The 72,089-nt window shown below is 38.0% G+C and overlaps 2 protein-coding genes and 1 pseudogene across 3 annotated transcripts in view; 2 read left to right on the forward strand and 1 right to left on the reverse strand.

The window, feature by feature from the left end:
- Window positions 1–1,182, reverse strand: part of LOC145124711 (uncharacterized) — a 1,693-nt gene extending 511 nt beyond the window's left edge. Inside the window, exons 1-6 of the mRNA XM_079060159.1 lie at window positions 1,126–1,182; window positions 723–1,048; window positions 547–640; window positions 317–435; window positions 125–232; window positions 1–47 (exon numbers count right to left, since the gene is read on the reverse strand). The exon at window positions 1–47 is cut by the window's left edge and continues 49 nt beyond it. Of these exons, the coding sequence (XP_078916285.1) occupies window positions 1–47; window positions 125–232; window positions 317–435; window positions 547–640; window positions 723–1,031 (677 nt within the window). The 5' untranslated portion in view covers window positions 1,032–1,048; window positions 1,126–1,182. The remainder of the gene's footprint in view (window positions 48–124; window positions 233–316; window positions 436–546; window positions 641–722; window positions 1,049–1,125) is intronic.
- Window positions 1,183–1,335: 153 nt separating this feature from the next.
- Window positions 1,336–4,707, forward strand: LOC145124710 (P-loop containing nucleoside triphosphate hydrolases superfamily protein). Of its 2 annotated transcripts, XM_079060158.1 has the most exons (10): window positions 1,336–1,524; window positions 1,760–1,832; window positions 1,922–2,031; window positions 2,217–2,360; window positions 2,466–2,574; window positions 2,653–2,972; window positions 3,050–3,123; window positions 3,206–3,769; window positions 3,867–4,164; window positions 4,275–4,707. In XM_079060158.1, the coding sequence occupies exons 1-9, from the start codon at window positions 1,413–1,415 to the stop codon at window positions 4,140–4,142; spliced, it is 1,782 nt and encodes a 593-aa protein (XP_078916284.1). In that variant the 5' UTR covers window positions 1,336–1,412; the 3' UTR covers window positions 4,143–4,164; window positions 4,275–4,707. The 2 variants fall into 2 exon arrangements, with proteins under 2 accessions (XP_078916284.1, XP_078916283.1); XM_079060157.1 differs by having other exon boundaries at window positions 1,337–1,524; window positions 3,867–4,707.
- Window positions 4,708–41,727: 37,020 nt separating this feature from the next.
- Window positions 41,728–52,784, forward strand: LOC145126762 (putative fructokinase-6, chloroplastic; annotated as a pseudogene).
- The last annotated feature ends 19,305 nt before the right edge of the window (window positions 52,785–72,089 follow it).

A 72,089-nucleotide genomic window follows, 5' to 3' on the forward strand; every position in this document is an offset into this window, starting at 1 on the left:
CCAACAGGAGAGAGAATATCAGGCCTAATGGATTTCAAGGGAGACATCTGCCATTTACCAAGGGATAAACAATGACACATACTAAACATTTTAGTACACTGTTGAGAAAATATATGATGCATACCGGTGCAGCATATGATTGGACATTTCTTGAAGAACTGGCATCTTCCAAGGTTGAAACTTGCCTAGAGAAAGTTTGATTTCGAATTTCTGAAAGTCGCATCAGCACAAACTGGACAAAATCATTAACAAACATGATACAACTTTCAAGTTTCAACATCTAATCAACAACAAATGGCGTTTAATCTAAGGATACCTTTTTGAATGCTCGAGGATCGACAATGCCTTCAATTTGAACATTATCACTTGGAGGCCTTCTTACACCAACATTCTCAATTCTAATGGAGTAGACACCATAACGAGACTGCAGATACCCTGAGTATGATGATTTTTAGAATCAACAAGAAAGATAATCCAGAAGGTCATGTAAAGATAATGGAAGTCTGATTAATCAACTTAGTGTTAGATAAGAACATATTAACATACCCTGTTCAATCACAACATCAGCAACAGAAGGTAACAGAACATGTTTCTCTTTCTTCAAGACCCCAAAACATGGAAATGGAACTGGCTTAGTTACCTGTGTCATAAAAATCATCACAATCACTACTTGTTTGCCATTAATCGAAAAGACAGCGTACATGTTGATGAAATTTAATTACTTTGTAGACGATGGAATTGGGGGTGACATAGAGCTTTCGTGATTGTATCATACGCCGGAGTATGTATCGACGAACGGGAATGTACAGGAACATGAGCAAGCCGAAACCCCATGCCAAAATCAATAGCAACGAATAAAGTATCCACTGTGTCGTCTTAAGCTTTATGAAATCATCCTCAGCTTCTTCGAAGCTTGCAGAATATAGTATGGGCTCATCGTCATCTTCACCATCGTTAGCTTCACGCGTGTCGGACAACAACCCTTTCTCCAGATGATCAATCTCACCAATCCCACCGTTTTGTGATTCCATCTGAAGTGATGAAAACCCTAAAATCATTAACTTGTAAATAGAATTTCTGTTGATAGATGGAATACACGAATCGAATTGATGAACAAGTACCTACCAATGTGATTATTATCAGAACAGGGATGCAATGGAATCACTGATTTTGTTTCTCGTTTGGTTTGGATGAACTCATATCAGAAATTTTCTAAGTTACAGGGGGTAATAATGTAATAGTTAAAAGTTGGAGGGATAGTAATGTAGTTAAATAAAGTCAGGGGTTGTTGGTGCACTTTAAGCAACGAAATTTCCGAATGTTGTCGTCACTCAATGGTACGCAAAAGGGTTTTATGGAATAAACTATAAACCCTAGTTTAGTAGAAGCAGCAACGAGATACGAAATTAGCTATGGAGGACGGGAAGATGAAGAAGAATAGCATTGGGCAACCAAAGGAGATTTTCGCTTCCTGTGATTTCTCTAGTCTTGGGCTTCACCCTGCCTTATGTGACCAGCTTCGAGGTATGTCTTAGCATATCTTCATAAGAACACATCATATGCGTCCTTTCCAATTTCCATCTACAATTACAATGAAACGAGTAAGGATTACGATAGTTCCACTAGGGAAAAAGGATGAATCTTGCGACTTGTACTCCCTCTTTCCCACGATTGGATCGATTTTGTAATCGTTTGAAAGATGTATGATGCTTTTCAGCTCACCTTTATTCTGATTTGAATTGCTTGCTTGCATTGACAGACAGGATGGGCTATCAAGCTCCGACATTAGTTCAAGCACAAGCTATTCCAGTTATTCTCTCAGGAAGACATGTGTAATTTCCTTCCCAATCTGTCTGTCTAAATCTCTCATTTCTTCGTTTTTTTTGTCCATCTCTTTAATTTGTGGAATGAACAATTACAGGCTCGTTAATGCAGCTACAGGCACAGGCAAAACTGTAACATACCTTGCTCCTGTCATTCATCAGTTGCAAAAGTGTGATCCTAGGATTCAACGATCTGATGGTACTTTTGGTATGTGCTCTTGGTCTCCATATGAATTATTGTTCCATCCATTCATGTTCTTATCCTTTTAGTTGGTAGGAAGAACTCCATATATAGTTCTAATATGATCCACCGTTATCTTGTTAAACAGAAACATAGAAGTTCATGTTTCAGTGTTTTAATAGGTGCTAACTTAAATTCAACTTTGATAACAGCATTGGTGCTTGTACCAACACACGAGCTCTGCATGCAGGTATATGAAAATCTACAGAAGTTATTGCACCGATTCCATTGGATTGTTCCAGGTTATATAATGGGTGGTGAAAACAGGTCAAAAGAGAAAGCCAGGTTGCGTAAAGGTAACAACTTTTTCACTACTTATTTCATCAAGATTTTAAAAAGACCAAAGTATTTCCCTTTCAGTTGTCAACAATTATAACATAAACGTGATCATTTGTGTACAGGAATATCTATTCTTGTTGCAACTCCAGGACGTTTACTGGACCATTTAAAGCACACAACATCATTTGTTCATAAGAATTTGCGCTGGATAATATTCGATGAGGCAGACAGGTTTGATTTCTTAAATCCCATTTGGGAAACTGTATTTCTTTTCCACATGTTTGATCTTTATTCACAATCCATATGCAGGATTCTTGAACTAGGATTTGGTAAAGAGATAGAAGAGATACTTGATATTTTGGGTTCAAAAGGCAAAGATACTAAAGTTGTGAGACAAAATTTGCTCTTGTCAGCCACCTTAAATGAAAAAGTCAACCATCTTGCAAACATCAGTTTGGAAGATCCAGTTATGATTGGTCTTGATGACAAAAAGATTCAACCATCTAGTAAGCAAGCTACATCATTGATTTCTGATGCGATTGAAAGACTAGAGAATTCTGGGAAAGTATCAGTTGCTTCAAGTGAGGAATATAATCTTCCAGCTCAACTGAATCAGAGATACGTCAAAGGTAATTAAATAAAAAAAAATACTTTCATAGTTTCATAAGCTTCAATTGCATCGTTCTTATAGTTTACTCATATCCAGTACCTTGTGGCTCTCGTCTTGTGGTGCTTCTTTCCATTCTAAAGAATCTATTCACTGGAGAACCTTCTCAAAAGGTAAAGCCATCCTTAAAAAGGTAATGATGTTTGTCTGGATAAAGAACTGTATACATAAAGACTCTTTCTTTTGTGATTTCAGATTGTGGTATTCTTCTCAACATGTGATGCAGTCGATTTCCATCATGCACTTTTAAGTCAATTTCACGGATTATCAAATTCACAAACAGAAACAGAAAAGAAAGATCTATTTGTGCAATGTAACATTTTAAGATTACATGGAAACATGAAGCATGAAGATCGAGTCAAAACTTTCAATTCTTTCAAAACAGAAAAATCAGCTCTTTTATTATCAACAGATGTTTCTGCAAGAGGTCTAGATTTTCCAAAAGTCCGTTGCATTATTCAGTATGATTCCCCTGGTGAAGCAACTGAATATGTTCATAGAGTTGGAAGAACTGCTCGATTAGGTGAAAAAGGGGATTCCTTGTTGTTTCTTCAACCAATTGAAGTTGATTATCTACAAGAGCTTAAAAAACATGGTGTAATGTTAACAGAATATCCTCTCCTCAAACTTTTAGATGGTTTTCCTTTACATGGTTTAAATTTAAAACACCATCACCATGTGAAAAAGTTTGTTTCAATCGAGATGCATCCATGGGTGGTTTCCTTGCAGAGGTCCCTTGAATCCTTCATCTTTAAGGAGGTATGATTTCATTTCAACAATCTTGTTTTAATTCTTTGTTAAATTACGTTTTTGGTCCTTGAGTTTTAATATATATTTTTTTGGGTAATTAATGCAGGGGAAGATGAAGAAATTAGGGCAGAATGCGTTTTGTTCGTGGGTGAGAGCATACAGTGCGCATCGTGGGGAGTTGAAGAGTATATTTATGGTGAAGAAGCTTCACTTGGGACACGTGGCAAGAAGTTTTGGGCTCAAGGAACAGCCTTCTTTGGTGGGTAGATCTGTCCAGAAGAAGCATACGGAAAAAAGGAAAAGGGACGAGAAAACGAAAACACAGAAGAGAGGGGGTTTGGATTTGAAGAAGAAGAGAAAGACACTAACTGATTATGATTGAGACACGTGGCACTTTGTGACAGGTGAGATTGAGTTAGCAAGAAAAGATGTAAAATGGACCCAAATTTTGGTTTTTTAATTTTAATTTTATAAAATAGAGTGGAAGTTAATGAGAATCTGTGAATGGGTCCAGGGAGAAAAGGGTAAATGTAGCTTTATGTATTGGCTGGCTATGTGGGTGGTATGTCATTGATGTGATGATGATGATGATGATGATGATGATGATGATGTGATGTGATGTGATGATGATGTTGAAAGTACGAATGACCTCGCTTTTATTAGCCTAATCCTCTCGAATGGCCCATTGCTTTAAGAAAAATATGTGACTTTAGTTATGCCACATATAGGTGCACAACCTGATTTTTTTTCTTCCAGATTCAGATCGGTACTAAAATCGAATCGGATCATGGTCAACGAAAGTCAAACCAGATTATGTTTGTTACCATTTAATCAATTAAATGATTAAATGATGTATTAGGTATGTATTCTTTTTTAATGTTTTAGATTATTTATTCTTAACTGAATGGTTAATCGATTGATAGAAATATATTTTTTATGTTTTAAAATGTTTTTGGTAGGATCTTACAGTTTAATTCAATCTTAGGATCACAATCTTGTAAAATGGAAATCAATCATATATAAGGTCCCGATCTTGACAATCTTGATTGCTAGAACTATAAATATCATGTAACTTTTTCTTAAAAGTTTATTTTATATCTTTCAATATATTAAAGTCCATTTTGCACAATCAAGTTAATGATGCGTGTAACACCGACAATGAAAAAATATCATCACAAACCGGTTTATATAGTATTTATAATAATAATTGTCCACCTGTGACGGTATATATTCGATATATTATCAAAGATATAGAAAAACCTTTGTTTTGTAATTTATATGTTTTTATTATGTAATATAAAAATTTATCTATATTTCCTAGGTGTGAATATCGATACAATTCAAATATAATTGTTAACTTCTTCATTTGTAAGTATGAGGATTACCCAATGAATGGTAAACAAAGGAAAGAACCCGCATAACCATGTAGACTAGTACAAACATCAAAAGCTAATTTATTCCTAATCCAATTAAAAATTGTTTTTCCGTAACTAAACGCAACCTTAATTTTTCCAAATCATTAGGTTTCATTTTGTAGGCAAAACTTTGATAATCGTTAAATTGTTTGACAAAACTCCAATACCAATGGAAAATTGTGATTAAGAATATTCGGATGCCATTGGTTGTACAAAGCATTAAAGAAAACTACCGAGTAGTGAGTGAGATTGCGTTTGAGTAGTGTGATTAAACCAACACATCTTTTTACCTATCTATACTAACAAATGAGGGGAAAATGGTCATTTAGACTCCCCTTTAGAAGAAAAAATAAAATAAAAAACTTCAAGCAACTATATCACGCAAACCGGTTTCTGCCAAACCAATGGCCATATTCTCAACTGGTTCAGACACCTGACCGGTTTCTTTTTCGGATCAGATTGGATCCTAGAGGGGATTCAGATTCCAAACCTATTTTTCATGTACCTCAATGTATGTATAATGTAAGGAGCTTGATCCCTATTAGAAATAAATCTCTCATATTGCGACTATTAGAATTCAAAGATTTGATATTTACTTCTAGTGTCTATCATCACGAAGTAACTGCGTTATAATCAAAATAGTGATAATTATAAAATTAATTACGATTTTTTTAGTCAAAAGATTTTGTATTAAACAAGTAAGTCGGTCAATTAATTAGGGTTCCGTACGATTGCGAATTGGTAGGGTAGGGTACGCAATTATTTATTTATTGATTTTTGATTTGTGTGTATATTGTGATGGACATTAATAAAAGAAAGAGTAAATTACACGAATGGTCCCTATGGTTTAGGGTAATTTGCGTGTTTGGTCCCTAACTTATTTGTTTAACTCGGAAGGTCTCTACTGTTTGTTTTTGTTACGCGTTTGGTCTCCGTCTTACCTAAAAAGACTATTTTCCCTTGATTTTTTAATTTATTTAAATAAACACACCCCCAACCCCACCCCCTCGTCTTACCTTACTTACCCAACCATTTTTTCCTATTTAAATAATAGATTTTTTTAAGTAAGACATGTACCAATCGTGTAACAAAAACAAACAATAGGGACCAAGTGCATAACAAAAACAAATAGTATGAACCTTCTGAATTAAAAAAATAAGTTAGGGACCAAACATGCAAATTACCTCAAACCATAGGAACCATTCGTGTAATTTACTCTAAAAGAAAAGCAGGAGGAGACGTGTGGTGGGGGTGAGGGTGGATCATGGATGTGTCTATCTCCAATACATCTCTTCCTTGTTTCATCGTCATTAGTTAACTAACTACAATTTTATTAGCATGTAAAAGCAATGGTAAACCATAATTTAATGAATTAAAAACAAGATCTATCGTTTATCTATATTAAAAAACCTTACTTGCTCTTGAAAAGAAATTTTATTTGTTTTTGAGGTTTTATTTTATCTTTCTTTTTGTCTAAGAATCATTCAATTCATTCTTTTTACTTATCATTCTATTCATTAGATCAAAATATATGTCAAAATTAAAAAAATGAAATTACGATAACATTAATGGTATCCACATGCCATAATCTTATATGAATAGGAATATAAATAGAAAGAAAAAATAAAAAAATATTTATTTTTTCAGTTAATAATTACCATTAATTCCTAAGAAATAATTGATTAGTATTTTGTATGCAAGAATGTGTTTGCAATATCCTTACACTTGCTTGTCGAGGGTTACTATTATGTTTTCCTTTGACACAAAATTTCTTATATCCTCCTCCTAATAAATCAAAAATCTTTTTGACATATGTCTTCTTTTCCTTCATTTGGACACATGACATTTTCTAGAAATTTTGAATTTTCTATTTTCCACTTGTCATTTTATTGTATTTTTCAATTTATTAAATTAAAATTCTATATTTAATATGTAAAGTAATATATATGTAATGTATTTATTAGAAGAGGTTTATATATGTAATGTATTCAATGTATTAAAGCCTTATTAATTTTAATAATTCAAAAATTTTCTCTTTTTTCTTATAAATTCAAACTTTTGAAATTGTTGAAATTTTATATTTAATTTTCTTTTAAATAAACTCATGTAATACATGAGGCTCACACCTAGTTATCAATTATTTGAGAATATACGAGCTCACATAAAAAAGAAAATTTAAATAAGATAAAATAAAAAAAATTTCATATTATAAATTATCTATGAATATACGAGGTCACATGAAAAACAAAATATAAATGAGACGAAATAAATAATATAATTGATATGATATAAACTTATATTTACCAACAATAATAAGTAAATAAATGATTATTTTTTATTTATTAACTAAAATAAATTTAAATAAATAGAAATTTAGTTATTAAATTAAGCAATATTTTATTTAATAATGCCTATGAGTTGAGCTGATAAACTCCTTGGCTTGAAAAAGGCTTTGAAGAATAGTGAAAGTTAATTTTTCATTAAAAGAAATACGACAATTATTTGGTTGGGTCATTATCTTTTCATCTTATTTACGTTTAAATAATTTTTATTTTTTCTGTTTACATTTGATTATTTAATTTGTGTGTTCACATATTACCATTGTTATCTGTTATCTCATGTGACAATGATAACATATTTAACAAGTTAAATAATCAAATGTATAAAAAAAAATTGCCTAAATGTGAACATTTTTTTTTATAAATTTCTTAAAATTTTAATTCTTACAACATTTTTATGATATTTTTTCTTATAGGTTTATCTAATAAAATATTTTAAACTTTGCTTATACTTTTTCTAATTTTTTTTATACTTTCATATAATTTTCATATATATGCTTTTAAACCAAATATTTTCTAAATGTTTAAAATTTCTTTACAAGTTTCTAATTTTTATTTTTTTTTATATTTTCATACAATTTTTTTTATAACTTTTATACAGTTATTTCTAAACTTTTTTTACAGTATTTTTAAAGTATTTAATAGATTTTGTATGACAATTATTATTTTTTTATAACATTTTAAAATGCTTTCGTTAAATACTAGTTTAGAATATTGTATTAAAAAAATTAAAAAGTTTACAAATATCTAGTTAAAAATATAAAAAAGTTGTAATAATTTTAAAACATTTACATTATATAGATTTTTTTTGTTTTTTTTATTTGCTACATAATATTTTCTTTTTATTTTTTTTAAATGACCTTCCATACTTATTATTAAATATTCAATTTATTTAATTTATTTAATTTTATTGTTAGATAATATTTTCTTTAAAAATAATACATATGCTTAAAAACAAAAGAAAAAAAATAAGAGGCTATATATAATATTTCACAAAAAACATATTTATTAATTAAAAAATAAAGTTTAAAATTGATCGATATTTAAATAAATAGAAAACTAGTTATTAAATTAGGCAATATTTTATTTAATAATGCCGATGAATTGAGTTGATAAACTCCTTGGCTTGAAAAAGGCTTTGAAGAATAGTGAAAGCTAATTTTTCATTAAAAGAAATACGACAAATATTTGGTTCGGTAATTGTCTTTTCATTTTGTTCACGTTTAAATAATTTTTATTTTTTCTGTTTACATTTGATTATTTAATTTGTTACATGTGTTCACATATTACCATTGTTATCTATTATCTCATGTGACAATGGTAACATTTGAACATATTTAACAAGTTAAATAATTAAATGTAAAAATTGCCTAAATGTGAACATTTTGTTTTTTATAAATTTTCTTAAGATTTTAATTTCTTACAACATTTTTATGATATTTTTTCTTATAGGTTTATCTAATAAAATATTTTAAACTTTGCTTATACTTTTTCTAATTTTTTTATACTTTCATATAATTTTCATATATATGCTTTTTAAACCAAATATTTTCTAAGTGTTTAAAATTTCTTTACAAGTTTCTAATTTTTAATTTTTTTTTTACATTTTCTTACATTTTTTTTATAACTTTTATACAATTATTTCTAAACTTTCTTTTACAGCATTTTTAAAGTATTTCATAGATTTTGTGTGACAATTAATACTTTTTATAACATTTTAAAATACTTTCGTTAAATACTAGTTTAAAACATTATATTAAGAAAATTAAAAAGTTTACAAAATTCTAGTTAAAAATATAAAAAAGTTGTAATAATTTTAAAACATTTACATTATATTGATTTTTTTTTATTTTTTTATTTGATACATAATATTTTCTTTTTATTTTTTTAAATGACCTTCCATACTTATTATTACATATTTAATTTATTTAATTTTATTCTTAGATAATATTTTCTTTAAAAATATTACATATACTTAAAAACAAAAGGAAAAAAAATAAGAGGCTATATATAATATTTCACAAAAAACATATTTATTAATTAAAAAATAAAGTTTGGAATTGATCAATATTTAATTAGTATTTATGATAATAAGTTTTTGCTAAAAATAAATTAGTAGAAAATTGATTTGTCAGATCAAAATACTATAAATGGAATAAATAACCAATCATTATGGATACTTTAAAAATAATTTTGGAAAATAATATAAAAAAATGATAAATAAAATTGTTATTAAAAGTGGGTAAATTGACTTATCAGGGTAATAAATTTCGTTTTGTTCACATTTAGACAATTTATGTTTATTGTACACATCTGACCATTTACTTTGTTAAATGTGTTCACATGTTACTATTGTTACATGAGATAGTCGGTGACAATAGTAATATGTTAACACATTTAATAAAATGATCAAATATGTACAAAAAAAGTTGTCTACATGTGAACAAAGCGACAAAGATAATTACCCTTTTATGTCATTTTTCCATACTAAAAACCACAAAGAGCTCTCCTTCCAAGCCCTAAATTTGGCGCTCCCTCTTCCTTACCTTTTTTTCGTCAACTAGCCCAAACAACAATAAGAAAAAATAACAACTTTGATCGATCTAAGATGATCAATCGTGATTACTGTCGCATGATATCTAAAGATCCATAAACTTAAATAATGGATTCTTACATCCTATGATTAGATTTGTTGATCATATTGGTTCTAATTAGATAGGGTCCGTCCCTAACATTTTTTTGCACTCGGATGGTCCTTATTGTTTGGTTTTATTATATTTTTCGTCCCTAATAGATATAAAATGACCTTACTGTCCTTATATTTTTATTTTTATTTTTTTCATTACGTTTTAATTATTATAATTTAAAGAAAAAGTAAAAAAGGGGTATACCCACTCATATACACAACATCTTTGTCTCTCTCCCCGTCAGATTTTATTGTCACCAAAGCTCCACCACCAAAAAATTTATGTCGCCCCTCTGCCACCCATAAGACCACCAATCCACTTCTCTCACGAAATACACTTCTCTGCAGAGCACCACTATTACCATCAACTTCCAATGTCATCGACTACCCATGGATGCTCAAACCTGCAAACAAATGTAGGGTTTTCCATCTCATACTGAAATTCAATCTGTCTCTTGCTAAAATCGATTCAATCCATGATTGTGGTTACTGGCCAAATTGATCCGTCTCATGGGTTCTCACCCAGAAATACAAACCCTCTTTCTCTCTTTATATTCTCTACCATGAAAGCAAAATCAGTCTCACCTAGAAATCGATTTCATTTATGGGTTTGTGAGGCAGTGATTTTGTTTCCGCCTTCACCGTCACCACCATCAACACCATCCATCGTCAACCCAAACCCTATTGGAGGATCTGGACTCAATGCATCCTTCTCTTCTATCTTATTCGATCGAACATAAAATTAATCAAGACAGATGGAGTTGGTGATAACATCTGTCACCACCAACATCGACATGTTCTGTTGTGAGTTGTTATCTCCTCCGTCATTCTCTCATCTTTATTTTTTTCCTGAATCATTTTCGTCTTCCCCAGATGCAGGTTAACCCCTATTTCTTTTTCCTTTTCATATGTAGTCAATTTAAATATAAAATGTATTCTTAGCTGTTATGTAAACAAAGTAAAAGTGATTTTTATTATTATCTTTATATTTCCACCTTTTTATTAAGTAATAAGAAACTTGAAGCATCTTATATCTCAAATGATATAGGGAGCCATTGGTGGTGAATTTGAATTACATCACTGTGAAAAAAGGTGTTAGTTTTAGCAAGGATAGAACATGCTTCATATCAAATGAATTGGTAAGAATCCCTTGGTACTGTATACTCTTGTTTTTTATAACATATATACTCAAGTAGTTTCATAAATTGATTTGGGAGATGTTACACCAGTTTACGAGTTCTTGAAATATGCCTTCTATGGAATTTTTGGATGAGCTATTCAATGGAACTTTTCCAAGTTCTTTGTGACAACTGGCAGTTCTGGGTCAGCAAAAGTCAAACAAGTCAACGGGTTAGGACATAAATCGTGATTTATATCTAGCTTTTAGGGTTCTCGGCTCAAAACATTGTGATTTCAGTAAGTACATGGACCGAAATCACCTTGTGAACTCGGTGGTACCTAGACCGAAATCCTTATGTAATTTCGGTGACTTTATGAGGTTTTCGATGGGAAAGAAAAGAAGAAAAGGGTTGACTTCGTGACATGAGGTTTCATCCTTTCCAACAGAAAATATTACCCAACATGTATCAAGGCTACTATCCACCAAATAACAATGCAAACATCACCTCACCCCTCCCTCTTTATCTTTCAGCCGAGAACTCCCTAAACACCCCCCCCCCCACCATTTTCAAAGTTCTTCATTTTCTCTCAAGAATCAAGTCCAAAACTTCCAAGGATTAATTCTCCAAGTTGGTTCTTAGAATTTTGGTAAGTAGTTCTTGTTAATCTAGTGTTTCTACACACTTTCATGTTAGTTCTATATCATTTACACACGTTATTATGTGTTAAAACTCATAGGATAATACCATCTTCAAAGGGTTCTTCAAACACTCTCAAGTGTTCTAGGCTTGAAGATCTTAACATCATCTCTTTAACCAACCACAAGCACACTCAAGGTGAGTTCATACCCCCACATTTTCAAGTTTTTCATGTTTTAAAGGAGGGGAATACAAGTAAAGTTTGGTTTATAACACAAATGCTTGCATGTTTCATTTCTATGTTGAATATAAAGCATTATTTGCATGAAATATGGTTATCACTAGTTTTTAGAACATTTATTTGTGGTATGTTAGTTTTGAGAGGTAAAAATAAGAAAAACAAAACATAAATTATGTTATATATATTCATAAGGAAAAGTTATAATTACAAACTACAAAGACTAAGATTTTCTTTGGACAAAATATGGCATTTCTAACAAAAATAGTTATAACCTAGTTATTATACCATTTTTGTGGGATAAAACCCAAAATATGTTGTTTTGGTCATACATTTTGAAGCTAGACAAAATATCAAGGAGTTAGTTTTACCAAAAGAAAACTCAAGAAGCTATCATTATATGTAAAAATGGATTTTTAAAACAAAAATGGACATAACAAGTTTATGACATCATTTTGTGAGTTCTAACTAAAAATATATGGTTTTAAAACATGTGAAGCTATTTTGAGTTAAAATCCCAAAAATGTTAGAAACAAGTTTATCGAGTTATATTTTCTCAGTAACCGTTAAATATCATCAAAAAGGGGCAAAAGCTAGAAATGAACTTTTTCATACAAATTTCTCATACTTGTGTTAGATGTAAATTTTTATGATAAAATCTCCTAAAAGCATCTAGACAAAATATCTATCACGTGTTTATATAAATGTTTATATAAATGGATTCAACAAAACATTCATAATAAACTACAATTGATATAGTTTGGGTATCATAGATACTACACTATCATTTTGGACGAATCATATAATTATTTAAAGGTATAATTACTTTACACTACATGGCCCCTATGGAAAGGTAGTACTTTCATTGAGGGTTTCATTACACTAGACGTAAACCAGTTGATACAATTTTGTGAGACATTTGGCTTCACCGTACCTACTAGAGTACACACTAAAGTCCTGAATTATAACCAGAGTCTCTTGTATGGAGAGCGTGACACTTGTGTATAGATCTATACATGATTGACAACCCCACACTTAAGATGTTAGCTACAGTTAGACCGGCAAGTCTATGGTGACAAATGTCTAACATTCTGACGCCTGAAGAACGTCGTAGCAGGCCAAATAGTCATTAGCATGGTTATGATAACTCACATGGGGTATTAACAATACATTTGGTTTACGAGGTTAACATACATTCAAATAGTTTTATATAAAGATAACACTTCATAATACTATTTTTCAGTACAACACTACTTACATTTTTTTTGCCTTGGGTTTAAGACTTACAACTCATTCTTAAAGAAAATATTGGATTTTCTGAAAGCATACTCTATCATTTTACAAGGAAAAATTATTGATTTCTCTCATACAAAATGCTTATGAACTCACCAACTTAATTGTTGACAGTTATTCAAAATCACTTGTATTCTCAGGAAACCAATAAACAGGTAATCAAAAGAGTTTTTAGAGGATGCGGCGTCGCCGTGCCGCGTCATTTATTTTTGTCATATGTATATGATATCAAGTAAACAATTTTTTGGATACATGTAAACTTATTATTTATCAATATGATGGTTTTAAGGCTTTGATCACTATTATTCATTTGTTATGACACTGTACATGAAGTCATCCACCCCCAGACGTTTCCGCCATTTTGATTTGGGGGTGTGACATTCTTGGTTGATAAAAATGGGCAGCATGTTCATCGATACTACCCTGCTACCTCACCTTTTACAGTCGAGGCAAAAAACGGAAATACCCTTCTAATAAACTGATTTCATTTCTTTATCTTACAGAAAATTAAAGAACATGTTGGGAAGAAGTAACAACAATTCGGTAAGCCCTGTTTTTGTTGATGAGAACCTTTTCCAATACCCTTCAAACACATCAAAACACTCTGAGTAAAAGTATACTTTTAAAATATAAGTATTTTTATAAAAGTATACGTACACGCATACATACTAGAACAGTGTCATAATAAGAACCATATAAAAGTATTAAGACAAGCTGGACGCTACGATTAAGCCTAGATAGTTATGTAATGATATATGGGATGAATATAGCCTGATCAACTATATTTATGCGAGATATGACTAACATGTGTTTGGGAATGGTCGTGGTGAACAACGAATCTAAAACTTACCAACCCTATATACCAAGAAACTCTAGAATCAAACATAAAGTTTAAAATACTATAGGAGTATTTTAGAATACTACAGATTCACACACTTAAACCCTTCATGCATTTCTCATATCTTTATTCTTGCACATACGTCATGGCAGGATTCCATATGCCTGGAGACCCCTATTTCCCTAACCACGGAAATGGTGGTTGGATCGAAGAGGATCCTGAGGATATAATAGAGGAAGACCCCGAAGAGGATCCAGAAGAGGAAGAAGACGAGGATAAGGTAGACGAGGACTCGGACGCAGAGTACGAGGTCATTAATCCTCCCTATGTCGCCTGGGTTCCTGCACATCATCATGGCTACCAGGGACCCACGCCCTGTTGGGCGGAGGACCTGGAGAGATGGACCAGACAACAACACCAACGTTACCCATACGACATGGAGCGGGGTTTCTATAACCTCAGTCACGGAGGACCGGCAGACAGGGCACTCCCTGTCATGGTTCAGCGGATCGCGCATCTTGGGGATCAGACCAGGGAGTCTGCGAATCTGATCTTGGAGCTGGGGGCTGCTGCGGAGACCACTGACGCACGAGCTTGACGACTGGAAAGGGACTACCCCCGGACATGTAGTGTCATCGATAGTCTCTAGGAGAATCTCACCACCGCCCGAGCGGAAGTGAGAGAGTACCAGGAGAGACACTCGGCGCTCGAAGAAAGAGTGATCGCGGCTGAGCGTCGGATAACGGAGATGCAGGCCTCCATGACTTCATCCCATGGCCCACAGGAGACCACCCGCCGCGAGTAGGGTTCATACTACTCGCATTTTGTTATAGATTAGGTTTACGAATAGGCGTTGGTGCTACTCTTCCTGCATGTAGGTTCGACCCTATGAATAAGTGATTACACTATTCAAGGGGTCGCTATGCCGCCAAATTTTTTCTATTTTCTTGATGTATTGTAGACCTTCCTAAAGGTCAATTTTAACAAACTATGTACTAATACTATACTATCAATGAAATGGGCATGCATTTTATTTCATTGGGTGTTGTTATTTGTTATGCAATTGTTTACTTCTTATAGTAAATTCCATTTTTGAATTGCTTGCAAATTTCAATAACAACGAGACTTAATACACATATAACCAAGACATTCCATTAGGGTAATACCCAACTCATAACCTTCATCGAAGACTTACCATCATTCCACCTTTAAACTGTATGGCAGAAATATGCCACCACGAAGAGTCATCAGGCACGTCTTCAACACCTCAGCAACTCCACCACCGCCACATCCACAGATGGACTTTGCCATGTTCCAGGCTGCTGTAACAGCTATTGTGGCTGCCGTCATGGCCCAAATCAGCAGTAACGACAACTGGAGCGGAAACAGGACTAACAGTTCCATTCTGGGTGAAAGCCAAGGGCACCCACGGGTGTGCTCCTACAAATAATTCATGAACTGCAAGCCTAGGACCTATCATGGCGACAGCGGTGTCATTACTTTGACAAGATGGTTTGAGAAAACCGAGTCCATATTCGAAATATGTGCATGCCCAGATGAATTCAAAGTCAAATATGCAGCATATACATTCGCGGACTCGGACTTGTCGTGGTGGAACAACCACGTTAAAACTCTGACTATAGTTGTGGCCAACGCCATGAGTTGGGAGGACCATAAAGTTATGATGCTCGAGGAATACTGCCCAAGGAGTGAGATGCAGAAACTGGAACAAGAACTGTGGGATCACACCAGGAAGGGCTCTGATATTGCCACCTACACCGCCCGATTTAACGAACTGGCAAATTTGTGCCCGGGAATGGTCACCCTAGAGGCCAAGAAAGTGGAACGTTACATTTGGGGGCTATCCCCTCAGATCCAAGGAATGGTCATATCCGTCAACCCGAGCACCCTCGACAGTGCCAAGCGTTTGGTACAAACTCTTGTCGACCAGGGAGTTCGTCAAGGCATTATAACCCCCACGCCCGAACAACCAAAGAGGGGAGATAACAAGCGGAAGTTCGGGAATAAGAAAAAGGGCCAACCCGCTCAAGACCCGATCAAGAAACAACAAACGGTGGCCGTCCATGCCATCACCGCCCCTACCAACCCTGCACCAGCCAAGCAATATGTTGGGACTCTTCCGAAATGCAAAAAATGTAAATACCATCACCATGGAGCCTGTCGAGAGATGCAATGTAACAATTGCAAAAGGAAGGGGCATACCGCCCGTTTCAACAAAGCGCCGACACCACAAACCACCCAAGCCGCTAATGCTGGGGTGAGTCGCACATGCTACGGATGAGGTGAAACGGGGCATTTCAAGAAGGAGTGCCCGAAGGCACATAACAGAAATAGCGGAGGCGTAGGAAGGGTTCTAGCAATGGGGCAGAAGGAGGACATGAGGGATCCCACCATGGTTACTGATACGTACCTCCTCAATAACTCATATGCATGCATACTTTTCGATAGTGGTGCGGAGAAAAGTTTCGTGAGCCACCAGTGTAAACACTTACTCAAACAGAAACCCCAATCGCTAAATGAAACATTCACTGTAGAAATGGCCAATGGAAAAACAGAAAGTACTAAAGATATATACATAGGATGCACACTAACTCTAAACAATCATTCCTTCCGAATCGACCTAACGTCGGTTACAATAAGTAGTTTTGACATTATCATTGGCATGGATTGGTTAAGTCCTCACCATGCCGATATCCTGTGTTACGAGAAGGTCGTGCGCCTTAACCTGCCAAGTAGCGCAACCCTCGTCATTTATGGCGACAAACCCGACACAAATCTACAAATCATCTCTAGCATCAAGGCTCAGAAGTATCTACGCAAGGAATACCACGCCTTCTTCGCCCACTTGGTGGATGAGAAACAAGAAGTGAAAGACATCAAGGATATTCCCGAAGTCTGTAACTTTCCCAATGTATTCCTAGAAGACCTTCCGTGAATACCCCCAGTACGCCAAGTTGAGTTTCGAATCAACTTGATTCCTGGAGCTACCTCCATAGCCAAATCCCCATATCATTTAGCACCGGCTGAAATGCAGGAACTGTCCAGTCAACTGAACGAAATGTTGAGCAAAGGATTCATCAGACCAAGCTTCTCACCTTGGGGAGCACCGGTCGTGTTCGTGAAAAAGAAGGACGGATCATTCCGCACGTGCATAGACTATCGAGAACTAAACAAACTCACTATCAATAACCGCTACCCCTACCTCAAATCGATGACCTTTTCGATCAACTGCAGGGATCAAGCTATTTCTCAAAGATTGATCTAAGGTCGGGGTACCATCAGCTACGAATTCAGGAGGAAGATATTCCTAAGACGGCTTTTAGAACTCGCTACGGTCACTACGAGTTTGTGGTGATGCCCTTCGGTTTGACTAATGCGCCAGCAGTGTTCATGGACCTAATGAACCGTGTATGCACACCTTAATTGGATAAATTCATGATAGTATTCATCGACGACATACTAGTCTATTCCCGAAGTAAGGAAGAACACATTCAGCACCTACGACAAGTCTTGGAGACGTTAAGGACAAAGAAACTGTATGCGAAATTCTCGAAATGCGAATTCTGGATTCGAAGGTTAGACTTTGTGGGATACGTAGTCAGCAAGGAAGGGATACACGTGGACCCTTCCAAAGTCAAGGCGATTAAAAACTGGCCAACACCAAGAACACCGACAGAGATCCGCCAATTTTTGGGTCTTGCTGGCTACTACCGAAGATTCATACAAAACTTCTCTAAGATCGCAAATCCGCTCACTACCTTGACTCAAAAGGGAGTGACTTTCAACTCGGAGGATAAACAAGAAACTACCTTCCAAACCCTAAAACAAGCTCTGTGCAGCGCTCCAATCTTGTCTCTCCCAGAAGGGACCGAAGACTTTGTGGTCTATTGCGATGCGTCCAAGCAAGGCCTAGGATGCGTGCTTATGCAAAGAGGGAAAGTCATTGCCTATGCCTCAAGACAACTCAAGACTCATGAGGTCAATTACACCACGCACGAACTCGAATTAGGAGCAGTGGTGTTTCCCCTGAAGATCTGGAGACATTACCTTTACGACACAAAGTGCACCATCTTCATATATCATAAGAGTCTTCAGCACAAACTCAATCAAAAAGAGCTTAACATGAGACAATGACGATGGGTAGAAATGCTAAATGACTACGAATGTGAAATTCGTTATCATCGAGGCAAGGCCAACATAGTAGCAGACGCCTTAAGTCGAAAGGAATACTCGGGTCGCCGAGTAAAATCATTAACCATGACCATCTATTCACACATGTCCACACAAATCAATGAGGCACAGCTAGAAGCTTTGAAACCCGAGAACGTCTCAGGTGAGGCCTTGCGGGGAATGGATAAAAACCTTGATGTCAAGGATGACGGAGCTCGTTACCTCATGGATCGAATCTGGACACCGAGATTTGGCGGGTACAGAGACGTTGTCATGAACGAGGCTCATACAACCAAATACTCCGTTCATCCCGGTTCAGACAATATGTATCTGGACCTCAAGAAACTTTATTGGTGGCCAAACATGAAGGCAGAAATTGCTACCTATGTGGGCAAGTGCCTGACTTGCGCCAAGGTCAAGGTAGAATACCAAAAGCACTCGGGTTTACTTCATAACCAAGTTGCCCTAGACAACGGGCGGACTTGACACCATCTGGGTGATCGTTGACAAGTTAACCAAATCCGCACACTTCCTACCAATTAAAGAGACCGACAAAATGGAGAAACTAACAAGGACGTACATCAAAGAGATTGTACAATTGCACGGCGTTCCAATATCCATCATCTCCGATAGAGATAGTAGATTTACCTCACGGTTTTGGCAATCACTCCAAAAGTCCTTAGGAACCAAACTCGACATGAGTATATCTTATCACCCTCAAACCGACAGTCAAAGCGAGAGAACCATACAGACGCTAGAAGACATGCTGAGAGCTTGTGTGATAGACTTTGGTAAAGCCTGGGATACCCATTTACCACTCATCGAATTCTCATACAATAACAGCTATCACACTAGCATCAAAGTCGCGTCATTCAAAGCCCTCTATGGGTGCAAGTGCAGATCACCTCTGTGCTGGGCTGAAGTGGGTGACACGCAACTAGCAAGAGGACAAGTGCCTGATAGCACAATCACTGGCCCAGAGATCATACGGGAAACTACGGAGAAGATTGTGCAGATCCATGAACGATTAAAGGCATCCCGGGATCGGCAAAAAAGTTATGCAGATAAGCGATGCAAGCCCTTGGAATTCCAGGTTGGTGACTGCGTTCTGTTGAAGGTCTCACCCTGGAAGAGAATGACACGATTTGGAAAACGTGGGAAGATGAATCCAAGGTATATAGGGCGATTCGAGATCCTTTTCAAAATCGGCCCGGTGGCTTACAAACTTCGACTACCACAAAAACTCAGTAACGTACACCCCACTTTCCACGTGTCTAACCTGAAGAAGTGTCTGTCCGATGAGACTCTTGTAATCCCACTCGATGAAATCGAGGTAAATGAGAGTCTACATTTCGTAGAGGAACCTGTGGAAATCATGGACAGAGAGGTCAAAAGGACGAAACAAAGCCGCATACCCATAGTAAAGGTTCGTTGGAACGCCAAGCGAGGGCCTGAATTCACCTGGGAACAAGAAGATCAAATGAAACAGAAGTACCCACATCTTTTCCCTAGCTCATGAGTGCCCACTCCAGAACTAATTTCGAGACGAAATTCCCTCTAACGGGGGGATAATGTGACAACTGGCAGTTCTGGGTCAGCAAAAGTTAAACAAGTCAACGAAAGTCAACGGGTTAGGACAAAAATCGTGATTTATATCCTGCTTTTAGGGTTCTCAGCTCAAAACATTATGATTTCGGTTAGTACATGGACCGAAATAACCCTGTGAACTCGGTGGTACCTGGACCGAAATCACCAGGTGATCTCGGTGGTACCTAGACCAAAATCCTCATGTGATTTCGGTGACTTTATGAGGTTTTCGGTGGGAAAGAAAAGAAGAAAAGGGTTGACTTCGTGACATGAGGTTTCATCCTTTCCAACACAAAATATTACCCAACATGTATCAAGGCTACTATCCACCAAATAACAATGCAAACATCACCTCACCCCTCCCTCTTTATCTTCGGCCGAGAACTCCCCAAACCCCCCCCCCCCCAACCATTTTCAAAGTTCTTCATTTTCTCTCAAGAATCAAGTCCAAAACTTCCAAGGATTAATTCTCCAAGTTGGTTCTTAGAATTTTGGTAAGTAGTTCTTGTTAATCTAGTGTTTCTACACACTTTCATGTTAGTTCTATATCATTTACACACGTTATTATGTGTTAAAACTCATAGGATAATACCATCTTCAAAGGGTTCTTCAAACACTCTCAAGTGTTCTAGGCTTGAAGATCTTAACATCATCTCTTTAACCAACCATAAGCACACTCAAGGTGAGTTCATACCCCCACATTTTCAAGTTTTTCATGTTTTAAAGGGGGGGAATACAAGTAAAGTTTGGTTTATAACACAAATGCTTGCATGTTTCATTTCTATGTTGAATATAAAGCATTATTTGCATGAAATATGGTTATCACTAGTTTTTAGAACATTTATTTGTGGTATGTTAGTTTTGAGAGGTAAAACTAAGAAAAACAAAACATAAACTATGTTATATATATTCATAAGAAAAAGTTATAATTACAAACTACAAAGACTAAGACTTTCTTTGGACAAAATATGGCATTTCTAACAAAAATAGTTATAACCTAGTTATTATACCATTTTTGTGGGATAAAACCCAAAATATGTTGTTTTGGTCATACATTTTGAAGCTAGACAAAATATCAAGGAGTTAGTTTTACCAAAAGAAAACTCAAGAAGCTATCATTATATGTAAAAATGGATTTTTAAAACAAAAATGGACATAACAAGTTTATGACATCATTTTGTGAGTTCTAACTAAAAATATATGGTTTTAAAACATGTGACGCTATTTTGAGTTAAAATCCCAAAAAGGTTAGAAACAAGTTTATCGAGTTATATTTTCTCAGTAACCGTTAAATATCGTCAAAAAGGGGCAAAAGCTAGAAATGAACTTTTTCATACAAATTTCTCATACTTGTGTTAGATGTAAATTTTTATGATAAAATCTCCTAAAAGCATCTAGACAAAATATCTATCACGTGTTTATATAAATGTTTATATAAATGGATTCAACAAAACATTCATAGTAAACTACAATTGGTATAGTTTGGGTATCATAGATACTACACTATCATTTTGGACGAATCATATAATTATTAAAAGGTATAATTACTTTACACTACATGGCCCCTATGGAAAGGTAATACTTTCATTGAGGGTTTCATTACACTAGACGTAAACCAGTTGATACAATTTTGTGAGACATTTGGCTTCACCGTACCTACCAGAGTACACACTAAAGTCCTGAATTATAACCAGAGTCTCTTGTAGGGAGAGCATGACACTTGTGTATAGATCTATATAGGATTGACAACCCCACACCTAAGTTGTTAGCTACAGTTAGACCGACAAGTCTAGGGTGACAAATGTCTAACATTCCGACGCCTGAAGAACGTCATAGCAGGCCAACTAGTCATTAGCATGGTTATGATAACTCACATGGGGTATTAACAATACATTTGGTTTATGAGGTTAACATACATTCAAATAGTTTTATATAAAGATAACACTTCATAATACTATTTTCCAGTACAACACTACTTACATTTTTTTTTGCCTTGGGTTTAAGACTTACAACTCATTCTTAAAGAAAATATTGGATTTTCTGAAAGCATACTCTATCATTTTACAAGGAAAAATTGCCGATTTCTCTCATACAAAATGCTTATGAACTCACCAAGTTAATTGTTGACAGTTTTCAAAATCACTTGTATTCTCAGGAAACCAATAAACAGGTAATCAAAAGAGTTTTTAGAGGATGCGGCGTCGCCGCGTCGCGTCATTTATTTTTGTCATATGTATATGATATCAAGTAAACAATTTTTTGGATACATGTTAACTTATTATTTATCAATATGATGGTTGCAAGGCTTTGATCACTATTATTCATTTGTTATGACACTGTACATGAAGTCATCCACCCCTAGACGTTTCCACCATTTTGATTTGGGGGTGTGGCATTCTTGGTTGATAAAAATGGGCAGCATGTGCATCGATACTACCCTGCTACCTCACCTTTTACAGTCGAGGCAAAAGACGAAAATACCCTTCTAATAAATAGATTTCATTTCTTTATCTTACAGAAAATTAAAGAACATGTTGGGAAGAAGTAACAACAATTCGGTAAGCCCTGTTTTTGTTGATGAGAACCTTTTCCAATACCCTTCAAACACATCAAACCAGTTGCATTTGGAAATTGTATGTTTTTCATATTTACTTTCATTGTTAACTCCATTTTTTTTATAATTGTAACACCCGGACTCCCAGGTATAAGTTTTTAAACCATATATACATGTTTATGGACCTACTCGACGAGTTGGTTGCCCCAACTCATCGTGTAGAGACGGGTTAGCCCGCGTGGATTATTGGACCTACTCGGCGTGTCGGAGGACCCTGACTCGACGAGTAGGAGCTGGAAAATGAAACCCTAATTTTCGGGGTTTTGCACCCTATTTAAAGGGTCATTAGCCTCCCTCAGCCTCCCTTACCGTCCCCCTTGAGTCCAGAAAACCCTAATCTCAAATACCCTCCATTTGTGTGTGTGAAGAAGCTTGGAAAGTGGTTTTTGTGAAGAAGGCTTGAAGTATAAGGAGCTTGGAGCAAAGAGAAGCTTGTGGATCTGAATCTACTTCTTCTTGGCATCATTTTGAAGGTAACAAGTCGTTACCTTGACTTATCTTTAGCTATATCTCCTCATGCAAATGTTTAGGGCCATTTATAGCATATTTGTGAGTCAATTCGGGTATTAGGCATGATCTGAAGTTGTAACTTCAGATCTGGACTCCTCTTGGTCCCTATAGCCATAAAGTTATCAAATTTAGCAAGGATTGGCCTTTCTCCTTGGGTTAAACCTTTCCATTAGTTGGTTTTGGCATTTAGGACCATCCATGTACGTAAAGTTTGCAACTTTATATGGAAACCATGCCCTAGGAGGTTGGATCTGCAATATGGAGCTTTGGGGTAGCTTAAAAACGTCTGGATGAGAAATGAGATGAAGGGACTCGACGAGTCGCATAGCGGCGAGTCGGATGAAGATTGCCTGTATAGGTCCTGCATGAACTCGGCGAGTCAGTAAGAAGACTCGACGAGTCAGTTAGGGTTTTCCCGACAATTGGACACGCATGGACTCGACGAGTTGGTTGGAAACTCGGCGAGTCAGTTTGGGTTTTCCCGACAATTGGATATGCATGGACTCGACGAGTTGGTTGAAAACTCGGCGAGTCAGTTAGGGTTTTTATGACTTCCTGGGTTCTTAAGGAACTTGACGAGTTGCTAAGCTGCACTCGACGAGTCGGGTCAGCATGGACTGTTAACTTTGATTGTTGACTTTGAATTTGACCAAGGGTTGACCAGTTGGACTTTTGAGGGTATTTTGGTAATTTGGGATTCTGATGGACTTGGTCCTATGGTGGTTATAGGTGGTTGAGTTCGTGACAGTGATTAGAGAGTTTGATCTTATCACTACAGTTCGACATCGTGAGGTGAGTTCTTCTCACTATATCAACAGGGTCTACGACACCAAGGCCGGCCCTTTATGATTTGTATCCTGGTTATAGGATGGTTGCTATGTTAGTGATCTGTTAGATCGGTATCCTGGTTATAGGATGGTTGCTATGTTAGTGATCTGTTAGATCGGTATCCTGATTATAGTATGGTTGCTATGTTAGTGATCAGTTAGATCCATATCCTGGTTATAGGATGGTTGCTATGTTAGTGATCTGTTAGATCGGTATCCTGGTTATAGGATGGTTGCTATGTTAGTGATCGGTTAGATCGGTATCCTGGTTGTAGGATGGTTGCCATGTTAGTGATCTGTTCGATCTGTATGACTATCTGTACTTGCTAGCTAGCGTATGATATTTATGTGCACATGATTGTTGGTTTGATGGGGGATTGGGTTGAGGCAGGTCCTGCTTTGTGTTGTAGGCCAAGATACCCAGGGCGGACCATATATACTGCAAACCCGGTTAGGGCATACTAGTCAGGCCGAAGGGTCGACGAGCGGTCCGGATAGACTGAAGGCCCTGAGAGGCGGTCCAGACGTACCAATGGCTCGGAGAGCAGTCCAGATAGACTGATGGTCTGTGAGGCGGTCCAGTCAGACTGATGGCTTATTATGCATGTTGTGTTTGTTTATATGATATGGTTATATCTGTATGACGTTTGTATTTTGGGGGAACTCACTAAGTTTCGGGCTTACAGTTGTTGATTTTGTTTCAGGTACTTCTGATGATCGCGGGAAGGTGAAGGCGTGATCGTACACCTCCTTATGTTTCATGATTTGATTCTGGGATACTCTGACACTAAATTATTTTGAAAACAAGTTTTGTAATAATTATTGGTTTTGAAATGTTTTAAAAAGTTTAAATTTGGCATGATTTTTATGGATGTTACAATGATTATAGGGACAACTATTGGTTCATCAAATACAACCATTTTAGGGAATTTCTTCGAACAATTTTAGTTGCCAGTGAGGTAAATACTTCTGATAAGATAAAATTAGTAATTTTGGAATATCCTATGGAAGAAGTCAATGTATGATTTCTATTGTCCATTTGTCCCTTTGTTTGGTATTAGATGTTAAAAATGGTAAGACCGTAGAAAGTATGGTTCGAACAAATTCAAAAATGTTTCTCAACAAAGCTCGGGTTTGCAAAAGCTTTATTACTAGGTTTAGAACAATAAGTAATATCTATTTGTATAACATTCACTATCATTAGGATGTAATTTTGTCAACTTGTAACATCCCAAAAATCAAGGTAAAATTTTTCAATTTTCAAACCAACTCAAAAACCATAAATGTTTACAAAATATAGTTCCCAATTTTCGAAGTTGTAAATCAGAGTTTTTCCCAAGAACAAATTTCATAAAACCCGAAGGATGTGCACGATCATGCCTTCGCCTTGCCCCGATCATCTGATGTACCTAAAACCATAAAATCAAACTATAAGCACGAAGCTTAGTGAGTTTCCCCCAAAGTACCACACAACATAACATATACAAATAATACATACTGCATGCTGGGTCCACAACCTACCGGTTGGATTACCCTGGCCCATAACCTCCCAATTGGATTGCCCTGGCCCACAACCTCCTGGTTGGATTGCCCTATATATTGCATATTGGGTCTACAGCCTCCCGATTGGATTACCCTGGCCCACAACCTCCCAGTTGGATTTCCCTGGCCCACATCCTCCCAGTTGGATTTCCCTATATATTGCATATTGGGTCCACGACCTCCCAGTTGGATTACCCTGACCCACAACATCCCGGTTGAATTTCCCTATATATTGCATACTGGGTCCACAACCTCCTGGTTGGATTACCCTGGCCCACAACCTCCCGCTTGGATTGCTCTGGATTTGTTGACTGGCCGCACAAAACAGTACAGTCTCAACCCAACCACGCTATGCCGAAATATACATAATAGATAACATATATCCAGCAAATAGATAATCATATAACCAATCAACAGACTAACAGGCAGATCTACAAATCACTACCGAATAACAACATCCTATGTACCAGGATACCGATCTAACAGATCACTACTGCATAACAACATCCTATATACCAGGATACATGATCTAGTGGGCTGGCATTGGTGACTTCGACCCAAGAGTACAGTGAGGAAAAACTCACCTGAATCGAAGAATTCTGAAACACTACGATACGATCCCTTTTTATCACTGCTTGTGCCCACGAATCCACTAATCACCAAAACCAAGTAAAGTCTTAATTAATAGCCCAAAATCCTCAAGTTTGACCTAAAGTTAAACTTGGTCAAAAACTCAACGGTCAACAAAAGTCAATATTCAACAGCCCCTCAAGACGTGACCATCTATGACATACGTCGTGAACCATTACAGGACAAAATAGTCGGGGGTCATAATCCTCACGATGTCACAGGCATATCCTTACGTCGTGGGATCAGTCTGAATGCCATTTTGATCCAAAAACTTCTCAATCCATTAAGCTACTAATATATCTTTTCCATGAGGCTTCCTAACACTCCAAGGATCATAAAAATCGATGATTTAAGGCCTTGTATGTCCAATACAAGACTTGAGCTTAAAATAGGTCATCCATGAAGAAAAAGGAGATCAGATCTCAAGCATGAACTCAAACATCATCCAAACTTCAGATCTATAACATATAAGCACCAAGGGACCCTAAGGAGCCATAAAGTCGCTAACTTTATGGAGTCCTAACGTTCTAACTCCTAAGCCATGGAGAAATATGCATAAAACCTTTGATCTAGCAACAAGGAATCATAAATCTTGGATCTAGTTTACTCACATTTATCCAAAGGTGTTGCTAGAGGTTGCAAATGGAACTTCCAAGCTGAATCCATGCTTCAGTGGTGACCCCTTCTTCTCCAAACTACCAAAACTCCACCAAAAACTCAAGAATCACAAGGAGAAGCTTGGGTTAGGGTTTTAATGAGCTTAGGGATGAAGGAGGTTGTTTTGGAACCCTAAAATGAAGTTTATGAGGTTTAAATATGAAGGAAACCCTAAATGATCATGGGCTTGGGCTGCAACGCATCTTACGTTATGAGCTCCTATTGCTCACGTCGTGAGCTCAGTTTAAATCCAAACTTTTATTTCATCACTACTCACGTCATGACCTCACCATGTTCACGTCGTGAGCCTTGGTTTTACCCAAAAACCATGCCTTGACTCCTCGAAGCCCAAAGTCGATACAATCTAGAAATCGGGTGCTACATAATTTTTCTATTGAAGCATGCCTAGTAATACATTTAAAGATTTTAACAAAAGGCCAAAAAAAAAATTGAATTTTTTGCAATTTGTTTTCATTTTTTACCAAAAACCAAAATACATTGCTATTTGTTGCATTTTGTTTTCATATTTAGCTGGTAAAATCACTAAATAGGAATGTACTTTAAATTTGCATTTTTTTTTTGTTTTTTCACTTTGTTTTGATTTTATTTACCAAAAACCAAAGTTCATTTCCATTTGGTGCATTTTACATATTTAGGTTGTAAATGCACTAAATAGCAATGTACTTTGAGTTTACATCTTTTTTGGTTTTTTTGCAAATTGTTTTCATTTTTTTTGCCAAAAAACAAAATACATTGCTATTTGTTGCATTTTTTCATATTTAGGTGGTAAAAAATATACTTTGAATTTACACCTTTTACTATTATTATTTTTTGCAATTTGTTTTCATTTTTTTTTACCAAAAACCCAATTATATTGCTATTTGTTACATTTTTTGTCATATTTAGGTGGTAAATGTAGTAAATAGCAACATACTTTGAATTTACATTTTTTTTTCTGTTTTTTCATAATTCTTTTGAATTTTTTACCAAAAACCAAAGTACATTGACGTTAGGTGCATTTTCCCTTTTAGGTGGTAAATGCACATACCCATTCCTATGTTTCTAATCTAATTTTTAGGTGGTAAATGCACATACCCATTCCTATGTTTCTAATCTAATGACCCATCTCAGAGGTGAAAGTAAGACCTTGATTTTGATGAATGATCTCCTGAGATGACTTTTTGTTTTTTTAGTTGGTTTATAATTAAAATCCACCTTATATGGATTTAGTTGCAATCAGTTAATACAAGTATACTTATTTTTAGATTTAAAAAAATCAAAATGAATGGTCATGTGTTCATTTTAATATATTCAAATATCATTTTTTTCAAATTACACAACTTTATGCATGATCATTAAAATTATAAAACAAAACCATCTTTCATCCTGCATTTGATCATTGTAGCTTCAATCAAAGATGTTTGATTTTTCATTTGGGTACCACAAAATTATTAAAAGCTCGTATTTTTATGCATATCGATGGTTGTTTTTCATTCTGATACCTTCTGCGCAAATTATAGGCTATGGAATACCTCCTAAAGTGTGTAGAATAAGGGGGTAGAAGCTCAACACATGACTTTTATGCGTTTTTATCTGAATTTTGAGAAAGCATCAAGGTGGTTCTTCATTTTTTTTAATTTTTTGTAGCTCCATCATTAAATGGAATGAAAAATTGTAGTATAGTGAAACATCCCAAAATACGACCCAAAAATTTTGTTTTAATATTACTAAAATCACATCATCCAATGGCATACATACTAAGAACCATAGAGTGAGTAACTCAAAAGTCAAGTAATTGTGTCAAAACAAATACTGTATCAATCATATCGAAATATCTGAATAAAACTCCCAGGATAAAACTGAAGATGTGGTGTGTGTCATGCCATCATCCCGAGCTCTTCCCCTTACTTGCGGAAGTAGCTGAAACCAAAAACTGAAACTGTAAGCACAAAGCTTAGTGAGTTCCCCAAACTACCACATACCATACAATGACATGTAAGCAAATACTGGGCCCCGCCCACTGCATCGGCCCCTCCCGGCATCGGACCGAAATCCAGAACTAGCTTTGGGCCCCGCTCGGCATCGGACCGAAGTCCAGAACTAACCTGGGCCCCGCCCGGCATAGGACCGAAGTCCGGAACTAGCTTGGGCCCCGCCCACTACATCAGGCCCCGCCCGGCATCGGACCGAAGTCCGGAACCAGCTTGGGCCCCGCCCGGCATCGGACTGAAGTCCGGAACTAACTGAGCATAGCATAGCATAATCATAACTACTGGCATAAACACATATACTGCATACTGCATCGGACTGAAGTCCGAAACTCATATCACAAAAACATGCTTGAATCACAAAGACATCAAGCACACTGAACTACTGCATCAGACCGAAGTCTGGAACTACTGCTAACTAAACGGGTCGGCATTGTGGCCGTAGACCCGTTCCTACTGGAAGGAAACTCACCTCGTAAGCTGGATGCTGAAAAAAGCTACTCAGGAACTGTTTGCCACTGCTCTGGTATCTCCCCGGCTATAATTCCCATAAATATACTCAATCAAATACTGATAACTAAACTGGGGGTAAAATGACTATTTTACCCCCGGTCAAAGTCAACTTCCTGGCCAAAGTCAACTTCCTGGTCAAAGTCAACCTCCAGTTGACCGGACTCGCCGAGTTGGGCCGCCAACTCGCCGAGTCCCTTTCATCCGTTCTAGTCCTCTACTCGCTTCTACTCGTCGAGTTTGGCGAAGACTCGACGCGTTCTTCTTCGATACATACATCGAGTCTAACTTCATCCGACTCGCCGAGTTGTATGAACACTCGTCGAGCCTGAAGAACAACTCGCCGAGTTGAAGAACAACTAGCCGAGTCCCAAGCATGCTATTACTATACAGTCGATTCTAATCGATTTCAGTGCTTCCAAATCATAGATCTAGGCTCTTAGGGTTGGTTTTACACGTAAAGTTTCCAACTTTACGTGCATGCATGAAGAAATGAGGCTAGAACATCAAAATAAGCTAACAATGGGGTCTTAGGATTTGGAACTCGACCTTGGGTGCATAAAGGCAGCTACTTTGAGCTCCTACAACTCAAATATACTCAGATCTATGATCCATTTCCTTATAGGAGTCCCAATCTCGAGTTTGGATCCAAAAAGTCCCAAAAAGAAGCACATCTAAGCATACAAGACTATCAAATGGAAATAACAAGCAAGGTACAAGCTTTAGTACCAGAATGTGAGGCTGATGATCAAGAGACTTTGGATCTTCTTCTTCTCCTTTGGATCCTTCCTTCTTTCTTTCTCTTCCAAAACCTCCAAACTAGCACAAACACACTCAAGCTCAACAATGGGGGCTAGGGTTTACAGGGGAAATGCTCTAAAGGTGCTGGAGGCTGGGGTGGGAGGCTATAATGACGTTTATATAGGGTACAAACCCTTGAAATTAGGGCTTCATCCAGACAGGAAGACTCGCCGAGTCCTTTCCTATGGACTCGCCGAGTCCTTTCCTATGGACTCGCCGAGTAGCCAACTTAAAATGTCTGAACATCCCGTCTCTACTCGACGAGTTGGGCTACAGACTCATCGAGTATCCCTTAAGAAAATGAAAATTACTTTATTTAAATCACATACCAGAAATGGGGCGTTACAACTCTCCCCCACTTATCTTAGACTTCGTCCTCGAAGTCTGCTGCTGCTGGATCTATAAACAACTCTGGATAATGCTCCCTCATTTCCTCCTCGGCCTCCCATGTCCATTCTGAACCCTTTCGGTGCTGCCACTGCACCTTCACTAGCTGGACTACCTTGTTCCTCAGAGTCTTCCTTTTCCGATCCAAGATCGCAACTGGTCTCTCGATATAATTCAGGCTGCTATCAACCTGAATATCCTCCAAGGGTACAACCACTGACTCTTCCACCAAACACTTCCTCAACTGAGAAACATGGAAAGTGTTGTGGATCTGGCTAAGCTCTGCTGGAAGATCCAACCGATAGGTGACCCGACCTACTCGGGCCAAAACCCTAAAAGGGCCAAAGAACCTGGGGCCCAGTTTGCCCCTCTTTCGGAACTTGATAACACCCTTCCAGGGTGATACCTTCAGGAGGACCATATCGCCCACCTGAAACTCCAAATCCGAACGCCTCCTGTCGGCGTAACTCTTTTGCCGACTCTGTACAGTCTGCAGTCTGCTACGGACCTGCTGGATCAACTCTGTGGTCTTGAGTACCACATCTGTACTCCCCATGACTCACTGACCGACCTCACCCCAACAGATTGGGGTCCTGCACTTCCTCCCGTAGAGCATCTCGAAGGGAGGTCGGTCTATACTGGAGTGGTAGCTGTTGTTATACGAAAACTCCGCTAACGGAAGATACGTATCCCAACTGCCACCGAAATCTAGTACACATGCCCGAAGCATGTCCTCGAGGGTCTGAATCGTCCTCTCGCTCTGTCCATCCGTCTGAGGGTGGAAAGCGGTGCTGAAATGGAGACGAGTACCCATCTCGTCATGAAACCGCTTCTAAAATCTGGAAGTAAACAAGACATCTCGGTCTGACACCACCGAGACAAACACTCCATGCCGTGCCACTACCTCGTACACAATAATATCAGCTAACTTCTCGGCCGATATAATCTCCTGAAGCGGTATGAAATGCGCGCTCTTGGTCAGCCGATCCACTATGACCCAAATCGAATCAATTCCACGTGCGGTCATGGGAAGCTTAGTGATGAAATCCATGGTGATATCCTCCCATTTCCACACGGGAATGTCTAACGGCTGCATCTTGCCGTGGGGTCTCTAATGCTCCGCCTTGACCTTCCTGCAGGTCAGGCATCTCTCCACGTACCAAGCTACGTCCCGCTTCATGCAGGGCCACCAATAGTCGGGTCGAAGATCTCTGTACATTTTCGTCGCCCCTGGGTGGATGGAAAACAGAGACTTGTGGGCCTCATCCATCAGTACTTGCCGTACTCCTCCCCAGTACGGTACCCAAACTCTCCCATGAAGGGTCAACAATCCTCGACTGTCATAGTCAAAGGAAGCTACTCGGCCCACAATCCTCTCACACTTCTGTCTCTCCTCCTTCAGGCCCTCAACCTGTGCCTCTCTGATCTGCTCCAACAATGGAGTAATCACCGTCATCCTCAGACAAATATCCCTGATTGGGGCGGCTACCGCCTTGCGGCTCAGGGCGTCGGTCACTACATTGGCCTTGCTCGGATGATAAAGGATCTCACAATCGTAGTCCTTTACCACATCTAACCATCAGCGCTGCCTCATGTTCAGACTCGGCTGATCCATACGACCCAAAATTTTTTGTTTTAATATTACTAAAATCACATCATCCAATGTCATACATACTAAGAACCATAGAGTGAGTAACTCAAAAGTCAAGTAATTGTGTCAAAACAAATACTGTATCAATCATATCGAAATATCTGAATAAAACTCCCAGGATAAAACTGAAGATGTGGTGTGTGCCATGCCATCATCCCGAGCTCTTCCCCTTACTTGCGGAAGTAGCTGAAACCAAAAACTGAAACTGTAAGCACAAAGCTTAGTGAGTTCCCCAAACTACCACATACCATACAATGACATGTAAGCAAATATTGGGCCCCGCCCACTGCATCGGGCCCTGCTCGGCATCGGACCGAAATCCAGAACTAGCTTTGGGCCCCGCCCACTTCATCGGGCCCCGCCCGGCATCGGACCGAAGTCCGGAACTACCCTGGGCCCCGCCCACTACATCGGGCCCCGCCCGGCATCGGACCAAAGTCCGGAACTAACTGAGCATAGCATAGCATAATCATAACTACTAGCATAAACACATATACTGCATACTGCATCGGACCGAAGTCCGAAACTCATATCACAAAAACATGCTTGAATCACAAAGACATCAAGCACACTGAACTACTGCATCAGATCGAAGTCTGGAACTACTTGTTGGGTTTTGAGCATTCTAACACTCCTATGGTGTACATGCAACCCTATAAACCTTGGATCTATGTTTTCTCTATTATACATGCAAATATTAACTATTCCAAGGTTTCATCCTAACTAGCATATTATGAAGCACCTATACTACAAAGTTCTAGTTAGATGACATACCTTTTGATGTAGCTTGATGTCTTCAAGCTTTAAGAGCTTAGCCCCAATAGTGTGGAAGCCTCAAATGGAATCACAAATCACCAAAACACCTTGGAAGAACTTGAGAGAATATGTATGCACACTAAAATCGGCCCACTCTTATTTTCACACACTTGTCCAATTTTGTGAGCCAAGGACCCCTTTATATATTATGGAGGATTAGGGTTACATCCATGTAAACCCTAATACCCATGACCTTTCATTTACATAGGATCCATGGGTTAAAAGCTCCATATACCATCCATGAAAGCTTAGCCCAACCTAAATGAACTTGGCCCATTCCATATATATAAGAGTCCATATTTAATTAGTTCTTTTTGATCACTTAATTAATTCTAAATTAATTCTTGATCAATACTAATTAAATAATATGATTCCATATTAATATATTAGAACTTATAATATATTAATATAAATCATAAATATACTATTCTCAAAAGACTATCCATATAAATTGTGCCGGTGAAGTGCAACCCAAATGGACCATGCCGGGTCGGGTCAAGTACATACCAAATATAGTTATGGACTTAGACATTAATCCAACAGTCTCCCACTTGGATAAGTCTAAAACTATTATTGAGTATGACTTCAAAACCTAACTGGCAATCGTAGCTCTTAAAGCCGCTGTCGAACTCTGACCTTGTCAATCACTTGTCCATTAGATAAGGGATCATATATTCCTCCATTCTAGATATCATATGGACTGAGACATGGATTATAATCATTCTCTCTGTCCATTTTTTGTTTCCCGATTTTCGATTTATGATGACTGACTGATTGAACAAATCAAATCAGTCCTGGCTTGGCCAAGCACTCACATGTGTCATCGCTAAATCATCGAGGGGCCCACAGATATCGCTTTTATCCCGAAGGTAAAAGGAATGGATAAACTTCGACTCATATGGCTTGTTCTACTACTTGTTGAATCATACACAAAGGCACGTTTTATAACATCGAGTTACCAAATGCGTTTTCGTGTAATCAATGTATAACCAACTCATAGTAACAACTCATATCTCTAGGTTTGAAGAATATAAGATATTATCGTCTCATGATCACTCGTGATAAAATCCATGAAGTGATTCAAATGAGCGCGGGTTGAATCCAATACTCAGAACTTATGAGCAGTCATGAGTGTTGTAGCACCACTTTGTCCACCAACTTGGACCTCTACAAACCAACCCATGACAGTCTTGATTCATATCTACTTCCAACATATGACCGACTGTGGATGGTTTGAATAACTTAATCATTCAGGATGAGCGACTTAGTTATTCTGGAAGTCAAAACATGCAAAGTGAAACACAAGAATAAATGAATCAAATATGGTATCAAACCCTATGAATATAAATAAACACTTTTATTTATCACCATACTGATTACTCATTATTCATTGTTTCGGTTTTATCAACTTTATACTTGAATTAAAAACACTAGTTGTCCCATGCTCCAAGCATGTACACTATGTTTTTCTTAAACAATAGTTTTGCCATATACCAAGTATGCACTCTATGTTTGTCTATGATCCTTACTTTGTGAAATAAACCAATTGAACATAATTTCAATGATTCTAATTTCACACTCCCAAATCCTTATCGAAAAATGTGAGAATTTCAAATTCCTATCATTTATCGAAATCTGTTTAGATTTTAAACTTATATGCACTGACCCTCCTGTAATGAATATGTACAAAGTCACAAAGACTTGTCAACAGTAATTATAAGGTATTCCAATGGAGATCAACTCCATGGAAACTAAGTCTCATATTCAAAGTACATTGCTTTGGACATGCTTCTTGCATTAAGTTTTCTAATCTTACACAGATAACTGCCACCTATGGAGACAACTCCATATTCTCATTTTGACTATCACTTCTGAATAAGAGATGCCTCTTTTCAGAATATGTCAATATGGTCCTTCCAAAATTAGCACTATACTTCCAACTGTCCCTGAGCAACCAATCTTTGGTAAACCTCAGATTGTCCTCGACAATTGCTTAATCATTTTAGTCATATCCAATTCTAGACCTTTTCCCTTCTTAATGCCTCTGGGCATTTGGAAAAATTTAGAAATGACAAATATTATAGCACATGCAATCGATCCTGTACCCAAAGCAAATGGTACACGATTCATGATGTCTCACATAAAGACATGATTCTAGACTAGTCTTTTGCTACAATATTTTTATTTGCCATGTTTTCAAAATTTGACTATGAAGAGGGATGCCGTAATCATAATCGAATTTTAAGAACGCAATATATAGAATTTCCTTAAGTTGAACCAATCCAACATGAAATTCATATATATATATATATATATATATATATATATATATATATATATATATATATATATATATTCTTGACTAAAGTTGATTAAGGTCTCAATCTAAGCCTTTAGAACTGAAATGAAGTATATCCTCTCCCTTAATTATAGCAAAACAACTTTTTCAATCCCTGCAACCTCACGAATTGAAACTTTTGTTTTCTATAATTAACATTGCTAACTTGCAACACTAACAATAATTATCATGCTCCCACTAACATGATGATTATTAGCATAACACTTATGCTCCCACTAGCTTTGACATGTACTCAGAAATCAGCTGGACTTCTAGAAATCAATACTTTATTGACTTTCTTACCAAAGTTTAGATTTCTGATACGAGATGCTTTGATAAAACTTTATCAAAATCATACACCTTTCCTTAGATAGAATGCATGTGTGTCTAAACAATTTCAGAACTATGAAAAGGGATGCCGTAATCATAGTCTCAATTGTTTAGACCTTTTGCCATCTGCTTCAAATCTACTTGGTGGAAGTGTTTCCTCACCATCATTTTCATGAATCGGAGAGAAACCTTATGACCCTTAGATTTTATGGTGTATGTGTTCTTATCCATGTGAATCGTCAAAACCATAGTCACAAGACAAGGATAATGACAAATCCAAACTCATATGGACTGAACTTATGCAATCTTAACTTCTTGCCACCTGGCAGTACAGGGCCTGCCATTGCTTCCAAGTTGTTATGCAACCAATTGAGAACTTTCAGAACTCCTATGCAAAGCCAACTTTAACTGGAATGGGCACAGAATATGTCAACACGATAGGTTATAAACCTCAAGTCGTGTGCTAGTGAAGAACCTCAGGTTTTATTCTTGATTAGTTCTTGAAATACTTTTTAGGATCTTTAAGACTCCCACTATCCTCTTGAAATATAAAACTATCTTGCCAAATATTCAAGAGATAGTGCGGATTCTTTATCAGGACAAACACTTCACACAATTGGCCTTAGTTGGTCTTTGTTTTATCCAAAACATCACAACTTACCAATTTCAAATGTACAAGAGTAGGACACTTTTACTCTTACTTTTGACAAGTGTTTTAAACCTTTCTTTAAGATATGTCACTCAAGTTACAATCTTTGAGTATGACTCTAAGAATTGTTTTGGAACGAAGTATGACTCATCTTCCTGATCTAACCATTTCAACAATTCATGACTCCTCTTCTTAGTCATAAGAATGCACTAAGATGACCTTTAGAGGACTAATTGTGATATGATTTCTAAATCATTAAGATGATCACAAACATGATACTAAAGTACTCTCCCATCTTTTCAGATTTGAGAAACTTTTATCTTTCTGCCTAATTTGATTCTTCCCATTCGTTCTGTCATACATTGAGACTTTTCCAATGTTTCAGAATTATACTTAAACTTGTAAGTATAACCATATTTACTAAACTTTAGTAAATCAAATAGTCTTAACGAGCTTTGTGGTGGACATGACCAGTGCACAAGAATGTGTACTCGATCCCTTTAGTCCTTCGCTTGACTCACACATCCATGTGAACAAGTAATTAGTCTTGATTTTCCAATGCTTGAAAGTTCTTATTCATCATACTATTCAACTTGCATGATTCCAAGTTTCGGTCCAATTGAAACTTGGGCGATGAGGAACTTTCCTGATTTGGTAAATTTAGACACTACCACAAATGAAAGAATCAAATCCATTTTCCAATATTGCTGTCAGTGAAATCATATAAGCAACAATTTTCCACAAATGCCATTGTAAGGATACTTCAAATAAATAAAATCAAACAATTTTCTTTTATTTTAAAACTTTGCGGAAAAACTTATCCTTACAATCCACATGGAAAATTATTGTTATCTATTCCTTAGCAATATATCATAACTTCTTAAGCAACTGCTCAAAATTCTGATGCGATCGAAATCCACCTTCGCGATCAGAATCAGCATATACTTCCTTTAAGATTTCTCTCTATTATTTGATTCTTAAAACATCAACATGTGACCCAGTCACATCATGTAATGAGGATCTCAGAATAGAACTTAACAGAGTTAGATAATGGGCTCTACCTGATGTAGAGTCAAACTTGTTGACTTTAACATCCTTAGGTAAATTTGGCAGCTTTGCAATCAACGCCCCTTCCTTTGGCAAAATAAACATATGGACCCTTTGGTAATGGGACTATCTCAGACTTAGCCTTTCTCTTTACCATTTGGTCAACTGGGTTGACTATGGCCAATCCCTTTCCATTGGGAAGAGAATGCTTTTTCTGGATTTCCAGTGTCACCATTGTCACTGTCCATAAATTTTTTGGGAAGTTGATCTTCTAATCAAATTTGCTTTACTATCGTTCCAAATCATTGCTGATTCAGCAGCACCAAGCAAATAGATATGATCATTAAGGTTCATGTCATAGTCTTTTTCATAGTAGTCCCAAAGGAACTCACTATATGACTTAGAAAGTGATTGAACATCCAACTTTCTCAAGACTTTGACACCCAACTCTCCCGGCTTGTCAATATGTGACTTCATCTCTAAGATGTGATCACACATAGACCTTGCTTGCCATTAGGGCTTGAGTGACCTTGAACTTGTGGGTTAGGGAGAATAATTGGAGGAGGTGGAGGAAGAGAAGTATGACTTCCATGCGCCAAACTCGGGAAGTCATATTCATTAGGAAAGCTTGGTTTGGGAAGATCATTGTTGTCTAAACCAGACATCAACAATGGGGGAAATTCACGTAAAGTTGATTTAAGTCCTTAATATAACACCCAATATGATATATTAAGGCTAGGACCCAACAAACTATTTTATAACTTGGAAGAGGGATGTCGTAATCCAAGCTATAAAATATTTGAAGGTAGGTGAATGACGATTCACCAATTTCCACCAAGATAAACGAAATGTATTATTAGGTTTTAATTGGTTTTGAAACTCCTAGATTCTTTTGAGATTCATTGAACTTTTCAATGGCATGTTTCAATCTCAAGTGTGCCCTTCAGGTTTTGTGACTGGGATGTCGAGGATCACAAAACAAGGTGTGAAGTAACCATGCAAATATACTTGGTACCCTTAATATTTACCCCTCAATCGATGTGCCGGTTAACCACACACGCTCCAACGATACTATGATAAACATTAAGTTACCCTTTGCCTACCTTGTTAAGTCCAGGTTAGTGTGCCGGTTAACCACACACGCTCCACTAACAGCTTAAACAAAGTGCAAAGTGTAATTTCATGGATTAGCACCTTATTCACATTTTCCTAAGTAACTAAGATTGAGAATTTATAAGTGTTTAGTTACTTAGTATTTATCATTATACTTATAATGAAGGGAGAATTATAGTCCTTGTCCTACCTGTTCGGCTAACGACCCTCCACCAGTCAAGGAAGCGGTGGGTGAGAGTGGACACCCATTAAACTGCCATTTTATAGGCAGTAACCTTATACCCCCCTTATAGACCGACTTCGTGAATGAGGCCTACTAACGGTAAGACGACTTGCTCTTATACATATAATATATTAAACTTTTAATATTATAATAGTATAAGGGTGTATTTTAGACATTTAAAATACTTGGTGGTTTAATCTATTAATTAAACTATACTCTTAATTTAATTAAATTTAAACCATGTCATTATGGAATTATTAATTCTCTTTTAATTAAACACTTTAATTATCTATTAATAAAGTCCATAAGAGTTAATTGAATTATTCAATAAAAACATCATAATTCCAATTATTAAATTCAAAATTAAAACCATTTAATTAATTGTTTAAGTTATGAACCCAAGAGTTTTAGAATTCAATTCTTTTTTTTATCATAAAAAACGTTTTCCAAATTCCAAAACTTGAGGGCAAGTTTTGTAACTCTTGAAAACTTTTGGATTCCATAACTTATGGAGTTAAATACTTGTTTTATGATGAAACTTTTCATGTTCCATAACTTAAGAACAAGTTATGAAATTCTTTAAAACATTAAGACCAAGTTTTGTAACTCCATAAAAAACTTTGAATCAATTTTTTTTAAAAACCTTTTCATATCCATAACTTATGGATGTTTCAAAAAACTCTTTAGATCAAACTTTTAAAACTAATAAAATAATCATATCATTTTATCTTTTACTAAATTTGACCTAATTCAACTCATATAGCAAATGATTCAAATTTTACAAATAATTAGTTTTTCACAAAACAAGTAATTATCTTAAAATTTGACAAACGTCATGTTTTTTTTTCCTTTTTTTTTCAACTTGAAAATAAAACATTTGCATCAATATAACATAAAACAACCCATGGCTCTGATACCACTATTGGGTTTTAGTATACTACAACATCCTATGGTGCACATACAACCCTAAATACCTTGGATCTATGTTTTCTCTATTATACATGCAAATATTAACTATTCCAAGGTTTCATCCTAACTAGCATATTATGAAGCACCTATACTACAAAGTTCTAGTTAGATGACATACCTTTTGATGTAGCTTGATGTCTTCAATCTTAAAGAGCTTAGCCCCAATAGTGTGGAAGCCTCAAATGGAATCACAAATCACCAAAACACCTTGGAAGAACTTGAGAGAATATGTATGCACACTAAAATCGGCCCACTCTTATTTTCACACACTTGTCCAATTTTGTGAGCCAAGGACCCCTTTATATATTATGGAGGATTAGGGTTACATCCATGTAAACCCTAATACCCATGACCTTTCATTTACATAGGATCCATGGGTTAAAAGCTCCATGGACCATCCATGAAAGCTTAGCCCAACCTAAATGAACTTGGCCTATTCCATATATATAAGAGTCCATATTTAATTAGTTCTTTTTGATCACTTAATTAATTCTAAATTAATTCTTGATCAATACTAATTAAATAATATGATTCCATATTAATATATTAGAACTTATAATATATTAATATAAATCATAAATATACTATTCTCAAAAGACTATCCATATAAATTGTGCCGGTGAAGTGCAACCCAAATGGACCATGCCGGGTCGGGTCAAGTACATACCAAATATAGTTATGGACTTAGACATTAATCCAACACTACTGCTAACTAAACGGGTCGGCATTGTGGCCGTAGACCCGTTCCTACTGGAAGGAAACTCACCTCGTAAGCTGGATGCTGAAAAAAGCTACTCGGGAACTGTCTGCTACTGCTCCGGTATCTCCCCGGCTACAATTCCCATAAATATACTCAATCAAATACTGATAACTAAACTGGGGGTGAAATGACTATTTTACCCCCGGTCAAAGTCAACTTCCTGGCCAAAGTCAACTTCCTGGTCAAAGTCAACCTCCAGTTGACCGGACTCGCCGAGTTGGGCCGCCAACTCGCCGAGTCCCTTTCATCCGTTCTAGTCCTCTACTCGCTTCTACTCGTTGAGTTTGGCGAAGACTCGACGCGTTCTTCTTCGATACATACATCGAGTCTAACTTCATCCGACTCGCCGAGTTGTATGAACAATCGTCGAGCCTGAAGAACAACTCGCCGAGTTGAAGAACAACTCGCCGAGTCCCAAGCATGCTATTACTATACAGTCGATTCTAATCGGTTTCAGTGCTTCCAAATCATAGATCTAGGCTCTTAGGGTTAGTTTTACACGTAAAGTTTCCAACTTTACGTGCATGCATGAAGAGATGAGGCTAGAACATCAAAATAAGCTAACAATGGGGTCTTAGGGTTTGGAACTCGACCTTGGGTGCATAAAGGCAGCTACTTTGAGCTTCTACAGCTCAAATATACTCAGATCTATGATCTATTTCCTTATAGGAGTCCCAATCTCGAGTTTGGATCCAAAAAGTCCCAAAAAGAAGCACATCTAAGCATACAAGACTATCAAATGGAAATAACAAGCAAGGTACAAGCTTTAGTACCAGAATGTGAGGCTGATGATCAAGAGACAATAGATCTTCTTCTTCTCCTTTGGATCCTTCCTTCTTTCTTTCTCTTCCAAAACCTCTAAACTAGCACAAACACACTCAAGCTCAACAATGGGGGCTAGGATTTACATGGGAAATGCTCTAAAGGTGCTGGAGGCTGGGGTGGGAGGCTATAATGACGTTTATATAGGGTACAAACCCTTGAAATTAGGGCTTCATCCAGACAGGCAGACTCGCCGAGTCCTTTCCTATGGACTCGCCGAGTAGCCAACTTAAAATGCGTGAACATCCCGTCTCTACTCGACGAGTTGGGCTACAGACTCGTCGAGTATCCCTTAAGAAAATGAAAATTACTTTATTTAAATCACATACCAGAAATGGGGCGTTACATATAGCTTACAACTATTCTGATATGCCATTGCTTTCATATTTTTTTTTCAATATTTACTCTAACATACCATTCCATTTTCAATTTTTTTTAAATATCTGAAATACCGTTGCATTGGAACATCTATATTGTTGGCATTCTTTTGTCTTATGACCCCAATCTTAGGCTTCATTTATGGCCATCTGCAGAGAGTGCAAGAGAAGGAATCTTAAGCATTTAGGATACTGGTGACATCATCAACTTAAAACTAAAAAGTAAATTCATTTTTTTTCTTGGATGCTTTTACCCTTTTGACTACTGGTATTGAAGTAATGATAGTATTGTTGATAATTAGATAAATGAAGAGGAGATTGTTTTTTTGACAAATATAGAAGATCCATATGATGAGAATGTTGTCCGTAAATTATACCATAAAAACTTCAAATTGCTACTTTTAACAAAGGACCAGATGGATGCATATATTACACCAAAGTAATAACTTTTCATTTCTTTTTATTTAATCATGTTATAAAGATTAAAGTTATTTAGCTATTTGTAAATTTGATTAAATTTTATAGGAATTTAATGGGAAAGTGATGAAAGATCTAGTATGCTCAAGATTCATATTAAAATGATATTGTTGAATAACATATGATCCTAAGGGTCACAGTAACAACAACTTGATACAAATGATTATTCATTTTAATAAATATTCATAAACTCTTATAATAAATTGGGAAAATATTTATTTCAAGGAAATATTTATTTTACAATACAAGTAAAACATTATTTCATAATGTATGAATTAATAAGTCATGTACAACATTTTGGACTAGGTAAGCCTTTTGTCTTTTAGCAAAAAGACAAAGTTTATATCTTATAAACATTGAGTTTATAAAATATAAACTCAATCTTCTCTTTTTTATAAGCATGGCTGACCATGTATGGGGAAAGGAAGAAGCATGACTTTCTTATTTGTTTAATCAATAGTATTCAAGGTATGGTGCATGCTAGGGGACAAGGTTATCTAAAGTGCTTAATGGTTAAGGACTATTGGATTAACATTCTACTTTAAATAGTGGAGAGTGGATTCATTTTGGTTCACTCCATCCTTGCAAAAGCCGAGAGCTCTCCCTCACTCTCCATATTCTCTCAAGTCTTGCACTTTGAAGATATTTGTTGCTTGCATCCTCTCTTTAAGTTATAATCCTGGTTTTGACTTTAAAGCTTAAGAGTTGTAACTAGCATTACATCAAGTTGGAACATTGTTGGTTTTTCAAGGGTTCATCCTCACTCCATCAACTTCCAAGCCTCCCCTAGTGGACTCAAAGTGCTTCATACCACTTCTTCCTTCTATGGTTGTGTTTTAAATCTTTCTTTTACTTGCAAGATGATCCTTAGTGGGTGATAAAATGTTTATGTTATTTATAAAACTCAAGTCTTCCGTTTGCCATTATTTGTAGTTTTTGAAACTAGTTGTAACGCCCTGTTCCTGGTACGTATTTAATTTGATTGAATGTTTCTTTTTGTAAGAGCTACTCGGCGAGTTGTATCCCTAACTCGCCGAGTAGATGTCGAATTGGACGCGGGCTTTAAGTGATCTACTCGGCGAGTCCACGCCTGGACTCGGCGAGTAGGCCAGTCAGGAGGAAACCCTAATCCTTAGGGTTTGCACCCTATTTAAACGTCCTTATAGCCCAATCTCAGCCTCCATCACCCTCAGAGCATTCCTTATCGAAACCCTAGTCTCCATTGGTGAGTTTGAGTGATTGTTGCCTTGTGAAGGGACTTTTGGTGCACATTGGAGCAAGTGGAAGAAGGAAGGGGTTGAAGAGCTCAAGGAAGGGGACTTAGATCCAGAACACATTCATTTGTGGTCACCCATTCTGGTAATAAAGTTTCCATCTTGATTATTGATCTATTAGATCTTGGTTGTCCCTAAATTGTTGCTTTTAAGCCCTAAAACCCCAAATCCTTGGTAGAGAAACCTTATGGTTGGGCTATACTTCAGATCTGGATCCTCATTACCTTCTAGAGTTGTAAAATCTCAGTTATGTTCGTGATTGAGGTCCCTCTTGAGCTTAGAACCCCATTAAGAGCTTAGTTTTGACATTTGGAGCCCTTAAAGCTATACATGCATGTAAAGTTTGCAACTTTACATGATAAGCATGCCCTAGAAGCCTAGATCTATGGTTTGGAGCCGCTGCATGGCTCAAACCAGGTCTGTATGGAAAAAGGACTGAATGAACTCGGCGAGTAGAACGCTGGACTCGGCGAGTCCTATGAACATAGCCGTGAACTCGGCGAGTTGGTTGAGCAACTCGGCGAGTTCGTTGAAGATTGCCTTGAACTCGGCGAGTTGTTAGAAGACTCAGCGAGTTGGCTAGGGTTTCTTCCAAATCTTGGCCACGTATGAACTCGACGAGTTAAAAAGGGAACTCGACGAGCCAATCAAGGATTTCACGACTTCTCGAGTTTAGGAAGGACTCGACGAGTCGGTGATCTTCACTCGACGAGTCGAGTCAACATAGACTGTTGACTTTGACTGTGGACTTTGACTTGGACCAAGGGTTGACCAGTTGACTTCTGATGGTTTCTGGTAATTAGGAGATTTATGAAAAAGGTTTGTATGGTACCTATAGGTGGTGGAGTTCGTGTTGGACCCAGGAGTTGAGCCTTCTTATTTCCGACGACAGTTGCGAGGTGAGTTATCCTCACTATACTAAGGGGTCTAAGGCACCAAGGCCGACCCATTGGATATGATATCCTAGTAGTTGTATTATGTTGAGTATGAGTTAGTTATGCATGCTAGTTTGATACGCTAGAGGGTAGGTCTGTAGGACTACCTGTGATACTGATTGATTGTCTGTATGTGCATTATCTGTTACATGTTGATATGTTATGTGGGATGGGTTGAGGTTGTACTGCTCCGTGCGGTAGCCAACAAACCCTAGAGTATTCCAGATATGAGCTGAGGGCCCGATAGGCATTCCAGACTCATACTGAGGACTTGGGAGCATTCCAGATACAAGCTGAGGGCCCGGTAGGCATTCCAGACTCGTACTGAGGGCTCGGTGGCAATCCAGATGTGAGCTGAGGGCCCGGTAGGCATTCCAGACTCACACTGTGGGCCCAGGGGTATTCCAGTCTGTAAAGCTGTGGACCCGTTATGTGCTGTTCTGCTCAGTTTGTTATGATATGTCATGGTGTGACATGGTTATGTGGACTGTATGTGTATCGGTATTTTGGGGGTAACTCACTAAGCTTTCGGGCTTACAGTTTCAGTTTATTGTTTCAGGTACATCAGGGGATCGCGGCACGGCGAAGGCATGATCGTACAACTCCTCTTATTATGTTATGTTTTTGGGAAAACTCTGATATAAATGTATTTTGAAAACAAAGTTGTAATGTTTTGATAAATTCGACATGTTTTGAAAGTTTAAATTTGGCTTGAATTTTTGGGTGTTACAAGTTGGTATCAGAGCCTTGGTTTGAGTGAATTGGAGGAACACTCGTGTGACTCCAGTCTCAAATCAAGGAAAGGATTTTCAAAATGATTTTTCAAAAAGGTTTTCAAAATAAATAAAGGAGGATGCAGGGCGTACGATCAGCCGGAGCCAGTAAGTAGACCCCAAAATACCATACACGTTATTTGATTATACGATATGATAGAACAACATGTTACTGCTAGGCTAGGGATCTTCAGGAATTGCATGATAGAATTGCCTGAATACATGATGCCTGCTAGCCTAGGGTTTCCTTTATGTGAGATTGACATCATTACTGTAGTTGTCTAATGTATGCATCCCAGTTGTACATAATTAAGATCTTATAGCCTGAGAATGTTTGATTTGGCCTTATGTTCTGTTCTTGTTTGATTGGGAGCTTGGGGTAGGATTGGATATTCGAAAGTCTATAGGGTCCAGCGTTATGCATGACTAGCATACATTAGTGTTGCAGGGTTGGTGGAAGTTTCATGGATAGGAGGGATTGAGTGCGACCGGGAGGTCAGTTATAAGATATTTAGCATTCCTCTAGGAGTGAGGATTGAGCGCTCGCCATGTTGTGCATATTTTTAGGGTGTTGTGGTGATACTTGGGGCAAATATGGGTAGGTGTGGAAGGTAGTAGGGGCCCATGCTACCGGAAGCACAGGACCTATACGCGTGTCAAGTAAGTCGCAATCCCTAGGGTTAGGAGGGAGTTGGCTCCCAGTGATTTATATGAATTATCTGATAACTGGTGATATGTTTCAGAATTGTGATGACAAGGCGCTTCGTGGTTGGATCCGGTTCGGGATCAGGATCAGGGGACAGAGGCCAGGAGGGGCCGACAGCACCTGAGCCAGTGGTGCAGATGGGTACAGAGGAGTTGGATGCCAGGATTCGAGAGATCCTGCATGATGAGGTGGCTGCTGCATTCGGAGATGTTCGGGTCGATCACGACCGCCATGGTGGAGTATTTTGATGAGCGTTATGCAGCCCTTGCAGAGACAGCCGCCGCAGCAGCTGCATCAGCTGTATCAGCGACGGGAGGAGGAGTTGGTAGAGGTTTTCAGTACAGGGACTTCGATAACACGAAGCCCCATACTTTTGATGGGACGCAGGATCCCATCAAGGCTATGAGGTGGATTTCAGATGTGGAGGGGTGTTTCTTCACATGCTCGTGTCCTGCTGACCAGAAGGTCAGGTGTGCTCTGAACCTGCTTAGGTCTGGGGCCAAGGACTGGTGGAGACTCGCGACTGGGTCGTACTCTGATGATCAGAGAGCTGCTGTTACTTGGGAGCAGTTCAGGGATATGTTCCGCGCTCGTTACATTCCACGGGTTGAGCGGGAGCGATTGGCACAGGAGTTTTTGAGTTTGAGACAGGATGGGGAGTCGGTGACGGAGATCACCCGGATGTTCACTGAGAGGGCGATGTTTTGCCCGGAGTTTGCTTCAGAGCAGGCCCAGATGACCCGTTATCTGAGCATGCTCAAGACGGATATCCGTCAGTTTTTGTCTACCCAGCGATGTGATACTCTTCTAGAGTTGCAGGAGGCCGCCAGACGGCGTGAGTTGGAGATTGAGCAGCAGTTGAGAGAACAGCGGCAGGCCCCGGCACATTCTCAGCCGGCGCCGAAGCGGTCTAAGACCGCTGATACTAGGACCGGGGGTCAGCAGAGCCGCACATGTGGGAAGTATGGCAAGGGTCATTCTGGTGTGTGTCGAGCTGGTAGTGGATGCCACAAGTGTGGCAAGGAGGGGCATTACGCGAAAGACTGTCACCAGGCCGCTCCAGTTCAGAGTATGAGGTTATGTTACCATTGTGATCAGGTTGGCCATTTGAAGGCCAACTACCCGTTACTCGCCGCCAAACCGGCGCAGGCTCCAGCGCCGGCTACTTTGAGGATCACGGATGGGAGACCAGTCAGGGCAGAGCCTCCAAAGGCTCAGGGTCGTGCCTTCCAGCTTACAGCGGAGGAGGCCAGAGCAGCACCAGATGTGGTTGCTGGTATGTTTCTATCCTTATCTCGTTTTCCTATATCTGTTGTATGCTTATCTGTTGCACCTATGGTTAGGTACGTTTTTAGTGAACTCCTTGCCTGCTTTGGTCTTATTTGACTCGGGGGCGAGTCGGTCCTTCGTATCTCAGACATTTAGTAGGGAGTTCAGTGCGCCAGTGGGCGAGTTAGAGTGTCCGTTGCGAGTGTCTATCGCCAACGAACACGGGGTTTCTGCTTCTTCAGTTTATCGAGGGTGTGACTTGGAGATTTTCGGGGTGTCATTTCCGATAGATTTGATTCCGATTCCCATGGGGGAGGTATGCGTGATTGTAGGCATGGATTGGCTCAGTCGATTCGGTGCCATGATCGAATGTGAGGGGCAGCGAGTAGTAGTTTAAACCCCAAGTCGGGGAGAACTGATTGTATATGGCGAGGGCACAAGAGTGGGATCAGGGTTTTGTTCAGCTGCCAGGGCACGACAGTACATTCAGCACGGGTGTGCAGGTTATCTAGCGTATGTGGTAGATACGCGAGCCAGGGATCAGATTTCGGTTTCCGACGTACCGGTGGTCAGGGAATTCGCAGACGTATTCCCGGAGGAGTTACCAGGGATACCTCCGGAGAGGCAGGTCGAGTTCAGGATCGACCTGGTGCCAGGTGCGGCCCCTATTGCTAAGGCGCCGTACCGATTGGCACCGCCAGAGATGCAGGAGCTGTCATCGCAGCTGCAGGAACTGCTGGGCAAGCAGTTCATTCGACCTAGCAGTTCTCCATGGGGAGCACCGATACTTTTCGTCCGGAAGAAGGACGGTTCGCACCGGATGTGTATCGATTACCGGGAGTTGAATAAGTTGACGGTGAAGAACCGTTATCCACTCCCGAGGATAGACGATCTCTTCGACCAATTACAGGGTGCATCTTGGTTTTCCAAGATAGACTTGAGGTCTGGGTATCTTCAGGTCAGGATCAGAGAGGAGGACGTGGAGAAGACCGCGTTCCGAACTCGTTATGGAGATTACGAGTTCGTGGTGATGCCGTTTGGGCTCACCAACACGCCAGCGGTGTTCATGGACCTGATGAATCGGGTCTGTAGACCGATGCTTGATCGCTCGGTCATAGTGTTTATAGATGATATCTTGGTGTATTCCAAGACCCGAGAGCAGCATGAGGAACATCTGCGAGAGCTGTTGGGAGTTCTGAGACGGGAATGGCTGTACGCCAAGTTCTCGAAGTGTGAGTTTTGGTTACGGGAGGTCCAGTTCCTCGGACATCTCGTTAGCTAGGAGGGGATTTTGGTCGATCCGGCCAAAATCGAGGCGGTTATGCAGTGGGAGGTTCTGAAATCTCCCTCAGATATTAGGAGCTTTCTGGGGTTGGCAGGGTACTACCGGAGGTTCATACGGGACTTCTCCAAGATTGCAGTGCCCCTCACTCGTCTGACAAGGAAGGGAGTGGATTTCCGATGGGGTCCCGAGCAGCAGAGGGCGTTTGAGACCCTCCGTCAGCATTTGTGTGAGGCTCCAGTATTGACACTCCCGGAGGGAGTCGAGGATTTTGTGGTGTTCTGTGATGCATCCATCACAGGTTTAGGGGCGGTCCTCATGCAGAGAGGACGAGTGATAGCCTACGCATCGCGGCAGCTGAAGCCGCATGAGACGAGATACCCTACGCATGACTTGGAACTGGGGGCGGTGGTGTTCGCCCTCAAGATATGGAGACACTACCTCTATGGGGTCCGTTGTACCATTTACACGGATCACAAGAGCTTGAGACATATCATGGATCAGCCGAACCTGAACATGAGGCAACGCAGGTGGCTGGACGTAGTCAAGGACTACGATTGCGAGATCCTTTACCATCCTGCTAAAGCGAATGTAGTGGCGGACGTTTTGAGCCGCAAGTCAGCGGGGTCTTCCACCCCAGCGGTATGTATGAGGATAGCGGTGGATTCTCCGCTGGTGAGTTTGATCAGAGATGCCCAGGTTGAGGGCATCCGCCCGGAAAATTGGAAGTTGGAGAGGATCAAGGGCGAGAACACCCGGTTTGTGCAGGATAGTCGGGGACTATTAACCCGATGCGGTCGGGTTTGGCTTCCAATGACGGGTGGGGTTAGGCAGGCGGTTATGGAGGAGGCTCATAAGTCTCATTTCTCTATTCACCCGGGGGCTACCAAGATGTATCGGGATTTGAGTTTGAGCTATTGGTGGCCGTGCATGAAGCGGGAAATCGCTTGGTACGTTGAGAGGTGCTTGACCTGTAGGATGGTCAAGGCCGAGCATCAGTGGCCGCATGGAAAGCTGCAGCCCCTAGAGATTCCCATGTGGAAATGGGAACAGATCACGATGGATTTATTACCAAATTGCCGAAGACGGCAAAGGGGTTTGATGCTATATGGGTCATCGTGGATCGATTGACCAAGAGCGCCCATTTCTTGGCTATACGAGAGGGCTCATCGGCCGAGAAATTGGCCGAATTGTACGTTCGGGAGATCGTGTCTCGCCATGGGGTTCCTGTCTCCATTGTCCCTGATCGGGATGTCAGGTTTACCTCCCGCTTCTGGCAAAAGTTTCACGAGGAGCTGGGCACGCGATTGCACTTCAGCACAGCATTCCACCCGCAGACAGACGGCCAGAGCGAGCGGACTATTCAGACCCTCGAGGACATGTTGCGGGCATGTGTCATTGATTTCGGTGGGAGCTGGGATTCTCACCTACCGCTTGCGGAGTTCGCCTACAACAACAGCTATCATTCTAGCCTTGGTGCCCCGCCATTCGAGATGTTGTACGGGCGGAGATGTCGCACCCCGGTTTGTTGGGGCGAAGTTGGGCACAGGGTGATGGGTAGTACGGAGGTAGTCTTGCAGACTACCGAAAAGATCCAGCAGGTTAGACAGCGTTTGCAGACCGCTCAGAGTCGGCAGAAGAGTTATGCCGACAAACGCCGATCCGAGTTGGAGTTTCAGGTGGGTGACATGGTCCTCCTGAAGGTATCACTCTGGAAGGGTGTCATCAGATTCCGAAAGAGGGGCAAGCTGGGCCCCAGGTTCATTGGTCCTTTTAGGGTTTTGGCCCGGGTGGGTCGGGTCGCCTATCGATTGGATCTCCCGGCAGAGCTTAGCCAGATCCACAACACTTTCCATGTTTCTCAGTTGAGGAAGTGTTTGGTGGACGAGTCAGCAGTAGTACCCATGGAGGATATTCAGGTTGATAGCAGCCTGAATTATATCGAGAGACCAGTTGCGATCTTAGATCGAAAGGCGAAGACCTTGAGGAACAAGGTGGTTCAGTTAGTGAAGGTGCAGTGGCAGCACCGGAAGGGTTCAGAGTGGACGTGGGAGTCCGAAGAGGAGATGCGGGGGCATTACCCGGAGTTGTTTTCAGATGCAGCAGCAGCAGACTTCGAGGACGAAGTCTGAGACAAGTGGGGGAGAATTGTAATGCCCCGTTCCTGGTACGTATTTAATTTGATTGAATGTTTCTTTTTGTAAGAGCTACTCGGCGAGTTGTATCCCTAACTCGCCGAGTAGATGTCGAATTGGACGCGAGCTTTAAGTGATCTACTCGGCGAGTCCACGCCTGGACTCGGTGAGTAGGCCAGTCAGGAGGAAACCCTAATCCTTAGGGTTTGCACCCTATTTAAACGTCCTTATAGCCCCATCTCAGCCTCCATCACCCTCAGAGCATTCCTTATCGAAACCCTAGTCTCCATTGGTGAGTTTGAGTGATTGTTGCCTTGTGAAGGGACTTTTGGTGCACATTGGAGCAAGTGGAAGAAGGAAGGGGTTGAAGAGCTCAAGGAAGGGGACTTAGATCCAGAACACATTCATTTGTGGTCACCCATTCTGGTAATAAAGTTTCCATCTTGATTATTGATCTATTAGATCTTGGTTGTCCCTAAATTGTTGCTTTTAAGCCCTAAAACCCCAAATCCTTGGTAGAGAAACCTTATGGTTGGGCTATACTTCAGATCTGGACCCTCATTACCTTCTAGAGTTGTAAAGTCTCAGTTATGTTCGTGATTGAGGTCCCTCTTGAGCTTAGAACCCCATTAAGAGCTTAGTTTTGACATTTGGAGCCCTTAAAGCTATACATGCATGTAAAGTTTGCAACTTTACATGATAAGCATGCCCTAGAAGCCTAGATCTATGGTTTGGAGCCGCTGCATGGCTCAAACCAGGTCTGTATGGAAAAAGGACTGAATGAACTCGGCGAGTAGAACGCTGGACTCGGCGAGTCCTATGAACATAGCCGTGAACTCGGCGAGTTGGTTGAGCAACTCGGCGAGTTCGTTGAAGATTGCCTTGAACTCGGCGAGTTGTTAGAAGACTTAGCGAGTTGGCTAGGGTTTCTTCCAAATCTTGGCCACGTATGAACTCGACGAGTTAAAAAGGGAACTCGACGAGCCAATCAAGGATTTCACGACTTCTCGAGTTCAGGAAGGACTCGACGAGTCGGTGATCTGCACTCGACGAGTCGAGTCAACATAGACTGTTGACTTTGACTGTGGACTTTGACTTGGACTAAGGGTTGACCAGTTGACTTCTGATGGTTTCTGGTAATTGGGAGATTTATGAAAAAGGTTTGTATGGTACCTATAGGTGGTGGAGTTCGTGTTGGACCCAGGAGTTGAGCCTTCTTATTTCCGACGACAGTTGCGAGGTGAGTTATCCTCACTATACTAAGGGGTCTAAGGCACCAAGGCCGGCCCATTGGATATGATATCCTAGTAGTTGTATTATGTTGAGTATGAGTTAGTTATGCATGCTAGTTTGATACGCTAGAGGGTAGGTCTGTAGGACTACCTGTGATACTGATTGATTGTCTGTATGTGCATTATCTGTTACATGTTGATATGTTATGTGGGATGGGTTGAGGTTGTACTGCTCCGTGCGGTAGCCAACAAACCCTAGAGTATTCCAGATATGAGCTGAGGGCCCGATAGGCATTCCAGACTCATACTGAGGACTTGGGAGCATTCCAGATACAAGCTGAGGGCCCGGTAGGCATTCCAGACTCGTACTGAGGGCTCGGTGGCAATCCAGATGTGAGCTGAGGGCCCGGTAGGCATTCCAGACTCACACTGTGGGCCCAGGGGTATTCCAGTCTGTAAAGCTGTGGACCCGTTATGTGCTGTTCTGCTCAGTTTGTTATGATATGTCATGGTGTGACATGGTTATGTGGACTGTATGTGTATCGGTATTTTGGGGGTAACTCACTAAGCTTTCGGGCTTACAGTTTCAGTTTATTGTTTCAGGTACATCAGAGGATCGCGGCACGGCGAAGGCATGATCGTACAGCTCCTCCTATTATGTTATGTTTCTGGGAAAACTCTGATATAAATGTATTTTGAAAACAAAGTTGTAATGTTTTGATAAATTCGACATGTTTTGAAAGTTTAAATTTGGCTTGAATTTTTGGGTGTTACACTAGTTTTTAAGTAAAACCCAACAAGTGAAGGGTTTGGAGTTAGATCCTATGGATACAATGGGTACAGGGATGCTTTTGTGGCTAGAGTTTTATCAAAAGTTGCCAAAGATCTGTCGATGTTGCATGATGAGAAGAGGTTAAGAGAGGCTCCGAGTTTTGTGAATATTTGGGGTGCAGTTACTATGACAGAGAGAGGGGCAATTTCGACATTACCCACTAGAGAGGTTGTTATGGATGCTTTGCTCAAGATTGTTGTGTAAGTTTGTTTACATTATGTAGCAACATACTTTAATGTGGCTACCAATTCAGTCAATGTACTATAGTTTCACACAAAAACGACACCTTCCAACCCTCACAACGCGGAGATACCATTCTTGTTGTATTTGTTTGCGAAACTAGTTAACAATATTAAAAACAATTTTTTAAACAAAAAGATTATTTAGTGAATTTAAAAATCACTTTTAGATATCATTTTATTTTTCTTTTAACAAAAACAACAATTATTTAAAATTTTATTTAAACAAATCATGTTAACGAATATTTTATATGCTTACAATATATTTGTAACACATTTTTTTAGAATTGAGATTATAAAAATACTATAAACATTCTAAATTTGAATATTGACATCTAGTTGTTGTAACAACTTGTAGGTACGATTTTGAATATGGTCATTTCAGAGAGTAGCTTCGTCCAAGAGTCCTATAAAGATTCAAGAAATTTATAATGATATAAGTGATACTCGCAACCTAATAGTTTAACTATTGTTGCGTGTATCCTTAGATTTTATAAAATTTAGTTTTTAACAAACAAAATGATAATTAATTTATAATAATATAAATATCGAAAATACTAAAGTTTAACTTTAATTTTTTTTAAACTATTATTATGATTAATAAATTTAAAAATAACTTATTTTCTCAAGTTTTAAATTTCGATCAATGTAATTATTTCATATATCAATAATTGTTTTTGGTTTAAGGTAATAATATAACGTTTATTTAATGTTAATATTAACTTTTTTTTTAATTTTCTTTTAAGTTTAGTTTCCATTTTAATTTAAGATTTTGTTTAACGTTATATATAAATTAAAAAATCAAGTTAATTACATCCGGTTGTGGCACTAAAATAGTAGTGTTTAATATATAGCATATATAAACTGAAAAAATTAAGGTTGTTATGTTAAAAGCTAAAGAGTTAACTTTAAAAATAGAATGATAAAAAAGTTTCATATATTAAAAAATCAAATTAATATAGTTTAAAATTAATGATTTGTTTACGAAAAAGAAAAAAACGAATTCAACTTCTATTTCATTTTTATAAAGAAACATTAAATATAAGAAATTAAAGAAATGACCAATCTTTACTTATATATAACGTCTTCATGTTTTATATGCATATATTGTTTTCCGTATAACAAAAAGAAATTATATTTATTGAAGAATAATAGGAACTATTAACAAATGAGTTGACTAATACAAATTTATATCTTTCAAAGTCACATATATCTCTTTGTTGTACAATATAAATACATGCATCTTCTAAAATAGAGTTTTGTGTGTTCTAAAATCATATTTCCGGTCCTATTATTTTTGGAATCCTAATATATTAATTTTACATATCTCTATTAACCAAATAGATGCCATAAGTATCAACTAAATATCATATATTATTATTTTTTGAATCGTAGGGATTAATTAGTTGAATGTTAAATACTTTTAGTATTAATATAAAACTTTCATTCATTTTTTTCAAACTAATATGATTTCATATATAAGTTAAAAAAAATCTCTTGGATGGTATTTATTAATTTTTTTTTTGAACAAAAATAATAGTGATTAATTAGTTGAGGAATTGTGGAAGTTTTGAATGGATATCTTGCAGATTTTTTTTCTTAAACCATGTTAATATGGTATTTTATTAAATGTATTATCTTTTTTTGGTCATTTTTGAAAATTTTTCCACTACCATTCATTTCTCACTTGATTAAGGTTCATCAATAACATCATCATCAGTTAAATGCCTGTCCATTCGCACTGGCTTAATTTTATGAGGCCAAAATGGGAAAACGAATGATGACTCGTATGATGCATGAGAGAACATATATGAATAGTATATCTAATTACCATGATTGATACATGCACCAGTTTATGAAAGCAAATTATTCGGTTTGCCTCCTTTCAACTTTCTTTTCTTAAATCCTTTGGACTGATTAATGAATCCTAATATTCCTGTTATGTCAGTTTTTAAGTGTTATCAAATCAATTCAAAAGAGATTTGCTTACATTACTTAAACATATACATATATAATAATAATAATAATAATAATAATAATAATAATGTGCATATGCAATAACCGACCCCACCCATCTTTCATTTTACTTTCTATTTCTCAATCGTTGATATATATATATATATATATATATATATATATATATATATATATATATATATATATATATATATATATATATATATATATATATATATATATAGAGAGAGAGAGGTTCTATGGAAAACAAAAAACCCTAAAAATCATAAAAATGCATAAAAAAAATACATAATTATCACAAATCTTTTTTTTGACTTTATATATACAAAAATCGCTACTTTTTCATTAAATTCGTTGAAATTTTTTTTGAAAAAAAAAAAAAAAAAAAAAAATTCGATTTTTTTTTCAGCGAATTTGTAAGAAAACCTGCGATTTTTTAGTAAAAAAAAGTCAAAAAAAAGATTTATGATCTCTAAGTATTTTTTTTTTATGAATTTTTATGATTTTTTAGGGTTTTTTTGTATTCCATATAACATTTCCATATATATATATATATATATAATTTATGACACGACACGACAAAAATACACGACACGAAACGAAATTGAGACGAAACTGAAATTTGTATATGAATAAAACGTGTATTTTTTTTACATCATCTTTAGTCACGTTCTATATTTATGAATATAACACGTTATATATGAATATAACACGTTATAAAGTTTTTTTACCTAAAATATATTTTTTTTACATCATCTTTAGTCACGTTCTATATTTATATATGAATAAAACGTGTATTAATTGTCGTCATATGTTATATTCATATATTAATAAAACATTTCTAAGATTTTTGTTAAAATTCATTTGTTATTCATATATAAATAAGTAGTATGTTAAAAAAATGAAGTGTTTTGAAAATTTAAACTACTTATTCATATAGGAATAACAAATGAACTGTAACAAAATTATGATAAATGTGTTTTTCGTATATAAATATAACTTGCGAGGAAAGTCAATACACGTTTTATTCATATGTGAATATAACATGTGACGACTGACGAGAGTTGATGTAAGTTGTAAAGAGTTTATAATATGTTATATTTATATATGAATGATACTTAATATGTAAAAAAAATTAATCATATTTTTTATTCATAAGTGAATAACGAACGTGTTGTACTAAAAATTTAATGTATTTTTATTCACTTATGAATAACGATAGCTGAAAATATAAAAAAAAATTATTTTATTTTAAAACTATATCAATATGGATGTCTATTTGTAGAGAATAAAAAATCATGAATTTTGGTATATTTAAAATCATTTTTCGATAAAAATAGCTTCTTAAAAATTAAAAAAACGAAAAAAAAACTATGTTTTTGTATATATATTAGGGTAATGATTAGCATAGTTTAAGGAAACATGTTTTGTTGGAAAACACATGTGTATTTTTTTCCCATTTCCGTTGGTACGACGGAGGTTTTTGCGGCAAAAATAAATGAGTGGCTAAGAATGATTCCCCATTCTCAACCTTTTTTATTTTCTTAATTGAACTTACCCCCTCTCTCTCTCTCTCTATATATATATATATATATATATATATATATATATATATATATATATATATATATATATATATATATATATATATATATATATATATATATATATATATATGTTTATTTGAGACCAAACTAATTTTGTGAGACATTGGGACGCGATCCTAACCACTCATCTTGGAGATAAAAAAAATTATAAATTGCGAAATAAAAGGAAAAATACAAAAATTATTTTTTTAAAATATTATTTTCGTTATTTAATTTATCAAAAAAATTAAAAAATATATAAATAAATGAAAAATAAATAAAAAAATCACCGTTTTTTTTTGAAATATGAGTGAAATATTTTAATAGAATATTACACTGTAAATAATCAAGTCGAATTTTTAGAATGTTAGAATATTGTAATATTTTACTAAAGTTGGTAGATATGCTAAAATATTCTAATATTCTACTTGAATTATTAGATTTTTTAGATTTGTTAGAATATTCTAATATTCTATTAGAATTTTTTGAATATTTATAGTTTAATATTCTAGTATAATATTTAATTCAAGTGGTTAGTTGATTACTCGAAACATTATACAATGAATAAAGTCGTAATTAATATGGTGATTAAATAATAAGACTGTTATGAATTGAATTGTAGATTGTCTATGGAGATTAGACATAACAATGGTTGTGCTGCAATGTTCATGAGTACTTAGAAAATGGGGATTTTGAGTATTAGATTAACCCACGCTCAGAGAATTACTTCATGGATTTTATAACGAGTAATTCTGAGACGGTAATATCTTATATTCTTGAAACGGAGATATATGAGTTGTTGTTTACAAGTCGGTTGTGCATTGATAATACGTAAACGCATCAGTAACTTTATGTTATAAAACGTATTGTTGTGCGTGATTTGATGAGCAAATAGTACAAGCATATAAGTCGAAGTTTATCCGTTCCTTTTGCCCTAACGGGAAAAGCGTTATCTGTGGGCCCCTCGATGATTTTATGATGACATCTAAAGTGCTTGAGCAAGCCTGGACTGAATTGATATGTTCAATTGGTAGTCTGATTTTAGTCGTCTTAAATCAGAAATCGGGAAACAAATCTTGGAAAAAGATATTGATTATAATCCATGTCTCATGTCTATACGAATCTTGCAGAACGGAAGAATATTTGATCACTTATCTTAGGACACGTAACCGACTGGGTCAAAGTTCAACAACAACTTTGAGAGCTACAATTTGCTAATCAGTTTTAGAAGTTATATTGACAACTATAGTTATTAGACTTATCTAAGTGGGAGACTGTTGGATTAGGTGTTTAAGTCCATAACTATAATTGGTATATACTTCAATTGATAGTAGCACAGTCCTTTTGGGTTGCCCTCAAAACTAGCAAACTGGATAGATGATTTTGGAGAAAGAGGTTAACTTATTATTTGATTAATAAATTAAAATAAATAATTTTTTAATATATTATGAGAATAATATATTAATTAGAAATAGTAAGATTTAATTAATATTTAATCAGAAATTAATTGGAATTAATTTCGGGATTAAAAGAATTAATTAAAAGTGTAGGGACTGAATTGTAACTGTTCAATAGTTGAACAAGAGGCAATCTAGAACCCTCAATAAGGGATGAGACGATTTCTTGGAGCCTAAGGGTTAAAGAATAATCCCTAATGGATAATCAGGAAAGTGGATAATTACCCGGTTTAAGATAATCTTGGATTTGGGCTTATCTAGGGTTTCCTGACTTCACTATAAATAGGGTTGTAACCCTATGAATTTCGGCGAACTGTTTCTTTGGAAGATCTGGCCGAAATTTCTAGTCTCTCTCCTCTTTCTCAATCATCTTCCTTTGCTAGTATTTGGTGTGAACCATTAGAGGCGTGACATTTGTGACGCTTGCTCTCAAGGCTTCAACAACATAAGGATTTCGATTGCTATTACTATATAGTGATCAAGGTATGATTAATCTTACCCTAAGTTGTGAATTTCAAAATCATAATAGCATGCTAGGGTTTTATGTTTTGTTGTTCAAGTTGTATGTTCAATTAGAGAAAACATAGATCAATTTATTTAGGGTTGCATGCACACATATGATTGTTTGTTATGCTTGAAACCCATCAAACTATTCATAGTATGTTGCCTATATGTGAAAGACATAGATCCTATTTGGTTGCATGTGCCCTAATCATTTGAATTGTTAAATTTTTTTTTCCGCTTAGAGCATTGTAGTTGTAACCCTAATAACCCATCAATTGGATGATAGAAAAATATGGGTTGTTACATAAATGATGCCAAAAGTATTCAAGTTAATAGTTTCAAAAAGTGAGGTGTTATTTGGTATCAAAACAAGGATTAATTTCCCCACATCACGAGGATTCTATGACTTCTAAATATCTTGCACCTCTAGTCTCTCAAATACTTCAACCTAAGCAAACATCAAAATAATTTTGACAATGGATTTTCCTAGTGAGTTATCTAGGTTGATTCATTTAGAGTAGAGGATGGTGATCCATCATACTCGAATCAAACCCCCAAAAATAAACACAATGGTTTTCAATGCACAGAACTTATGGGTTTAATAACCCAAATCAAATCAAGGGTCTTATATGCCAAAAGATCAACAAGCAATATTATTTCCAAAACGACTTTTAGTCTTACAATTATTCAATAAAGGATAAATCAAGGATATAACAAATAATAAGATGCAATGAATGACACTAGCCCAACCTTGCCAATCTCTATAGTTAATCTCCCTGATGGGTTAATAGGACACTATGATGACAGTCCATTCCCGATAGCTTAAACATATACTAACTTGGTAACATGTATCCTAGGGTTAGGGAGCCACCACCCCTAGCCCAAACAAGGGATTTCTAACCTCTACTTGTGCACATGAGGATTATTAAGAAATCTACTTACAACAACTCAACACGCAAGGGATCTCAAGGACTTGACCACTCAAGTCACCCCATCCTAGTATGTATGCAACATGTAGGATGCTAAAGTCACTTTTAAATACACAATTAGGAAATTAAGAATCAAGTCATATGATGAATAGTTTCAAAACTCAAAATAAATATTTCCCAGAAATTCACCTAAACTTCTATCTCCAAAACTCTCTCTTTACTCCAGTAGAAGCCTCCTTAAACACCACCTATATTAACTTCACAATAAGATCAAAATTCATTTTTCTAGATTTCCCAATTTTCCCTTGTTGGCTAACAATCCTAAGAATCACTTATGGATTAGTGATTCCTCATGTTTTTGTTTCTAATTCCATATCTATGTATGCATTCATGGCTATAAACATCATTTGCATCCAAAATCATCAAAAATCTATTGTGGAAGCACATAAATCATTACATATTCCCAAACTCATATTCAAATCATTTGATCCTCCCATTACTTTGAGTTTTGTACATTCCTTGGAGGTTTTTGCATGGAAACACTACTTTAATGATCAAAGTATCATTTAGGGAACAACTTGACAACTATATGATTATCATTGGGATGTAGGGTTTCTGGTGAGATTAACACTTAAACACCAAATCTAACAGATGAGTGCTAGATTTGAGTTTAAAACCACATCAACAATCATATAAATGTTAGAAAAGAAACCCATAACCTTAATTAATCATGATATCAACATTTGCAACCATATCAAAGCTAGATTTTAAATGTGATGTATGTTGAAGAGATTTCATACCTTAAAACCCTAGATTCGACCACTCCTTGCACCCAATTGATCTAGATTAGGTTGAGATCACTTCTCGTAGACTTTGCACCATGGAATCGAGTGTTAGAATCACACGTGATCGAAGATGGGGAGTTTGCGGCCGTAATCAGGAGTGTACGGTCAGGGGTTTGCGGCCCAACAGGGTTTACGACCCATAAGTTTGCGGCCCAAGTGTTTGCGGTCCATGGGTTTACGGCCTGTGGGTTTACGGCCCATGTGTTTTCGGCCATAAACACTTGGTGAAAGGTGCGATTTTCGGTGTTTCAAGGTCCTTTCTAGCCTCTTGGAAGTGTTTTAAGCCTTGTGAGCAGCTCAAGGAAGAGTTTAAAGGCCAATAATCGACTAAAATGGAGTTTACGGCCATTGAAGGGATTACGGCCGTAAACCCATTTCGTGTTCATGATTTCAGGTCGATTTCTAGGTGAAAACAAGTGATTCTTAGAAGATAACAAGCATAGGGAGTAGTTACATACTGTAAGAGGCTTGGAATGAGGTTTTTAGTCACCAAGAACTAGTGTGTGTTCTTGGTGAGAGAGAAGATCTAGAAAAAGATGAAATTTATGATATGAAACATGGATTCATCACTAGAAAAGGGATTGAAACACCATAGAAGTGAAGAATCACTTACATTTTGAAGATCCTTGAGCAAAACTCGAAAATTGTAGAGAGAGAGTAGAGAGAGAAAGTCCTTTGAGTGCTTAAAGCTTGAAATGAAGGCCACTCATCCCTTATATAGGGGTGAGTTTTCGGCCAAGAGGTGGGGTGAGGGGTTTATGGCCGTAAACTCGAGTTTGCGTCCGTAAACTCCTCTCGAAGGGGGTGTTTGGCTCGGATGCTATGCTTTGACTTAGAAACCTCGATTTTGAACCCAAAACTTAATTGGACCGAGCCTAGAATATTTAATTAAGCTCAAAATAATGACGACAAGAGCAGAAATAAATTCCAAAATGATTTATTTTTAATGATTTGAACGAAAGAAATTTCGGGTTGTCACATCATCCCCCGGTTAGAGGGAATTTCGTCCCGAAATTCGAGCATAGAATACAAATCATGGATTTAGAAAGAAATGCGGATATTTCTGTTTCATCTGATCCTCGCGCTCCCAAGTGAATTCGGGTCCCCGCTTGGCACTCCAGCGAACCTTCACTATCGGGATGCGACTTTGTTTCGTTCGTTTGATCTCTTTGTCCATGATTTAGACCGGTTCTTCCACGAAGTTGAGGTTCTCGTTGATTTCAATATCGTCGAGAGGAATCACAAGTGTCTCATCGGACAGACACTTCTTTAGGTTCGATACGTGGAAGACAGGATGGACGTTGCTGAGCTCCCGAGGTAACTGGAGTTTGTATGCTACGGGACCGATCCTAGCAAGGATCTCAAACGGTCCAATGTACCTTGGGTTTAGCTTTCCACGCTTCCCAAAGCGTATCATGCCTTTCCAGGGTGAGACCTTCAGAAGGACGCAGTCACCAACCTGGAACTCCAAGGGTTTTCGTCTCTTATCGGCGTAGCTCTTTTGTCTATCTCGTGAGGCTTTCAGTCGTTCTTGGATTTGTACTATCCTTTCAGTTGTCTCTCGAATGATTTCAAGACCAGTGAGAGTGCTATCAGGGACTTGATCCCTAGCTAGCTGCGTGTCACCCACCTCAGCCCAGCACAAAGGGGATCTGCACTTGCGGCCGTAGAGGGCTTCAAACGGTGCAACCTTGATACTGGTATGGTAGTTGTTGTTGTAGGAAAATTCAACCAAAGGAAGATGAGTGTCCCATGACGTGCCGAAGTCGATGACGCAGGCTCTCAACATGTCTTCCAATGTCTGAATTGTTCTCTCGCTCTGTCCATCTGTCCGTGGATGATAATCCGTGCTCATATCCAGCTGAGTTCCGAGAGCCTTCTGTAGTGATTGCCAAAATCTTGAGGTAAACCTGCTATCTCGATCGGAGATAATGGATACAGGTACCCCATGGAGGCGAACTATTTCTCGAAGATATATCCGTGTGAGTCTCTCCATCTTGAAGTTTTCTTTGATTGGCAGGAAGTGAGCGGACTTCGTCAACCGATCGACAATTACCCAGATGGCGTCGTGCCCACTCGGAGATCTGGGTAACTTGGTGATAAAATCCATCGTTATTCTTTCCCACTTCCACTCAGGTATCTCTGGCTGATGAAGTAAACCCGAGGGCTTTGGATATTCCACCTTTACCTTGGCGCAAGTCAAACACTTGCCCACGAAGGTTGCAATTTCCTCTTTCATGTTCGGCCACCAGTAGAGTTGTTTGAGATCCAGATACATTTTATCTGAACCTGGGTGAACGGAGTACCTCGTCTTGTGAGCTTCGTTCATGACAACTTCTCAGTAACCAATATACTTCGGGGTCCAGATACGGTCCATGAAATAGTAAACTCCGTTTCCCTTGAGCTTTAAGTTCTTGTCCATTCCTCGCAATGATTCATTCGCCACGTTCTCTGGTTTCAAAGCTTCCATCAGAGCCTCTCTGAGTTGCGCGGACAAATGGGAATGGATGGTCATTGTTAGTGCCTTCACCTTACGCCCTGAATACTCCTTTCGACTGAGGGCATCTGCTACCACATTGGCCTTGCCGGGATGGTAACGAATTTCGCACTCGTAGTCACCGAGTAGCTCTACCCATCGCCTTTGTCTCATGTTTAACTCCTTCTGGTCAAAGATATGCTGCAAGCTCTTATGGTCGGTGAAGATAGTGCACTTAGTTCCGTAGAGATAATGTCTCCAGATCTTTAACGCAAAGACCACTGCTCCCAACTCTAAATCGTGAGTTGTGTAATTGACTTCGTGTGTTTTTAACTGCCTCGAGGCATAGGCGATAACCTTTCCTCGTTGCATGAGCACACAACCTAGGCCCTGATTGGATGCATCACAGTAGACAACGAAATTCTCTGTCCCTTCGGGCAGGGACAGGATAGGTGCGCTGCACAGGGCCTGCTTCAATGTTTGAAATGCAGTGTCTTGCTTGGCTCCCCAACTGAAGGTTACACCTTTCTGTGTCAGGGTAGTTAAAGGCTTAGCGATTCTGGAGAAGTTCTAGATGAACCTGCGATAATAGCCCGCGAGACCCAAGAATTGTCGGATTTCTGTGGGTGTCTTTGGTGCAGACCAATTCTCAATCGCTTTGATCTTGGAAGGGTCCACGTGTATTCCTTCCTTGCTAATCACGTGTCCAAGGAAATTTACCTTCCGGATCCAAAATTCGCACTTCGAAAATTTCGCGTATAGCTTTTCTGCCCTTAATGTCTCCAACACCTGCCTTAAGCGCTATTTATGATCATCCTCACTCCGCGAATAGACAAGTATATCGTCGATGAACACAATCACGAACTTGTCTAAGAAAGGGCGGCACACCCGATTCATCAGGTCCACGAATACTGTCGGTGCGTTGGTTAGACCAAAGGGCATTACTACAAACTCGTGGTGTCCATAGCGAGTTTGGAATGCTGTTTTGGGCACATCATTCTCATGAACTCGCAACTGATGGTACCTTGATCTTAGATCTATCTTTGAGAAATAACTGGCTCCCTGAAGTTGGTCGAAGAGATCATCGATTCTGGGTAAGGGATATCGGTTCTTGATGGTCAGCTTGTTCAGTTCTCGGTAGTCAATTCACATCCGAAAGGATCCATCTTTCTTTTTCACGAATAAGATCGGAGCTCCCCAGGGTGAGGAACTCGGCCTTATGAACCCTTTGCTGATCAGCTCATTGAGCTGGCTGGATAACTCTTGCATCTCCGCTGGCGCTAAACGGTAAGGAGACTTAGCTACAGGAGTAGCTCCGGGGATCAAGTCGATACGGAACTCGACTTGACACTCGGGAGGAATTCCTGGGAGATCTTCAGGGAAGACATCAGGAAAGTTGCAGACTTCGGGGATGCTCTCGAGGTCTTTACCCTTTTGTGTTTCATCAACAACATGAGCTAGAAACACATGGCATTCCTTCCGCAGGTACTTCTGAGCTTTGATGCACGAGATGATACGGAGGTTCGAACTGAGTTTATCACCGTAAATCAGGAGGGTTTCACCAGAGGGCAGATTGAGACGGATGGCTTTTTCGAAGCAAATGATATCAGCACGATTGGAGCTTAACCAATCCATACCGATAATGACATCGAAACTCTTAATGGAGACAGGCATAAGATCAATGGAAAAAGAATGATTGTCTAAGGTAAGAGTACAACCTTTGAATATGTCGTTCGTGCTCTCTTTCTTTCCGTTAGCCATCTCGACGGTGAATGTTTCAGTTAGAGGCTGGGATTTACATTTGATTAGGTGTTTGAATGCATGACTAACAAAACTCCTTTCCGCACCAGAATCGAAAAGAATGCATGCGTAAGAGTTGTCAAGGAGGAACGTACCCGTAACAACGGTAGGATCAGCGACCGCTTCCTCCTGGCCCATTGCCAGCACCCTTCCTGCATTGCCACCTGCTGTTGCCTTGGGACAATCTCTCTTGAAGTGCCCAACCTCTCCACAGCCATAACAGGCTTGACCAGCACCTGCCCCAGGAGCCTGATTGGTTGGTTGGACTGGTCCTTTGCAGAATCGGGCTGTGTGTCCCTTCTTGCCACAGCTGGTGTACGACATCTCCCGACACTGTCCCTGATGATGGTAGTTGCACTTGTTGCACAAAGGTAGTTTTCCAGCATAGCGAGTGGGGTTTGTTGGAGTAACGGGGACTGCAGCAGGAGTAGTAGTAGGAGTAGTATCACCGTGGACTGCCACTATTTGTTGTTTCTTGGAGGGCTCCTGCGAAGACTGACCCTTCCGTTTGTTACCAAACTTCTTCTTCTTCCCACCGCTTTCCTTTTGTGGTTCGGAGACAGCTGCCACCTCATCCAGATCGATTCCATGATCGATCAAAGTTTGTGCCACATCCTTGGAGCTTTCGAATGTAGTCGGTCTAGCAGCCAAGACATTCCCTTTGCTTGGTTGCGTCAGTCCCCAAATGTACCTCTCAATTTTCTTACTTTCCGGGGTGACCATTCCCGGACAGAGAAGAGCCAGATCACAGAATCTAGCGGTGTAGGCAGCGATGTCGGAACCCTTCATTTTCAAATTCCAGAGTTCGTGCTCCAACTTTTGCACTTCGCCCCTCGGGCAGTATTCCTCAAGCATGAGTTCCTTCAGTCTTTCCCAACCCATGGCATTAGCCACCGGCAGGGTTAGGGTTTTGACTCGACCATTCCACCAGGTCAAAGCTCTGTCGGTGAAGGTGCAGGCGTCGAACTTCACCTTGTTGGCTTCGAAATATGCGCAAATTTCGAAGATGTATTCGATCTTCTCGAACCATCGAGTCAGAGCGATGACACCTCTATTCCCGTCGAAGGACTTGGGTTTTTCAGTCATGAAATCCTTGTAGGAACACTCCTTTTGATGTCCCTGACTTCCATCTTGTCTTTGTGGGTCGGTTCCACCTCCAGCCCCACCAGTATTCACTTGTGCCATTGCTGCAGTCACGGCGGCTGTAACTGCTGCCTGAAACATGACGGGGTCGAACTGAGGAGGTGGTGGTGGTGGCGGAGTGTTGTCGTTCCTTCTGATGGGTCTTGGTCGGGAAGGCATCTTTTTCTAGAAACAATCAGGAAGAAGAGGATGGTAAGTCCTCAAGGTATATGAAACAAGATATATCTCATCCTAATAACAAAAGTGTTCTACTAAGCGATAAGCACAGAAAGGTTACTAATGCAAGTAAGTTATCGCTTAAGAAGGAAGAGGTAGCAACACTTGGAATGAATCTATATACTGAATTTGGCTCTAGCTAAAATACTCCTATAGTATTTTATGTGGGATGATTTTGGTAAGTTTTAGGCCTGCTGTAACACCACAGTCACTCCCATGCACATGTTGGTCATGTCTCGACTGAATATAGTTGATCAGGCTATATTCACCCTAGACATGATTACATAACTGCCCAGGTTTAACCGCAGCGTTCCAACATCCAAATACTTTTGTTCTGTTCTAATAATGACACGAATTCTGTTATGTATGCATGCTCGTATACTTTTTATAAAAATACTTATCTTTTTGAAAGTATAATTTTAGTGTAGAGCACTTAGGCCCCTTAGTGTTTATAGTTGTATACCACGTAAGGTTCGGTATACTAGTTCGCTATAAACAAGGGCTCTGATACCAATCTGTCACACCCCGAAACCGTGATGGCGGAATCGTTTCGGGGTGGAGGACGTCATGCATAGTATCACAACAATTGTATAGCAAGCATAGTAAACACAACCAAACATTGAATACAAATATGAAAAGTGTTTACATCAGTTTGAAACTTGTTTTAAGTACATCAAAAGTATGTAATATATATGTAGAAAACATGACTCTTATTGCTCTGGCTCCTCTAAATCCAAGATGTACCTATCTACTGATTTCCTGAGAATACAAACAGTTTGAAGAGTATCAGCATAAAGCTGGTGAGTTCATAAGCATTTAGTTTTGGTGGAAAAGTGTTCTTGAAATCCTTTTGAAAAGTGTTCCTCAAGAAAATCCTATATTTTCTTATAAAAAGCGTATTTGAAAACTCATTCCTTCCATGACACCCATGTTCGTACAAAGTATGTACAATCCAAAGAGTCGTGGAATGAATATGAATATCCGTTGGTTACATGATGAACAATCCGTTTTGAATAGCAGGTTTATCCCGAGAAAATCCAATATTTTCCCTAAAGGTTGATGGTTGGTTATCCGTTTTAAACTGAGGTTTGCAAGTATCTATCATACTCGTATCAATAAAAGCAGTTTTCTTTTTAGAACCCTTGTTACACCCAGAGAGGTATATTAGTCTTAAAAACTAAATAAAATAAAACCGTGATGAACTAAGTCTTGAAGATATTATTAATACCCTCCAATAATCTATCGGTTATTACTTTTAGGTTGGTTCACTTGATTCATTATTACAAAAGTAAATCTCTGCTACCTAGATTGTGAGTTTTATAACCATGCGTTAACTTGATATGACACGTATGGGGGCCAGTATCCTTTATGACTTTGTCACCCGTAGACCTGCCGGTCCCACTGTAGCTAGCAGCGAGGTGCGGGATAGTCAGTCCCGTATAGATCTATACACAACAACCACGCTCTCCCTACAAAGAGATTCTGGTCATAAGTGCTAGTCCTACACTCTGATTCTGTGGGAGTGTTACCAAGGACGTGTCTCCAATCTTAGACTAACAAATTTACAAGTAATAATACTGAAAATCCTGTTTATGATTTGCATGAATCCTTTATACAATAATACATTTTACTGCATGATTCACAAGTTCATTACCCTAGTTTGGGAAAATTGTTTCTACGTGTTGATTTCTTAATCGGTTGGTAAAACTGTTTTCCTTGTTAAAAGCATACTGAAGATATAATTATTTTAACAAAATAACATATTTTGAGCACAAGTTTCCTTATGCTTTTGCTTGTATTCCCCCTGAAAACGTTAAAAACACGGAAAATGTAGGGGTACGAACTCACAGTTTGACGTCAGACCCGAACGTAAGGTCGGTGTGGATGCTGAGTGTCAACTGATGTTTCGTACGCAAGTGGATCCTATTAACATATGGTAACACATATATGCATTAGATGAGAACATAACACTATTGGTTATGGAAGGAAACCACCTTAGGGACTAGGAAACACTTGAAACTAAGTGTTAGAATCACACGTGATCGAAGATGGGGAGTTTGCGGCCGTAATCAGGAGTGTACGGTCAGGGGTTTGCGGCCCAACAGGGTTTACGACCCACGAGTTTGCGGCCCAAGTGTTTGCGGTCCATGGGTTTACGGCTAATGGGTTCACGGCCTGTGGGTTTACGGCCCATGTGTTTTCGGCCGTAAACATTTGGTGAAAGGTGCGATTTTCGGTGTTTCAAGGTCCTTTCTAGCCTCTTGGAAGTGTTCTAAGCCTTGTGCCCAGCTCAAGGAAGAGTTTAAAGGCCAATAATTAACCAAAAATGAAGTTTACGTCCATTGAAGGGATTACGGCCGTAAACCCATTTCGTGTTCATGATTTCAGGTCGATTTCTAGGTGAAAACAAGTGATTAGAAGATAACAAGCATAGGGAGTAGTTACTTACTGTAAGAGGCTTGGAATGAGGTTTTTAGTCACTAAGAACTAGTGTGTGTTCTTGGTGTTCTTGGTGAGAGAGAAGATCTAGAAAAAGATGAAATTTATGATATGAAACATGGATTCATCACTAGAAAAGGGATTGAAACACCATAGAAGTGAAGAATCACTTACATTTTGAAGATCCTTGAGCAAAACTCGAAAATTGTAGAGAGAGAGTAGAGAGATAAAGTCCTTTGAGTGCTTAAAGCTTGAAATGAAGGCCACTCATCCCTTATATAGGGGTGAGTTTTTGGCCAAGGGGCGGGGTGGGGGGTTTACGGCCGTAAACTCGAGTTTGCGTCCGTAAACTCCTCTCGAAGGGGGTGTTTGGCCCGGATGCTATGCTTTGACTTAGAAACCTCGATTTTGAACCCAAAACTTAATTGGACCGAGCCTAGAATATTTAATTAAGCTCAAAATAATGACGGCAAGAGCAGAAATAAATTCCAAAATGATTTATTTTTAACGATTTGAACGAAAGAAATTTCGGGTTGTCACAATCCTTCTTTCCACTTCCTTCGGTTTTCTTGTTCTTCCTTTTTGGACAATTAGGAGTCGTGTGTCCCATTTCTTAACAATTGTAACACTTTGTTGTAGGACATCTGCTAGAAAAATGTCCCTTCTTCCTACACCTATGACACTCCACACTTTCCAAGTTGTTGCCTTGAGAGTAGGTGCCTCGACTTCTCCCTTAAATATGATTTTGTTGGTATTTGACACACTCCTATTTTAAATCTCATTTTGTTGGAATCTGACACACTCCTTCTGTAACAACCCATTATTTTCAAGTCAATAAAAGTCAACAAAAGTCAAACTTGTTAAATAAAAGTCAAAATTGTTAAGTTATTAAATTGATAAGGCTTAAATATGGTTTAATATATGGAAATTATTTTATTATATAAGTGTTATAAATATTTCGGATATAAAACACCTTGGCCGAAATCACCAAAAATGAATTCATGCGGACCGAAATCATCCCCACCGAAAACCCTCGCAAGGTCCCACCTTCGGACCGCAGACGGTTCACGGTCAGCACCGAAAACAGTTTGCGAGGACCCACCTGCTACACCGAAATCTCTCTATTTTGGGCTACTTTTCGACCGGAAACACTTTGTTTAGGCCCATTAGGACAGAAAACTACCTCTATATATAAATGTTTAACCGTGAACTCAATTCATTTCTCATTTCCCAAACCGTAAACACACTCATTTTGCTCTCAAGTATCATCCGAGAACCTTCAAATCTTCAAGAGATTTTACCCAGAATCTTCAAATCTTCAACCGAAATCATCATCCCACCTTCAAATCTTCATAAATTCACCAAGAACACCAAGAACACCAAGAAAAATCTTCAAGCCTTCAAGCTTACACCGAAAACACCCAAGCTTACACCGAAAACGCCAAGAAACCCCCTCAATTAATTCCTACCACTTTTTGTAAGTATTTCTTACATAGTTAAGTGTTGTCTAGCAATTAATTTATTATTTAATTTATTTAAATTAATATCTTATTATTTTAAATACGATATCGTGTATAATTATTATTAGGACACGACTACGCACGTGGGTTCTAACCCGATGATCATCGCTACCACTTCGCATCCAAACACAAACTTGCATTCGAGGTGAGTTCATACCCCTACGTTTTCACTATTTTTCCATGTTTTTAGGGGGGGGGGGAATACAAGTACAACACAATTAAATTTTGAGTTAACATTCAAATGAGTTATAACGATTTCAGACGTTTCAAACTATTTCAACCTGTTTTAAGCTATTCTAAATTATTTCAACTGTTTCAACTATTGTTTTTACCGAAACGTATTTATATATATACGCCCTGTATATATATGAGTACAAACCTTTAAACCTTTGTAACATGCTGAGCAAATGAGAATATTCAGAAATATTTCCATTACAAACAGACCACACTTATAAATTATAATAGGTATAGATCATGAAACATCCTTACTATTCTACTAATTCAAGAAACGATACACGGACATACTTATAAACTATAATAGGTATAGTTTATGGAACACATATATCATTATTACTAAATACAGAGATACAATACAAACGAACATATAAACTATAATTGATATAGTTATGGAACATAAGTGCTATTTTTACTAAGTTCAGATTTTAATACAGTAACAAACATATAAACCATATTAGATATAGTTTATGGAACATATATACAGTTATTCATTGGAAAGTGAATTTTCAATTATTCTACACGTAACCGTCAGTATAGCTTTGTGAGATACACTTCAAGTACTTACCTAAGTACCAACCAAGCCCTGAAATTATAACCAAAGTCTCCTGGAGGGAGAGCGTGAATTTGTGTAGATCTATATGGGACTGACAATCACGCACCTTAACTGTTAGCTACAGTTAGGCCGACAGACCTGAGGTGACAAATGTCATAACTATTTTGATGCCTGAAGAACGTCGTTTCAGGCCATCTTAGGTAATCAAGTATGGTTATAATAACTCACAATTTGATATTGAACAATACGATTAGTGTAAGAATACATAAACAACTTCAAGTAGTTTTATTAAATAATGGAACTACAATACAGTATTTTACATTACAGTTGGTGGAATCCAAACACTTACACTTACAGAGTTTTCATACATGAACATTACAGTATACTATTTCCAGTACAGAGAAACATATATTTCAGAGAAACATTCGAATTTACTTAGTTTTATTTAAATGATAAGACTACGATATACTACTACTGAGTACAACAACTTTTACACATCTTGGTCTTATGACATTAAGACTACCATTCATTTACAACAGAAAATATAGGATTTTCTGGAAGAACATACTTACATTTTCAAAGAACCACAAACTGATTTCAAAAACATGCTTATGAACTCATCAACTTAAATGTTGATGCACTTTCAAAACCACTTGTATTCTTAGGGAACCAGTAGACAGGTACACCCACAGGTTTTGAGATGACGGAGCTTTATAGAGTCACGTCTTTTATACTTTTGCTATACACTTTTGGTGTCATACAAACAATGTTTGAACACAATGTAAATACTATTCTATCAATGTAATGGTTGTTGTTTGCTTTGATTACTATTATACAATTGTTATGATACTGCTCATGATGTCCTCCGCCCCCGAACGTTTCCGTCGTTCTGGTTTGAGGGTGTGACACCTTGTATTTTGGAAGTCTTCATTCTTCCTCTTGTTACTTTGATTGCTTACTCTTTCATTGTCCTTTTCTCCAAGTGTCTTCTCAAATTTTCTTGCCTTTCTTATTGCATTGTCCAAGGTATCTGGGGTCCTAAAATTCAATTCGAAGTTCCATGGCAACCCCGTTTATAAACTCAATCTTATTTTCATCATCATTGCATGTTGTACAACTAAACAAACAACTTTTTTGTTAGAGAGTTGCATGCTAAAATGATAAATTTTGAGAAACTAGTATACGGTAAGTAAAAGGATAATGTGATAGATAATAGTGACATATTAATGGCGATAGTGATGGCAAACTCCTCCACCTTAATGGATTTAGATATTAATACTAATGGTCCCATTTAGATTGTTGAAATCTACTTATTCTTTTAATTAGAACTACTTAGATTTTTTTAAGAAAAAGAATATAATCTAGAGTTAAGACATGGTGAATTAAGGGCTAATTTATCTTGATGCCACCTGTTTCGTATATGAAGAATATACCAACGAGTCTATTAAATTATATATGTATAAATCTAGTGAAAAATACAAAAATAATTTTCAACCAATTATTTAATTAATGCCGTCAACTATTTTCAAAATTATACATCGTTATTTTTCTCTATAATTTGATCCATACCCAACATACATATATCCAT

This window comes from Lactuca virosa, chromosome 7 (assembly GCF_052849685.1).
Source record: "Lactuca virosa cultivar CGN04683 chromosome 7, Lactuca_virosa_CGN04683_v6, whole genome shotgun sequence".
Classification (NCBI taxonomy): domain Eukaryota; kingdom Viridiplantae; phylum Streptophyta; class Magnoliopsida; order Asterales; family Asteraceae; genus Lactuca; species Lactuca virosa.

What these genes read in the sequence shown, in the direction of transcription:
- LOC145124710 (XM_079060158.1), top strand. Translation starts at nt 1,413, where the DNA reads ATGGAGGACGGGAAGATGAAGAAGAATAGCATTGGGCAACCAAAGGAG. An exon ending in CTTATGTGACCAGCTTCGAG is followed by an intron (nt 1,525 to 1,759) that starts GTATGTCTTAGC and finishes TTGCATTGACAG; the next exon opens with ACAGGATGGGCTATCAAGCT. An exon ending in ATATTCGATGAGGCAGACAG is followed by an intron (nt 2,575 to 2,652) that starts GTTTGATTTCTT and finishes ATCCATATGCAG; the next exon opens with GATTCTTGAACTAGGATTTG.